At 40.0% G+C, this 72,089-nt stretch overlaps 2 protein-coding genes and 2 non-coding genes across 4 annotated transcripts; 3 read left to right on the plus strand and 1 right to left on the minus strand.

Moving 5' to 3' along the window:
• Positions 1-27,493: 27,493 nt before the first annotated feature.
• On the minus strand, positions 27,494-27,601 carry LOC130984639 (small nucleolar RNA R71). Its single transcript, XR_009088557.1, has one exon. It is a non-coding gene; the product is annotated as a small nucleolar RNA R71 (small nucleolar RNA).
• A 27,430-nt stretch (positions 27,602-55,031) lies between these two features.
• Positions 55,032-55,139, plus strand: LOC130984365 (small nucleolar RNA R71). The gene has a single exon (XR_009088305.1). It is a non-coding gene; the product is annotated as a small nucleolar RNA R71 (small nucleolar RNA).
• Positions 55,140-69,508: 14,369 nt separating this feature from the next.
• On the plus strand, positions 69,509-70,315 carry LOC130980931 (uncharacterized). Its single transcript, XM_057904572.1, has one exon. The coding sequence runs from the start codon at positions 69,509-69,511 to the stop codon at positions 70,313-70,315; it is 807 nt and encodes a 268-aa protein (XP_057760555.1).
• Positions 70,316-70,935: 620 nt separating this feature from the next.
• LOC130980932 (uncharacterized mitochondrial protein AtMg00860-like) lies at positions 70,936-71,355 on the plus strand. The gene has a single exon (XM_057904573.1). It carries the CDS (start codon positions 70,936-70,938, stop codon positions 71,353-71,355), a length of 420 nt encoding a protein of 139 aa, XP_057760556.1.
• The last annotated feature ends 734 nt before the right edge of the window (positions 71,356-72,089 follow it).

The raw sequence follows: 72,089 nt of genomic DNA on the forward strand, positions 1-72,089 counted from the left end.
GGATCTACTGCAATTTGATTATAACCTGTATATCCATCCAGAAAGCAGTAGTATTCATGACCTGCTAGTCTTTCTAGCATTTGGTCTATGAATGGTAAAGGAAAATGATCCTTTCTGGTGGCTGTATTGAGCCTTCTGTAATCAATACACATATGCCACCCTGTAACTGTTCTTGTAGGAACCAGTTCATTTTTTTCATTGTGAACCACTGTCATGCCTCCCTTTTTAGGGACAACTTGGACAGCGCTTACCCTAGGGCTGTCAGAAATAGGATAAATAATCCCAGCCTCTAGTAATTTAGTGACCTCCTTTTGCACCACTTCCTTCATGGCTGGGTTCAGCCGTCTTTGTGGTTAGACCACAGGCTTGGCGTCACCCTCCAATAGGATCTTGTGCATGCATCTTGCTGGGCTGATGCCCTTAAGATCACTAATGGACCACCCAAGAGCTGTCTTGTGTGTCCTTAGCACTTGAATTAGTGCTTCCTCTTTCTGTGGCTCTAAGGTAGAGCTTATAATTACAGGAAAGGTATCACCTTCTCCCAGAAATGCATATTTTAGGGATGGTGGTAATGGTTTGAGCTCGGGTTTTGGAGGTTTCTCCTCTTCCTGAGGGATTTTCAGAGGTTCTACTGTTCTCTCTGATTCCTCCAGGTCAGGCTGAACATCTTTAAATATGTCCTCTAGCTCTGATTCGAGACTCTCAGCCATATTGACCTCTCTTACCAGAGAGTCAATAATATCAACACTCATGCAGTCATTTGGGGTGTCTGGATGTTGCATGGCTTTGACAACATTCAACTTGAACTCCTCCTCATTGACTCTCAAAGTTACTTCCCCTTTTTGGACATCAATGAGGGTTCGGCCAGTTGCTAGGAAAGGTCTTCCTAGAATGAGAGTTGCACTCTTGTGCTCCTCCATTTCCAGCACCACAAAGTCAGTAGGAAAGGCGAATGGCCCAACCTTGACAATCATGTCTTCAATCACGCCTGAGTTGAAGACATATCCTGCTTGGTTTAATTTCTTCAGTTAAACCAAGCTTTCTGATAGTAGATGCAGGTATTAGGTTGATACTTGCCCCAAGATCACATAAAGCTTGCTTGGTACAAGTACCCTCTAATATGCATGGTATCATAAAGCTCCCAGGATCTTTAAGCTTCTCAGGTAAGCTTTTCAGAATGACTGCACTGCATTCTTCAGTGAGGTAAACTTTTTCAGTTTCCCTCCAATCCTTCTTATGACTTAAGATCTCTTTCATGAACTTAGCATAAGAGGGTATTTGCTCAAGTGCTTCTGCAAACGGAATCTTTAATTCAAGAGTCATGAGATAGTCTGCAAAGCGGGCAAATTGCTTATCCTGTTCCACTTGGCGGAGTTTTTGAGGATAAGGCATTTTGGCTTTGTATTCCTCAACCTTAGTTGCTGCAGGTTTATTACCTACAGAAGTGGGTTAGGAAGCCTTTTTAGAAGGGTTGTTATCAGCACTTGTATGTGACTGATCCCCCACTGGTATTTGAATGCCAGGGGTGGGAGCTGGAGTGGCGTTAGACGCCACCTCCTTGTTTGTTACTGGCGTTTGAACGCCAGAACCATGCTCCCTTTGGGCGTTCAACGCCAGATTCATGCTTGTTTCTGGCGTTGAACGCCAGGAATGAGCATGGTCTGGGCGTTCAGCGCCAGCTTTATTCCTCTCTGGGCTCTGACTGTCCTCAGAGGAATTTTGAGTAGCCATTTGTTCATTTCTTGGTTTCCTGCTGCTTTGAAGTGAGGTATTTAATGTTTTTCCACTTCTTAATTGAACTGCTTGGCATTCTTCTGCTATTTGTTTTGACAGTTGCTTTTCTGTCTGTTTTAATTGTACTTCCATATTCCTGTTAGCCATTCTTGTTTCCTGTAATATTTCCTTGAATTCGGCTAGCTGCTGAGTTAGAAAGTCTAATTGCTGATTGAATTCATTAGCCTGATCCACCGGACTGAGTTCAGCAGTTACTGTTTTAGCTTCTTCTTTCATGGAAGATTCACTACTTAGGTACAGATGTTGATTTCTGGCAACTGTATCAATAAGCTCTTGAGCTTCTTCAATTGTTTTTCTCATATGTATAGATCCACCAGCTGAGTGGTCTAGAGAAATCTGAGCTTTTTCCGTAAGCCCATAGTAGAAGATGTCTAATTGCACCCATTCTAAAAACATTTCAGAAGGGCATTTTCTTAGCATCTCTATGTATCTCTCCCAGGCATCATAAAGGGATTCGTTATCTCCTTGTTTGAAGCCTTGGAGGCTTAGCCTTAGCTGTGTCATCCGTTTTGGAGGGAAATAGTGACTCAGGAATTTTTCTGACAGCTGCTTCCATGTTTTTATGCTGTTCTTAGGCTGGTTATTCAACCACCTCTTAGCTTGATCTTTTACAGAAAATGGAAACAGTAATAATCTGTAGACATCCTGATCCACTTCCTTATCATGTACTGTGTCAGCAATTTGCAAGAATTGTGCCAGAAACTCTGTAGGTTCTTCATGTGGAAGACCAGAATACTGACAGTTTTGCTGCACCATGATAATGAGCTGAGGATTCAACTCAAAGCTACTAACTCCAATGGAGGGTATACATATACTACTCCCATATGAAGCAGTAGTGGGGTTAGCATATGACCCCAGAGTGCTCCTGGACTATTCATTCCCACTTAGTTCCATGATGGAATAAAAGAGATGGTATATATGTTGATATTATTTATTTTATAAAAATTAATTTTTATAAAATAAAATAATAACGAAATAAATAAAAGAAATTGGAAATATTTTGAAATTGAAAATTGAATTTTTATATAAAATTTTTGAAAAATGTAGTTCAAAATTAGTTAGAAAGTATATATATATATTTTTTTTGAATTTTGAATTTTATGATGAAAGAGAAAAATATGCAAAAGACACAAGATTTAAAATTTTTAGATCCAATGTTCCTTATTTCGAAAATTTTGGAGGGAAAACACCAAGGAACACCAAACTTAAAAATTTTAAGATCAAAACACAAGAAAGACTCAAGAACACCTTGAAGATTCACAAGAACACCAAGAACAAAAGAAAGAACACCAAACTTAAAATTTTTAGAAAACCAAGACAAATTTTCGAAAATTATATTAAAATTAACAAGAAAACACCAAACTTTGAGTTTGGCACAAGATTAAATCAAGAAAGATTATTTTTGAAAAAGATTTTCAAAAGAACTGGTGCCCAATCATCAAGAATATAAAACACTACTCTAGCCAATTGGGAGTAAATGTAACACTTGTTCTGAATAGGTATATTCCTTTTGGAAAATTAATGCTTTAAAAAGAACACAAGTGAAACAAGAAAAGACACAAAACAAGAAAAACTCAAGATCAACAAGAAAGATAAACAAGAACAACTTGAAGATCAAGGAAAAACAAGAACATGCAATTCAAAAAAAATTAAGAGACAAGGAGAAGCATGCAATTGACACCAAACTTAGAACAAGACATTAGACTCACGAAAAATTGACAATTAATTAAGAAAAATAATAAATTTTGAAAAGAAATTTTTTTAAAAGAAACTATCCTATCAAGATTTAATGACTCTATAACAATAAAAATAAATTATTCCTAATCTAAGAAATAAAATAAACCTTTAGTTGTTCAAACTCGAATAATCCCCGGCAACGGCGTCAAAAACTTGGTGCACGAAATTGCAATCACACTTTTTACAATCCGCACAACTAACCAGCAAGTGCACTGGGTCGTCCAAGTAATACCTTACGTGAGTAAGGGTCGATCCCACGGAGATTATTTTTGTTGAAACGAACTATATTTATTTTATTAATCTTAGTCAGGATATTAATTAAAATTATCAGTTGGAATTATTAGATTGGGAACTTAAAAGAGAATAAAAGCGTTACTTGTTGTGCAGTAATGAGAAATATGTTGGAGTTTTGGAGATGCTTTGTCCTTTGAATTTCTACTTTTCCTTGAAATCCTCTTCCCACACGCAAGGTCCCTTCCATGGCAAGCTCTATGTAGGGTGTCACCGTTGTCAATGGCTACCTCCCATCCTCTCAGTGAAAACGTTCCTATGCTCTGTCACAACACGGCTAATCATCTGTCGGTTCTCAATAAGGTTGGAATAGAATCCATTGATTCTTTTGCGTCTGTCACTAACGCCCAGCCTTCAGGAGTTTGAAGCTCGTCACAGTCATTCAATCCCAGAATCCTACTCGGAATACCACGGACAAGGTTTAGACTTTCCGGATTCTCATGAATGCCGCCATCAATCCGGCTTATACCACGAAGATTCTGATTAAGGAATCTAAGAGATACTCATTCAATCTGATGTAGAACGGAGGTGGTTGTCAGGCACACGTTCATGGATTGAGGAAGGTGATGAGTGTCACGGATCATCACCTTCTCCATAATTAAGCGCGAATGAACATCTTAGATAAGAACAAGCGTGTTTGATTGGAAAACAAAGTAATTGTATTAATTCATCGAGACGCTGCAGAGCTCCTCACCCCCAACAATGGAGTTTAGAGACTCATGCCGTCAAAAAGTATGTAATTCAGATCTGAAAATGTCATGAGGTACAAAATAATTCTCTAAAAGTTGTTTAAATAGTAACAGTAACCTAGGTTTACAGAATATGAGTAAACTAAGATAATTGGTGCAGAAATCCACTTCTGGGGCCCACTTGGTGTGTGCTGGGGCTGAGACTAAAGCTATCCACGAGTAGAGGCTTTTCTTGGAGTTAAACTCCAAGTTATGACGTGTTTTGGGCGTTCAACTCCGGATCATGACGTGTTTCTGGCGTTTAACTCCAAACAGCAGCGTGTACTTGGCGTTCAACGCCAAGTTACGTCGTCTATCTTCGCGAAAAGTATGGACTATTATATATTGCTGGAAAGCCCTAGATGTCTACTTTCCAACGCCGTTGAAAGCGCGCCAATTGGACTCTTGTAGCTCCAGAAAAGCCATTTCGAGTGCAGGGAGGTCAGGATCCAACAGCATCAGCAGTCCTTTTTCAGCCTAAGTCAGATTTTTGCTCAGCTTCCTCAATTTCAGCCAGAAAATACCTGAAATCACAGAAAAATACACACACTCATAGTAAAGTCCAGAAATATGATTTTTTCCTAAAAACTAATAATATTTAACTAAAAACTAATTAAAACATGCTAAAATCTACATGAAATTACCCCCAAAAAGCGTATAAAATATCCGCTCATCAAGCATCTTGCAGCTTGGCAACAGATGCTTCTAGGCGGGCCCAGTAGTCAAATTCAGGAAGTTCAAGGAGGAATTCCTGCACCCTCCTTTTGATAGAGTTATCTTGCATTTGTCCTTCCATTGACTTCTTGGTGATTGGATGTTCAATTGGGATGAATTCATCTACTCCCATCCTCACCCCAGCATCTTTACATAGCAAAGAGATTAAGCTTGGGTAAGCCAGTTTGGCTTCAGTGGAGTTCTTGTTTGCAATTGTGTAAATCTCACAAGCAATCAGATGATGAATCTTCACTTCTTTTCCCAGCATAATGCAATGAATCATCACTGCTCTCTTGACAGTGACCTCAGAACAGTTACTAGTGGGCAAAATAGAACGCCCAATGAAGTCTAGCCAACCTCTTGCAACTGGTTTGAGGTCTCCCCTCTTGAGTTGGTTTGGGACACATTTTGAATTGGTTATCCACTTAGTTCCAGGGAGGCATATGTCCTCTAGAACTTGATCCAACTCCTTATTTGCTCTCACCATTCTCCTATTAAAGGATTCAGGATCATCTTGTAGTTGAGGCAGTTTGGAGACCTCTCTTATTTTGTCCAGATGGAAGTAAATAGTTCTCCCTCTGACCATGGTTCTGAAGGTATGGAAAGCAGTTCCAGTCATTCTCTGCTTATCTGTTAGCCACAGATTTGAGTAGAATTCCTGAACCATGTTTCTTCCAACCTTTGTCTCGGGATTGGCTAGAATTTCCCATCCTCTATTTCGAATTTGCTCTTGGACCTCCGGATATTCGTCTTCTTTCAGATCGAATTTAACTTCCGGGATCACTTACCTTAGACCCATTATTTTGTGGTAATGGTCTGCATGTTCTTTGGTTAAGAACTTCTCTTGACTCCAAAGATTCTTTGGAGTATTCTCTTCCTTGCCTCTTGAATTGGTTTGTTTTCCTTTGGGAGCCATGGTCTTGATGAGCCTTAGCTTAGTGATCACGGAAAAGCACACCAAAGTTAGTGGTTTGCTTGCCCTCAAGCAAAAGAAAGGAAATGGGAGAGAGAGGAGGAGAAGCAAATTCGAATGGTGAAGAGAGGGGGATGGCCGAATGTGTATTTATAAGGGAGGGGGAGGGATTTCGAAAGTTTTGAAAGAGATTTGAGAAGATATGGAAAGAATTTGAGAAAATACTTGAGTTTTTGAAGAAGATTTGGAAAGGATTTGAAAAAGATTTGAGAAATAATTTAGAAAAATGTTGGATTTTTGAAATTTGAGGGTGAATGATGAAAAATTGTAACATGTTTATGTAGAAAATTATGGGTCAAAACATGAAAGTGTGAAAAAATTTGAAGTGGAAAGAAAAATCTCCTTCCCCTGCCTTTCTGGCGTTAAACGCCCAGAATGGTATCCATTCTAGCGTTTAACGCCCAATTGGTGGCCATTATGGGCGTTTAACGCCCAGCCAGGCACCCTGGTTGGTGTTAAACGCCAGAAACCCCTTTATCACTGAGCATTTTGCTGAACGCCCAGGATGCTGTAATTTCGGCGTTAAACGCCCAGAATGGTGCCCATTCTGGCGTTTAACGCCCAAAATGGTGCCTTTACTGGCGTTAAATGCCCAGAATGGTATCCATTCTGGCATTTAACGCCCAGAATGGTATCCATTCTGGTGTTTAACGCCCAGAGTGCCCTTTTCTGGCATTTTCTTGCCAGCAAGCTCATTTTCTCTGCTTTTTTCACTGAATCCTTCTGTAACTCTGTGAATTCCTTCAATTTCGATGATCAACCTTGAAGAATATATATCAAACTTTTATTAAATAAAACAAATAACTTACTAATGACTGGGTTGCCTCCCAGCAAGCGCTTCTTTATTGTCTTTAGCTGGACCTTTACTGAGACTTATTCAAGCCTCAGTTTTGAGCATTCCTGCTCAAAATTGCTTTCAAGATAATGTTTGATCCTCTGTCCATTAACAATGAACTTTTTGTCAGAATCAATATCCTGAAGCTCAACATATCCATATGGTGACACTCTTGTAATCACATACGGGCCCCTTCACCGGGATTTCAGTTTTCCTGGGAATAGTCTGAGCCTAGAGTTGAAGAGCAGAACTTTTTGTCCTGGCTCAAAGACTCTGGATGACAACTTCTTGTCATACCACTTTTTTGCCTTTTCCTTATAAAATTTTGCATTTTCAAAGGCACTGAGTCTGAATTCCTCTACCTCATTTAGCTGGAGCAATCTTTTTTCACCAGCTAACTTAGCATCCAGGTTTAGGAATCTGGTTGCCCAGTAGGCTTTATGTTCCAGTTCCACAGGCAGATGACAGGCCTTGCCATACACAAGTTGGTATGGAGAGGTTCCTATAGGAGTCTTGAATGCTGTTCTGTATGCCCACAGAGCATCATCCAAGCTCTTTGCCCAGTCCTTTCTACGGGCAATTACAGTCTGTTCCAGGATTCTTTTTAACTCTCTATTAGAGACTTCAGCTTGCCCATTTGTCTGTGGATGATACGAAGTTGCTACTTTGTGGCTAATTTCATATCGGACCATTGTAGAGTACAGCTGTTTATTGCAGAAATGAGTGCCCCCATCACTGATTAGTACTCTGGGAACACCAAACCTGCTGAAGATGTGTTTCTGGAGGAATTTCAGCACAGTCTTGGTATCATTATTGGGTGTGGCAATTGCTTCTACCCATTTAGATACATAGTCTACTGCCACTAGAATATAAGTGTTTGAGTATGATGGTGGGAAGGGACCCATGAAGTCAATACCCCATACATCAAACAATTCAATCTCTAAGATCCCTTGTTGAGGCATGGCGTAACCATGAGGCAAGTTACCAGCTCTTTGGCAACTGTCACAGTTACGCACAAACTCTCGGGCATCCCTATAGAGAGTAGGCCAGTAAAAGCCACATTGGAGGACTTTAGTGGCTGTTCGCTCACTTCCGAAATGTCCCCCATACTGTGATCCATGGCAATGCCATAAGATCCTTTGTGCTTCCTCTCTAGGTACACATCTGCAGATCATTCCGTCTGCACATCTCTTAAAGAGATATGGCTCATCCCATAGGTAGTACTTGGCATCTGAAATTAATTTTTTTTCTTTGCACCCTACTGTACTCCTGGGGTATGAACCTCACAGCTTTATAGTTTGCAATATCTATAAACCATGGTTCTTCCTGAATGGCAAAGAGTTGCTCATCTGGAAAGGTCTCAGAGATCTCAGTAGAGGGGAGGGACGCCCCAGCTACTGGTTCTATTCGGGACAAGTGATCAGCTACCTGGTTCTCTGTCCGTTTTCTGTCTCTTATTTCTATATCAAACTCTTGCAGAAGCAACACCCATCTTATGAGCCTGGGTTTTGAATCCTGCTTTGTGAGTAAGTACTTAAGAGCAGCGTGGTCAGTGTACACAATCACTTTTGATCCTACTAAATAGGATCTAAACTTGTCAATGGCATAAACCACTACAAGTAACTCTTTTTCTGTGGTTCTGTAATTCTTCTGTGCATCATTTAGATCACGGCTAGCATAATAAATGATGTGCAGAAGCTTGTTGTGCCTCTGTCCCAACACTGCACCAATAGCATGGTCACTGGCATCACACATTAGTTCGAATATTAATGTCCAGTCTGGTGCATAAATGACTGGTGTTGTGACCAGCTTGGCTTTCAGGGTCTCAAACGCCTGCAGACACTCTGTGTCAAACACAAATGGTGTGTCAGCAGCTAGCAGATTGCTTAGAGGTTTTGCAATTTTTGAAAAATCCTTTATAAACCTTCTGTAGAATCCTGCATGTCCCAGAAAGCTTCTTATTGCCTTTACATTGGCAAGTGGTGGTAATTTTTCAATCACCTCCACCTTGGCTTGATCCACATCTATCCCCTTGCTTGAAATTTTGTGTCCAAGGACAATTCCTTCAGTCACCATAAAGTGACATTTCTCCCAGTTTAAGACCAGGTTAGTCTCTTGGCACCTTTTCAGGAAAAGTGCTAGATGATCAAGACAGGAGTTGAATGAGTCTCCAAATACTGAGAAGTCATCCATGAAGACTTCCAGGAACTTCTCTACCATATCAGAGAAGATGGAGAGCATGCACCTCTGAAAAGTTACAGGTGCATTGCATAGACTAAAAGGCATTCTTCTGTAAGCAAATACGCCAGAAGGACAGGTGAATGCTGTTTTCTCTTGATCTTGAGGGTCCACTGCAATTTGATTGTAGCTTGAATAGCCATCCAAAAAGCAGTAATAAACATGACCCGCTAGTCTTTCCAGCATCTGGTCTATGAATGGTAAAGGAAAATGATCCTTTCTAGTGGCTGTATTGAGTCTTCTGTAGTCAATACACATACGCCACCCTGTAACTGTCCTTGTAGGAACCAGTTCATTCTTTTCATTATGGACCACTGTCATGCCTCCCTTCTTGGGGACAACTTGGACAGGGCTCACCCCAGGGGCTATCAGAAATAGGATAAATAATCCCAGCCTCTAGTAACTTAGTGACCTCTTTCTGCACCACCTCCTTCATGGTTGGATTTAGCCGCCTCTGTAGTTTAACCACTGGTTTGGCATTATCTTCCAATAGGATCTTGTGCATGCATCTTGCTGGGCTAATGCCCTTAAGATCACTTATGGACCATCCAAGAGTTGTCTTGTGTGTCCTTAGCACTTGAATTAGTGCTTCCACTTCCTGTGAATTTAAAGCAGAGCTTATGATCACTGGAAAAGTGTCACCTTCTCCCAGAAATGCATACTTCAGGGATGGTGGTAGTGGTTTGAGCTCAGGTTTGGGAGGCTTATCCTCTTCCTGAGGAATTTTCAGAGGTTCTTTTATTTCCTCCTGGTTCCTCCTGATCAGGCTGAACATCTTTAAAGATGTCCTCTAGCTCTGATTCGAGACTCTCAGTCATATTGATCTCTTCCACCAAAGAGTCAATAATATTAGTGCTCATGCAGTCATTTGATGTGTTTGGATGTTACATAGCTTTGACAGCATTCAACTTGAACTCATCCTCATTGACTCTCAGGGTCACTTCCCCTTTTTGTACATCAATATATAAGAGTGCGTCCAGTTGCTAGGAAGTGTCTTCCTAGGATGAGAGTTGCACTCTTGTGCTCCTCTATTTCTAGAACTACAAAGTCAGTGGGAAAGGAAAATGGCCCAACCTTGACAATCATGCCTGATGGATATTTAATGGAGCCGTCAGCAAGTTGGAGACATATCCGGGTTGGTTTGACTTTTTCAGTCAACCCAAGCTTTCTGATAATGGTTGTAGGTATCAGGTTGATACTTGCTCCAAGGTCACATAGGGCTGTCTTGGTACAAGCACCTTATAATGTGCATGGTATCATAAAGCTTCTTGGGTCTTGAAGCTTCTCTGGTAAGCTTTTCAGAATGACTGCACTGCATTCTTCAGTGAGAAACACCTTTTCAGTTTCTCTCCAATCCTTCTTATGACTTAAGATCTCTTTCATGAACTTAGCATAAGAGGGTATTTGCTCAAGTGCCTCTACAAACGGAATCTTTATTTCAAAAGTCCTGAGATAGTTTGCAAAGTGGGCAAATTGTTTATTCTGTTTCGCTTGGCGGAGTTTCTGAGGATAAGGCATCTTGGCTTTATATTCTTCAACCTTAGTTGCTGCAGGTTTATTCCCTACAGAGGTGTTGGAGAAGCCTTCTTAAAGGGGTACTATCAGCATCTCAGGTGTTGATCTCATTGGCGTTTGAACGCCAGGACTGGGTGCAGGATGGGCATTTAACGCCAGCTTTCCACCCTTTTCTGGAATTTGAACGCCAGAACTGGGCAAGGAATGGGAGTCTAACGCCAACTTTTCCCCCTTTTCTGGCGTTTGATCGCCAGAAGAATTCCTTTCTGGGCTCTTACTGTCCTCAGAGGAAATTTGGGCAGTGGTTTGGTTATCCTCTGTCAGTTGTTCCTTTCTTGGCTTTCTGCTGCTTTGAGTTGATACATTCAATGTCTTCCCACTCCTTAATTTAACAGCTTGGCATTCTTCTGTTATCTGTTTAGATAGCTACTGTCTTGTCTGATTCAATTGTGCTTCCATATTCTGGTTAGCATTTTTAGTTTCTTGGAGCATCTCTTTAAACTTTGCTAATTGTTTTGTCATCAGGAGTAATTGTTGATTAAGTTCAACAATTTGTTCCTGAGGATTAGGATCAGTAGTTACTGCCAGTTCTTTTTATAGAGGACTCACTGCTTGAGTATAGATGTTGATTTCTAACAACCGTATCTATGAGCTCTTGAGCCTCTTCAATCGTTTTTCTCATGTGTATAGATCCATCAGCTGAGTGGTCTAAAAACATCTGAGCCTTTTTTGTAAGCCCATAGTAGAAGATGTCTAACTGTACCCACTCTGAAAACATTTCAGAGGGGCATTTCCTTAGCATACCTCTATACCTCTCCCAGGCATTATAAAGGGATTCATTATCCTTGTTTAAAGCCTTGGATGTCCAGCCTTAGCTGTGTCATCCTTTTGGAGGGTAAAATGATTCAGGAATTTGTCTGATAAATGTCTCCATGTTTTTATGCTTGCTGTGGGTTGGTTATCAACACCTCTTAGCTTGATCTTTTACAGCAAATGGAAACAGTAACAATCTGTAGACATCCTGATCCACTTCTTTCACGTATTGTGTCAGCAATTGTAAGAACTGTGCCAGAACTCAGTAGGTTCTTCCTGTGAAAGACTGGAATACTGGCAATTTTGCTGTACCATGATAATGAGTTGAGGATTTAGCTCAAAGCTTCTTGCTTTAATGGGAGGTATACAGATGCTACTCCCATATGCAGCTGTAGTGGGGTTGGCATATGACCCCAGAGTCCTTCTGGACTGCTCAATTCCACTTAGGTCCATGATGGAGAACGGGAGATGATGTGGATATTATTTTATTCTTTTACTATTTTTGAAAAAGATTTTAAAAAAATCAATTTTTGAAAATAGAATTTTGACTTGACTAAAAAAAAGATATGATTTTGAAAATTTATGCAAAATTTCGAAAAGTATGAGTAAAACAAAAAAATGATATTTTTTTGATTTTTGAATTTTAATGAGGAAAGAGAAAAACAACAAAATGACAACAAACTTAAAGTTTTTTTTTTTTGAAAATCAAACACAAAATTTCGAAAATTTAAAGGAAAACACAAAGAAAACACCAAACTTAAAATATAAAACTAAACTCAAATAAAAGACTCTAAACCACAAAAATAAAATATTCATAATCTAAGCAACAAAATAAACCGTCAGTTGTCCAAACTCGAACAATCCCCGGCAACGGCGCCAAAAACTTGGTGCACGAAATCACAATCACACTTTTGTAATTCTGCACAACTAACCAGCAAGTGCACTGGGTCGTCCAAATAATACCTTACGTGAGTAAGGGTCGATCCCACAGAGATTGTCGGCTTGAAGCAAGCTATGGTTATCTTGTAACTCTTAGTCAGGATATCAATAATTCTCAGATTTAATTGTAAAAAGTAAAAGAACGTGAAATAAATACTTGTTTTGCAGTAATGGAGAATAGGTTGAGGTTTTGGAGATGCTATATCTTCTGAATCTCTGCTTTCCTACTGTCCTCTTCTTCATGCACGCAAGGCTCCTTCCATGGCAAGCTGTATGTTGGGTCTCATCATTGTCAATGGCTACCTCCCGTCCTCTTAGTGAAAATGTTCAACGCGCTCTGTCACAGCATGGCTAATCATCTGTCGGTTCTCGATCATGTCGGAATAGAATCCAGTGATTCTTTTGCGTCTGTCACTAACGCCCAACACTCGCGAGTTTGAAGCTCGTCACAGCCATTCAATCCCTGAATCCTACTCGGAATACCACAGACAAGGTTTAGACTTTCCGGGTTCTCAAGAATGGCCGCCAATGGATTCTAGCTTATACCACAAAGATTCTGATTAAGAATCCAAGAGATACACACTCAATCGAAGGTAGAACGGAGGTGGTTATCAGGCACACGTTCATAGGTGAGAATGGTGATGAGTGTCACGGATCATCACATTCATCAGGTTGAAGAACAAGTGCTATCTTAGAATAGAAGCAAGCGTGATTGAATGAAAAACAGTAGTAATTGTATTAATTCATCAAGACACAGCAGAGCTCCTCACCCCCAACCATAGGGTTTAGAGACTCATGCCGTAGAAGATACAGTATGAAACGTGTAATGTGTCATAGGTGAAGATACAATAGCAAAAAGTCCTATTTATAGTGAACTAGTGACCTAGGGGTTACAAGAATGAGTAAATGACGTAAAAATCCACTTTCGGGGTCCACTTGGTGTGTGCTTGGGCTGAGCATTGAAGCTTTCATGTGTAGAGACTTTTCCTGGAGTTAAACGCCAGCTTTTGTGCCAGTTTGGGCGTTTAACTCCAACTTTTGTGCCAGTTCCGGCGTTAAACGCCAGGAATTCTTAAGCTGATTTGGAACGCCGGTTTGGCCCATCAATTCTTGGGCAAAGTATGGACTATTATATATTTCTAGAAAGCCAGGATGTCTACTTTCCAAAACAATTAAGAGCGCGCCAATTGGGCTTCTGTAGCTCCAGAAAATCCACTTCGAGTGCAGGGAGGTCAGAATCCAACAGCATCTGCAGTCCTTTTTCAACCTCTGAATCAGATTTTTGCTCAGGCCCCTCAATTTTAGCCAGAAAATACCTGAAATCACAGAAAAATACACAAACTCATAGTAAAGTCCAGAAATGTGATTTTTAATTAAAAACTAATAAAAACATAATAAAAACTAACTAAAACATACTAAAAATATACTAAACACAATGCCAAAAAGCGTATAAATTATCCGCTCATCACTTGCCAAGAGAACGGATTCATAATAAAAAATTTTGTGGGGTGTGAATTCCGGTCATCAAGTTTTATGGTGCCGTTGCCGGAGATTGGTTTGAATTTGACAATTACTAAATTGATTGGGGAGTGGTGCACGAAATTGTGATCATCAATGGCGCCATCAACATGGTACGCTTATTGCAATCTCAACTCTCTATCACAACTCCGCACAACTAACCAGCAAGTGCACTGGGTCATCCAAGTAATAAACCTTACGCGAGTAAGGGTCGATCCCACGGAGATTGTTGGTATGAAGCAAGCTATGGTCACCTTGTAAATCTTAGTCAGGCAGACTCAAATGGGTATAGATGATGAATGAATAAAACATAAAGATAAAGATAGAGATACTTATGTATATCATTGGTGAGAGCTTCAGATAAGCGTATGAAGATGCTTTCCCTTCCGTCTCTCTGCTTTCCTACTGTCTTCATCCAATCCTTCTTACTCCTTTCCATGGCAAGCTTATGCAAGGGTTTCACCGTTGTCAGTGGCTACCTCCCATCCTCTCAGTGGAAATGTTCAACGCACCCTGTCACGGCACGGCTATCCATCTGTCGGTTCTCAATCAGGCCGGAATAGAATCCAGTGATTCTTTTGCGTCTGTCACTAACGCCCCGCCTTCAGGAGTTTGAAGCACGTCACAGTCATTCAATCATTGAATCCTACTCAGAATACCACAGACAAGGTTAGACCTTCCGGATTCTCTTGAATACCGCCATCAGTTCTTGCCTATACCACGAAAACTCTGATCTCACGGAATGGCTGGCTCGTTTGTCAGGCGAGCACTCGGTTGTCAGGCGATCAACCATGCATCGTGTATCAGGAATCCAAGAGATATTCACCCAATCTAAGGTAGAACGGAGGTGGTTGTCAGTCACACGTTCAGGTGAGAATGATGATGAGTGTCACGGATATCACATTCATCAAGTTGAAGAACAAGTGATATCTTGGACAAAGAACAAGCGGAATTGAATAGAAGAACAATAGTAATTTCATTAATACTCGAGGTACAGCAGAGCTCCACACCTTAATCTATAGTGTGTAGAAACTCCACCGTTGAAAATACATAAGAACAAGGTCTAGGCATGGCCGTGAGGCCAACCTCCCAATGATCTAAGATAGCATAAGAACAAAGATAGCTACCAAGATATCTAAATACAATAGTAAAAGGTCCTACTTATAGAGAACTAGTAGCCTAAGGTTTACAGAGATGAGTAAATGACATAAAAATCCACTTCCGGGCCCACTTGGTGCGTGCTTGGGCTGAGCAATGAAGCATTTTCGTGTAGAGACTCTTCTTGGAGTTAAACGCCAGCTTTTATGCCAGTTTGGGCGTTTAACTCCCATTTAGGTGCCAGTTCCGGCGTTTAACGCTGGAAAATCTGAGGGTGACTTTGAACGCCGGTTTGGGCCATCAAATCTTGGGCAAAGTATGGATTATCATATATTGCTGGAAAGCCCAGGATGTCTACTTTCCAAAGCCGTTGAGAGCGTGCCAATTGGGCTTCTGTAGCTCCAGAAAATCCACTTCGAGTGCAGGGAGGTCAGAATCCAACAGCATCTGCAGTCCTTTTCAGTCTCTGGATCAGATTTTTGCTCAGGTCCCTCAATTTCAGCCAGAAAATACCTGAAATCACAGAAAAACACACAAACTCATAGTAAAGTCCAGAAAAGTGAATTTTAACCAAAAACTAATAAAAATATACTAAAAACTCAACTCAAACTACTAAAAACATACTAAAAACAATGCCAAAAAGCGTACAAATTATCAGCTCATCACAATACCAAACTTAAAGGTAGCGTTTGTTTTCAGGTATTGAGACAGAGACTGAGAGACTGAGACTCAATATTGTGTTTGTTAGTTCAGAGACTGGTACTAAAATTTCTGTCTCTGTCTCCAAAATTTCAGTATTTCAGTACCTCCAAAAAGTAGGGACACAGGGGACTGAAATTTTTAGAGATGGAGACTGAAACTTTAATAACATTTTATACCTAAAATACTTTCATTTCAATTAATTAATTCCAATTTTACCCTTTGTGCAAATTAAATTAGAGTTTCATTCTTATTTCAATTCCTGTCTCTCATTTTGCACCAAACAGAATACTGAGATTTGTTTCAATCCCTGTCTCTTAATCTCTGTCTCTCAGTCTCAGTCTTTCTGTCTCTGTCTCTCCACCAAACGCTACCAAATTGTTGCTTGTCCCCAAGCAACTGAAAATCAAATAAGATAAAAAGAAGAGAATATGCAATGAACTCCAAAAACATCTATGAAGATCAGAATTAATTAGATGAGCGGGGCTTTTAGCTTTTTGCCTCTGAACAGTTTTGGCATCTCACTCTATCCTTTGAAATTCAGAATGATTGGCTTCTTTAGGAACTCAGAATCCAGATAGTGTTATTGATTCTCCTAGTTAAGTATGATGATTCTTGAACACAGCTACTTTATGAGTCTTGGCCGTGGCCCAAAGCACTCTGTCTTCCAGTATTACCACCGGATACATACATGCCACAGACACATAATTGGGTGAACCTTTTCAGATTGTGACTCAGCTTTGCTAGAGTCCCCAATTAGAGGTGTCCAGGGTTCTTAAGCACACTCTTTTTGCCTTGGATCACAACTTTATTTCTTTCTTTTTCTTTCTTTTTCTCTTTCTTTTTCGTTTTTTTTTTTGTATTCACTGCTTTTTCTTACTTCAAGAATCATTTTTATGATTTTTCAGATCCTCAGTAACATGTCTCCTTTTTCATCATTCTTTCAAGAGCCAACATTCATGAACCACAAATTCAAAAGACATATGCACTGTTTAAGCATACATTCAGAAAACAAAAGTGTTGCCACCACATCAAAATAATTAAACTGTTATAAAATTCAAAATTCATGCAATTCTTATCTTTTTCAATTAAGAACATTGTTTATTTAAGAAAGGTGATGGATTCATAGGACATTCATAACTTTAAGGCATAGACACTAAGACACTAATGATCATAAGACACAAACATGGACAAACATAAAGCATAAATTTTCGAAAAACAAGAAAATAAAGAACAAGGAGATTAAAGAACGGGTCCACCTTAATGATGGCGGCTTGTTCTTCCTCTTGAAGGTCTTATGGAGTGCTTGAGCTCCTCAATATCTCTTCCTTGTCTTTGTTGCTCCTCTCTCATGATTCTTTGATCTTCTCTAATTTCATGGAGGAGGATGGAATGTTCTTGGTGCTCCACCCTTAGTTGTCCCATGTTGGAACTCAATTCTCCTAGGGAGGTGTTCAGTTGCTCCCAATAGTCTTGTGGAGGAAAGTGCATCCCTTGAGGCATCTCAGGGATTTCATGATGAGAGGGGTCTCTTGTTTGCTCCATCCTTTTCTTAGTGATGGGCTTGTCCTCATCAATGGGGATGTCTCCCTCTATGTCAACTCCAACTGAATAACAGAGGTGACAAATGAGATAAGGAAAGGCTAACCTTGCTAAGGTAGAGGACTTGTCCGCCACCTTATAGAGTTCTTGGGCTATAACCTCATGAACTTCCACTTCTTCTCCAATCATGATGCTATGAATCATGATGGCCCGGTCTAGAGTAACTTCGGACCGGTTGCTAGTGGAAATGATTGAGCGTTGGATAAACTCCAACCATCCTCTAGCCATGGGCTTGACTTGAATCTCTCTTCCATTGGGCGCCCTCTTCACAAATGTCAGTGAGGACTTGGTCCAACCTTTGATCAAAGTTGCCCCTTCTAGTGTAAGGATGTTCATCTCCTTGCATCATGGGCAAGTTGAATGCTAACCTTACATTTTCCGGACTAAAATCCAAGTATTTCCCCCGAACCATAGTAAGCCAATTCTTTGGATCCGGGTTCACACTTTGATCATGGTTCTTGGTGATCCATGCATTGGCATAGAACTTTTGAACCATCAAGATTCCGACTTGTTGAATGGGGTTGGTGAGAACTTCCCAACCTCTTCTTCGGATCTCATGTCGGATCTCCGGATATTCACTCTTTTTGAGTGAAAAAGGGACCTCGGGGATCACCTTCTTCAAGGCCACAACTTCATAGAAGTGGTCTTGATGCACCCTTGAGATGAATCTCTCCATCTCCCATGACTCGGAGGTGGAAGCTTTTGCCTTCCCTTTCCTCTTTCTAGAGGTTTCTCCGGCCTTGGATGCCATAAATGGTTATGGAAAAAAGATAGCTACCAAGATATCTAAATACAATAGTAAAAGGTCCTACTTATAGAGAACTAGTAGCCTAAGGTTTACAGAGATGAGTAAATGACATAAAAATCCACTTCCGGGCCCACTTGGTGTGTGCTTGGGCTGAGCAATGAAGCATTTTCGTGTAGAGACTCTTCTTGGAGTTAAACGCCAGCTTTTATGCCAGTTTGGGCGTTTAACTCCCATTTAGGTGCCAGTTCCAGCGTTTAACGCTGGGAAATCTGAAGGTGACTTTGAACGCCGGTTTGGGCCATCAAATCTTGGGCAAAGTATGGACTATCATATATTGCTGGAAAGCCCAGGATGTCTACTTTCCAAAGCCGTTGAGAGCGCACCAATTGGGCTTCTGTAGCTCCAGAAAATCCACTTCGAGTGCAGGGAGGTCAGAATCCAACAGCATCTGCAGTCCTTTTCAGTCTCTGGATCAGATTTTTGCTCAGGTCCCTCAATTTCAGCCAGAAAATACCTGAAATTACAGAAAAACACACAAACTCATAGTAAAGTCCAGAAAAGTGAATTTTAACTAAAAACTAATAAAAATATACTAAAAACTCAACTCAAACTACTAAAAATATACTAAAAACAATGCCAAAAAGCGTACAAATTATCCGCTCATCAGGGAGCTAGATTAAGCATTTTAATTACTCTGTCATTTCCTTTCTAGTTCCTTGTCCTTTTCTTTTCTTTTTCCTATTTTATTTTATTTTGCTTTAATCATTTTAGTCGTTCATTATTTATATTTTTTTTAGTTTTCTTACTACTCTATTAACTGTTTGATCAATCGCGTCAACCAAGCTAACCACTAACCTCAACAAGAATTTTCACTTCACTTATACTCTGCTGGCTATTTGCTGAATGTATGACAGGTAGAAGGGGAGAAACTTCATTCTCCTTCGATAGTGAACCTGAGAGGACCTTCCTTAGATTAAGGAGGGAAGCAAGAGGCAAAGGCATAGTTTGAGAGGAAGTAGTGGAGGAAGATCTGAGAACTAATATGGAGGAAGAGATACATAACCATGTTGAAGAGGAAGCTGGAAATCATATTGGGAAAGAGAGGAGAGTCTTAGGCTCCTACATCAACCCAAATCCAGGAAACTGTGGCAACAGCATTCTGAAGCCAACAATTCATGCTAACAACTTTGAGTTGAAACCTCAACTCATCACACTTTTCTAGAATAATTGTTCATATGAAGGGGGTGCCCAGTTGGACCCAAATCAACATCTCACTACATTCTTGAGGATATGCGACATCATTCCCCAAGGAGAGCTTGACCACTTGGGAAGAGGTTGTAAACAAGTTCCTAGCAAGATTCTACCCACCACATAGAGTCAATAGGTTGAGAACTAAGGTGCAAACATTCACGCAGTAAGATGGTGAAACACTTTATGAGGCCTGGGAGAGGTTCAAAGAATTGACGAGGAAATGCCTTCCGGAGATGTTCAATGAATGGGTTCAACTACACATCTTCTATGAGGAGCTATCATATGAAGCAAAGAAGGCTGTGGACCACTCTTCAAGGGTTTCACTCAACAAGAAGAAAACTATTGGAGAGGCCATAGATGTTATTGAAACTGTAGCTGAAAATGAGTACTGCTACTCTTCAGAAAGAGCTCAAAAGAGAGGGGTGCTGGAACTCAACTCTATGGATGCCTTGTTGGCACAAAACAAAGCAATTGCAGCACAATTAGCAGCCTTAACAAAGAAGGTGGAGGCAAGCCAAGTCTCAGCTGTCCAAGCTCAAGCACCACCGCAAGAAAAAGATGCACTAGAAGATGAATGTGAATGGGAGCAGGAAAACTATGTGAACAATCCCTCTAGACCATCATATGACCCAAACTCTAATACATACATCCCAGGTTGGAAGAACCTCCCAAATTTTGGATGGGGAAACCAACAAGACCATAAACCATACTACTCTAACTATCACAACAACCATAACTCTAACCACCAATCAAGCAACAATAGACCTTATCACAACTCACAAAACACATCATATCACCCTACACAGTAAACACATAACAACCACCACCAAGATGCATCAACCCCCACCATGCAACCATGTGAAACTAGCAGCAGTTTCTCAAATTTGGAGGCAGCTATAGCTCAATTGTCAACACAATTGACAGGGACTATCTCCACTATTCTAGAAAGACAGTTATAGACTGACAGAAAGATAGATGCTAACCATGAAGAGTTCAGGTCCAATATGAAGAATCAAGGGGCATCAATTTCAAAATAGGAAGCACAAGTAGGGAGTTTGTCTAAGCAAATACCTATGCCCACACATACCTTTTCTAGTGACAGCATGGCTAACCCAAGGGGGGAGTGCAAGGCCATAACACTCAGGAGCAGAAAAGTTGTGGAAGAAACACCCCCAAGTCAAAGCCACCAGGAGGAAGAAAGTGCAAAGGAACCTGAAATCAGGAAGGAAGAAAAGACCTCTACACCATCCTTACCAAAGCAAGTCCTAAAGCCTTATGTGCCACAAGCACCCTACCCACAAAGGCTAAGGAAGGATGGGAAAGATAGCCAGTTCTCTAGATTCCTAAAAATCTTTAAAAAGCTCTAGATCAACATACCCTTTGCTGAAGCATTGGAGCAAATGCCGCTGACGTGGCAGAAATTGGCGGGTTAAGAAATTATTAATAGAAATGCGTTACAAGTAGAGTCCTTAACCAACCGAAAATTCGCTTATCAATTTAGAAGGGTTGTCACAAAATTTAAATTAAAATACTGGGAGTATAAGTCCCAGGTCATCTCTCAACGAGTTGCAGAGAGATGTGCTATTTTATCAATCAGATGTTTTCAAAAATGGTTGAGTTGAATAACAGGAAACTAAAATAGAGAATTTAATTAATTCTAAATAAAAGCCTTGACTGGGAGTAGATTAGTTGGAAGCCCTATTCTTGTTGAAGTACTCTTAAGATTAATTAATAATTGAAGATTGCTCTGTTTAGTTACCCCTTACTAGGTAAGGGAGAGTCAAACAAGTTGGATTGCTATTTCTATTCACAAGTCCCAATCCGCTCATTGAAAAGGATTTGTGTCAGTGACTAGAGGGCATTCCAACAATGAGCTCAATTATAATTTCTCCTTTAAGTACCCCAACTCAAGGGTTCCTTTCAATCAACTCCCCATCAAGTAAAGGAGCTACTTGCTCATTGTGAACATAGAACTCATAACATAGGAAAGGGAATTAAAAAGAGACATGATAAATAATAATGAAAAGGATTAATTAAAAATAAAAATAATCTATATTAATAACTTGCAAAAATAAGCCAATGTCAACTCTAGGGGGATTAAGAATATGGAAGAATAAGTAAAAATCAAATAGCAAAGTATAATGACTAGTACCGGAGGTGGCCTCTTCTCAAAAGCTACAAAGCAAAGTCTTCCAAAAATCCTAATTATAAATGTCAAGTGATTGAAAAAACCTAGGGGAGGAGTAAATCCAGATCTAAAACTAAAAATTGTGTAGAATGAATTGTGTCCCTCATTTCTGCATGTTCCCTGACTCTAATCTATAATTCCGGGCCGAAAACTGGGTTGAAATCCGGCCTAGAAACTCTGCCAGTGACTTCTGAAATTCTGCAGATCGCGCACTGACGTTAGAATTTTTGCTAGTAAAGAATTTTACAAAAATAGTTGCGTTGTAGATATAGATTCTAAACCAACAGAAATCCCTTCGTGCAAACGTTTTGGTTGTCACAAGTAACAAACCCCTTTGAAATTGATAACCGAGTATTCAAACCTCGGGTCGTCTTCTCAAGAAATTGCAGGGAGGTATGTTCTTATTATTGGCTATGAAAAAGGTAAAATTGGGGGTTTTGGAATTAAGGAAGAAGTATGACAAGTAATTTAAATGACAATTAAAATAAATAAATACTATAAAGTAAACTTTTGGCAAGGTATGAGAAATTAGAAGTCCAGACTTAGTTATTCTTAAACAATAATAATGAAAGTTGAATCTTAATTCCACTTAGTTAACCTTTGCTAAAGCAAAGAAAAGTCAAGGGACTAATTAGTTTGACCTTCGAATCCTATTTATTTCCTAAGAAAAGGTTGGGATTATTGAAGTTCAATTCAATCGGCAAAGATAACAGTTATCAACTATGTTGAGCTAAGATAACTCCTGAGTTACTGATTTCTTAACCAAGACCAAAGAGAGAAAAGTAAATTAATTCTACTGGAATGAAAATATCTTCAGATTGGAAATAAGCAATGGCATAAATAAAAGAAGACAATATTAAACCAAAATATCTCAAGTAACATTAAATAAGAAAATCATAACATGAATGTAGCATAAGCCAAATAGGCAACATAACTAATACAAGCAAGCATTAAAGTATCTGAGAGTAAGAGATAAATATAAAGTAAAAGAACATTGAACCTGGGATTGAGAGTCACTCTTAAAACTAAGAGAAGTCCTAAATCCTAATTTCTAAAAACCCTACCTAAATCCTAAGAGAGAGGAGAGAACCTCTCTCTCTAAAAACTACATCTAAAACATAAAAAGTGAATTATGAAAGGTTCCTTATGAATGGATGCATTCCCCCACTTTATAGCCTCTAATCTGTATGTTCTGGGCTGAAAACTGGGTCAAAAATAGCCCAGAAATCACTCCCAGCGCTTTTTGGTCCGTACAAGTTGCGGAAGAGTGACACAGAGGCGTCGTCCACGCGTTAGCGTGGGTTGTGTTCCTGCCAGGTCACGCGGCCGCGTGATCCACGCGTTCGCGTCGCCTGGCGTCGGGGCAGCTATGGCAAATTATATATCGTTGTGAAGCATCGAACGTTAGCTTTCCAACGCAACTGAAACCATCTCATTTGGATCTCTATAGCTCAAGTTATGGTCGTTTGAGTGCAAAGAGGTCAGGCTGGACAGCTTAGCAATTTCTTCAACTTCTTGTATTCCTTCCACTTTTGCATGCTTCCTTTCCATCCTCTGGGGCATTCATGCCCTGTAATCCCTGAAGTCACTTAACACACATATCAAGGCATCTAATGGTAATAAGAGAGGATTAAATAAAAGAAAATAAAAGCCAAAGAAGCATGTTTTCAATCATAGAACAAATTCTGGGAAGGAATTGTAAAACATGCAAATAGTATGAATAAGTGGGTAAAGAGTTGATAAAATCCACTCAATTAAGCACAAGATAAACCATAAAATAGTGGTTTATCAATCTCCCCACACTTAAACAATAGCATGTCCTCATGCTAAGCTCAAGAGAAACTATAAAGATGAAGAGGAATGGTAGGATGTATGAGATGCAACATATCTATATGAATGCAACTACATGCAAAAATGTTTCTACCTACTTGGTTAAAAATAAATAAGTTCTCCAAGACAAATATAAATCAGATTTCACTAATTCAAATCATACAGTGAAAACAAGTAAACTTGTAAGAAGATAGCTCATGAAAGCAGGGAACATAGAATCAAGCATTGAACCCTCACTGGTAGTGTATATACGCTCAAATCTCTCAAGTGTCTCGGGTCAATCTCTCTACTCTTCTCTAATCATGCTTTCTAAAACTTTGTTCTTCATCTAACCAATCAACAAATATTTAGTATACTATTGCAAACATCATAAGGTCTTTTCAGGGTTGTAATGGGGCTGAGGTAAAGGTAGGGATATGTATATAAGGCTAAGTGAGCTGATGAGCGGATAATTTGTACCCTTTTTGGCATTGTTTTTAGTATGTTTTTAGTATGATTTAGTTAGTTTTTAGTATATTTTTATTAGTTTTTAGTTAAAATTTACTTTTCTGGACTTTACTATGAGTTTGTGTGTTTTTCTGTGATTTCAGGTATTTTCTGACTGAAATTGAAGGTTCTGAGCAAAAATCTGATTCAGAGACTGAAAAGGACTGCAGATGCTGTTGGATTCTGACCTCCCTGCACTCGAAGTGGATTTTCTGGAGCTACAGAAGCCCAATTGGCGCGCTCTCAACGGCGTTGGAAAGTAGACATCCTGGGCTTTCCAGCAATATATGATAGTCCATACTTTGCCCAAGATTTGATGGCCCAAACCGGCGTTCAAAGTCACCCTCAGAAATTCCAGCGTTAAACGCCGGAACTGGCACCTAAATGGGAGTTAAACGCCCAAACTGGCATAAAAGCTGGCGTTTAACTCCAAGGAGAGTCTCTACACGAAATTGCTTCATTGCTCAGCCCAAGCACACCCAAGTGGGCCCGGAAGTGGATTTTTATGTCATTTACTCATCTCTGTACACCCTAGGCTACTAGTTTTCTATAAGTAGGACCTTTTACTATTGTATTTGACATTTTGATCACTTTAGATCTCTAGATCATCTTTGGACATCTAGTTCTTCATTGGGAGGCTGGCCATTCGGCCATGCCTAGACCCTGTTCTTATGTATTTTCAACAGTGGAGTTTCTACCACCATAGATTAAGGTGTGGAGCTCTGCTGTACCTCGAGTATTAATGCAATTACTATTGTTCTTCTATTCAATTCCGCTTGTTCTTTGTCCAAGATATCTTTGTTCTTCAACTTCATGAATGTGATGATCCGTGACACTCATCATCATTCTCTCATGAACAAAGTGACTGACAACCACTTCTGTTCTACAAGCAACCAAGGCTCTAGTGTTTATCTCTTGGATTCCTGATACACGATGCATGGTTGATCGCCTGACAACCGAGTGCTCGCCTGACAAACGAGCCAGCCATTCCGTGAGATCAGAGTCTTCGTGGTATAGGCGAGAACTGATGGCGGCATTCAGAGAATCCGGAAGGTCTAACCTTGTCTGTGGTATTCTGAGTAGGATTCAATGATTGAATGACTGTGACGTGCTTCAACTCCTAGCAGCGGGGCGTTAGTGACAGACGCAAAAGAATCACTGGATTCTATTCCTTGACCGAGAACCGACAGTGATTAGCCATATGCTGTGACAGAGCATAGGAACCTTTTCACTGAGAGGATGGGTAGCCACTGACAACGGTGAAACCCTTGCATAAGCTTGCCATGGAAAGGAGTAAGAAGGATTGGATGAAGACAGTAGGAAAGCAGAGAGACGGAAGGGAAGGCATCTTCATACGCTTATCTGAAGTTCCTACCAATGAATTACATAAGTATCTCTATCTTTATCTTTATGCTTTACCTATACCCATTTGAGTCTGCCTGACTAAGATTTACAAGGTGACCATAGCTTGCTTCATACCAACAATCTCCGTGGGATCGACCCTTACTCGCGTAAGGTTTATTACTTGGACGACCCAGTGCACTTGCTGGTTAGTTGTGCGAAGTTGTGTTTATGCCAAGGTATTGAGCACCAAGTTTTTGGGGTTCATTACCGGGGATTATGAGAGTTGTGAAAAGTATTGTTCACAATTTCGCGCACCAAGTTTTTGGCGCCGTTGCCGGGGATTGTTTTGTGTATGGACAACTGACGGTTCATCTTGTTGCTTAGATTAGGTATTTTTCTTCAGAGTTCTTAAGAATGATTCTAGTGTTTCAAGGTGATGTTCTTATCATCACCAAAGCTGATTGATCTTCATCAATTTAGCTCTTGAATGCAATGTCCTGCTGAAGCTTGGCTAGCCATGTCTAATTCCTTTAGACTGAAGCTTTAGACTAACATTGCATGATTCCTGGAATTCTCATTAAGAATTTTGATACCTTTTTTTCTTTTCCATATAATTTTCGAAAAATCACAAAAAAATTACAAAATCATAAAAACCAAAATATTTCATGTTTCTTGTTTGAGTCTAGTGTCTGATTTTAAGTTTGGTGTCTTGCATGTATTGTTTATTTGATCTTGGTTCTATTTTCAAGTCAATAGTACAGGGAACTGAAGATTCAGAACATGCAGCAGAGGAATTACACAGAAAAACTGGGCGTTCAAAACGCCCAGTAAAGAAGGACAGACTGGCGTTTAACGCCAGCCAGGGTACCTGGTTGGGCGTTTAACGCCCAAAAAGGTAGCATTTTGGGCGTTAAACGCCAGAATGGATACCATTCTGGGCGTTTAATGCCAGGATGGCACAAGGGGGAAGATTTTGTTTTCAAACCAATTTTTTTCCAAGTTTTCAAAGTTTTCAAAATCAAATCTTTTTCAAATCAATATCTTTTCAATCAAAATGTTTTCAAAATCAATTCTTTCTTTTTAAGATACTACTAACAATTACTGATTTGATGAACATCTCAAGTATATTGCCTTTTCTGTTGAGAAAGTTTAATGTTTGAATCATATCTTTTCTTGTTAGGCAAGTCATTAATTTTTAAAATCATATCTTTTAAAAATTGTTTTCAAATCATATCTTTTCAATCTCTTGTTAGGCAAGTCATTAATTTTTAAAATCATATTTTTAAAAATTGTTTTCAAATCATATCTTTTCAATCACATCTTTTTCAAAATAGTTTTCAATCAAATCTTTTTAATTTCTAATTTCAAATCTTTTTCAAAAATCACTTGATTTCTTTCCCACTCTTATTTTCGAAATTAATTAATGTTTTTCAAAATGTTTTCAATTCTTTTACTTGATTTTCGAAAATTACTTCCCTCCTCTCACATCCTTCTATTTATGGACTAACACTATTCCTTAATGAAAAATTCGAACTCCTTCTTCTATGATAAGTTCGAATTTTCTACTTCTGTCTTCTTACTTTTCTTTTCCTCTGACACCTCAAGGAATCTCTAGCAGGAGCAGAGACAAAGGCATTCTTGTTGAAGCTGACCCTGAACCTGAAAGGACCTTGAAGCGAAAGCTAAGAGAAGCTAAGGCACAATTCTCTATAGAGGACCTAACAGAAATCTTCAAAGAAGAAGAAGACATGGCAGCCGAAAACAACAACAATGCAACAATGCAAGGAAGGTGCTGGGTGACTTTACTGCACCTACTCCCGACTTCTATGGGAGAAGAATCTCTATCCCTGCCATTGGAGCAAACAACTTTGAGCTTAAGCCTCAATTAGTTTCTCTAATGCAACAGAATTGCAAGTTCCATGGACTTCCATTGGAAGATCCTCATCAGTTTTTGGCTGAGTTCTTGCAAATCTGTGACACTGTCAAGACTAATGGGGTAGACCCTGAGGTCTACAGACTTATGCTATTCCCTTTTGCTGTAAGAGACAGAGCTAGGACATGGTTGGATTCACAACCTAAAGAAAGCCTGAACTCATGGGAAAAGCTAGTCAATGCCTTCTTGGCAAAGTTCTTTCCACCTCAAAAATTGAGTAAGCTTAGAGTGGAAGTCCAATCCTTTAGACAGAAGGATGGAGAATCCCTCTATGAAGCTTGGGAAAGATACAAACAATTGATCAGAAAATGTCCTTCTGACATGCTTTCTGAATGGAGCATCATAGGTATTTTCTATGATGGTCTCTCTGAAATATCAAGATGTCTTTGGATAGCTCTGCTGGAGGATCTCTTCATTGAAGAAGACGCCTACAGAAGCTCAAGAGCTAATTGAGATGGTTGCAAATAACCAATTCATGTACACTTCTGAAAGGAATCCTGTGAACAATGGGACTAATCAGAAGAAAGGAGTCCTGAGAACCCTTCAATGGAAAAGGTGAATTACCTAGGAGAACCCTATGGAAACACCTATAATTCTTCATGGAGAAATCACCCAAATTTCTCATGGAAGAATCAAGAGAGACCTCAACAAGGTTTCATAACAATATGGTGGAAAAATAGGTTTAGCAATGGCAAGCCCCCATCATCTTCTCAGCAACAGACAGAGAATTCTAAGCAGAACCCCTCTGACTTAGCAACCATGGTCTCTGATCTGATCAAAACCACTCAAAGTTTCATGACTGAAACAAGATCCTCCATTAGGAATTGGAGGCACAAGTGGGACAACTAAGCAAGAAAGTTACTGAACTCCCTCCTAGTACTCTCCCATGCAACACAGAAGAAAATCCAAAAAGGAGAGTGCAGGCCATCAACATGGCCGAATTTGGAGAGGAGGAAGGAGAGGAAGTGAACGCCACTGAAGAAGACCTCAGTGGGCGTGCACTGACCTCCAATGAGTTCCCTAATGAGGAACCATGGGAATCTGAGGCTCAAAATGAGACCATAGAGATTCCACTGGACTACTTCTGCCATTCATGAGCTCTGATGAGTATTCTTCCTCTGAAGAGGATGAGTATGTCACGAAGAGCAAGTTGCTAAATACCTTGGAGCAATCATGAAGCTAAATGACAAGTTATTTGGAAATGAGACTTGGGAGAATGAACCTCCCTTGCTCACCAAAGAACTGGATGACTTGTCTAGGCGGAAATTACCTCAAAGAGACAAGATCCTGGGAAGTTTTCAATACCTTGTACCATAGGCACCATGACCTTCAAGAAGGTCTGTGTGACTTAGGGTCAAGTGTAAACCTCATGCCTCTCTCTGTAATGGAGAAGCAAGGGATCTTTGAGGTACAAAGCTGCAAGAATCTCACTGGAGATGGCAGACAACTCAAGAAAACAAGCTCATGGACTTGTAGAGGATGTTCTGGTAAGATTGAAGACCATTACATCCCTGCTGATTTCATAGTCCTAGAGACTGGGAAGTGCATGGATGAATCCATCACCTTGGCAGACCCTTCCTACCACGCAAAGGCTGTGATTGATGTTGATAGAGGTGAACTGATCATTCAAGTGAATGAAGAATCCTTTGTGTTAAGGCTCAAGGATATCCCTCTGTCACCATGGAGAGGAAGCATGAAGAGCTTCTCTCAAATCAGAGTCAAACAGAGCCCCCACAGTCAAACTCTAAGTTTGGTGTTGGGAGGCCACAACCAAACTCTAAGTTTGGTGTTGAACCCCCACATTCAAACTCTAAGTTTGGTGTTCGGAGGTTCCAACATTGCTCTGAGAAAATGTGAGGCTCCATGAGAGCCCTCTGTCAAGCTACTGACATTAAAGAAGCGCTTGTTGGGAGGCAACCCAATGTTATATTTTATCTATTTCTCTTTGTTATTTTATGTTTTTTGTAGGTTGATGATCATAAGAAGACACAAAATCAATTGAAAAAGCAAAAACAGAATGAAAAATAGGAAGAAAAACAGCACACCCTGGAAGAAGAACCCACTGGCGTTTAAACGCCAGTGAGGCTAGCAGTTGGGCGTTTAACGCCCAGTCTGGCACCATTCTGGGCGTTTAACGCCAGAAAGGGGCACCAGACTGGCGTTAAACGCCAGAAAAGGGCAAGAACCTGGCGTTAAATGCCAGGAATGGGCACCAACCCGGCGTTTAACGCCAGAAATGGCTCAAAACGTGATTTTGAATGCCATTTGGTGCAGGGATGACTTTTCCTTGACACCACAGGATCTGTGGACCCCACAGGATCCCCACCAACCCCACCACTCTCTCTCTCTTCTTCACCCATTCACCAATCACCTCAACTCCTCTTCCCCAAAAACCCCTCACCTATCAAATCCCTTCTTTTTCTTCACCACTCACATCCATCCTTCATAAAATCCCACCTACCTCACCATTCAAATTCAAACCACTTTCCTACCCAAACCCACCCTCACATGACCGAACCATAAGCCTCTCCTCCCCTCTATATACCCTTCTTCACCCCTTCATTTTTACACAACCTAAACACCACTTCTCCCCCTCTTTGGCCGAACACCAAAGCCATTCCCTTCTCCCTCATTTCTTCTTATTCTACTCTCTTCTTTCTTCTTTTGCTCGAGGACGAGCAAACCTTTTAAGTTTGGTGTGGTAAAAGCGTTGCTTTTTCGTTTTTCCATAACCATTTATGGCATCCAAGGCCGGAGAAACCTCTAGAAAGAGGAAAGGGAAGGCAAAAGCTTCCACCTCCGAGTCATGGGAGATGGAAAGATTCATCTCAAGGGTGCATCAAGACCACTTCTATGAAGTTGTGGCCATGAAGAAGGTGATCCCCGAGGTCCCTTTTTCACTCAAAAAGAGTGAATATCTGGAGATCCGACATGAGATCCGAAGAAGAGGTTGGGAAATTCTTACCAACCCCATTCAACAAGTCGGAATCTTAATGGTTCAAGAGTTCTATGCCAATGCATGGATCACCAACAACCATGATCAAAGTGTGAACCCGAATCCAAAGAATTATCTTACTATGGTTCGGGGGAAATACTTGGATTTTAGTCCGGAAAGTGTAAGGTTGGCATTCAATTTGCCCATGATGCAAGGAGATGAACATCCTTACACTAGAAGGGTCAACTTTGATCAAAGGTTGGACCAAGTCCTCACTGACATTTGTGAAGAGGGCGCCCAATGGAAGAGAGATTCAAGAGGGAAGCCGGTTCAATTGAGAAGGCATGACCTCAAACCCGTGGCTAGAGGACGGTTGGAGTTTATCCAACGCTCAATCATTCCCACTAGCAACCGGTCCGAAGTTACTCTAGACCGGGCCATCATGATTCATAGCATCATGATTGGAGAAGAAGTGGAAGTTCATGAGGTTATAGCCCAAGAACTCTATAAGGTGGCGGACAAGTCCTCTACCTTAGCAAGGTTAGCCTTTCCTCATCTCATTTGTCACCTCTGTTATTCAGTTGGAGTTGACATAGAAGGAGACATCCCCATTGATGAGGATAAGCCCATCACCAAGAAAAGGATGGAGCACACAAGAGACCCCACTCATCATGAGATCCCTGAGATACCTCAAGGGATACACTTTCCTCCACAAAACTATTGGGAGCAACTAAACACCTCCCTAGGAGAATTGAGTTCCAACATGGGACAATTAAGGGTGGAGCATCAAGAACACTCCATCATCCTCCATGAAATTAGAGAAGATCAAAGAATCATGAGAGAGGAGCAACAAAGACAAGGAAGAGACATTGAGGAGCTCAAGGACTCCATAGGATCTTCAAGAGGAAGAAAGAGCCGCCATCACTAAGGTGGACCCGTTCTTTAATCTCCTTGTTCTTTATTCTTCTGTTTTTCGAAAATTAATGCTTATGTTTGTCCATGTTTGTGTCTTGTGATCATTAGTGTCTTAGTGTCTATGCCTTAAAGTTATGAATGTCCTATGAATCCATCACCTTTCTTAAAAGAAAAAACGTGCTTAATTGAAAAAAAAAAGAAAGAATTGCATGAATTTTGAATTTTATAGCAGTTTAATTATTTTGATGTGGTGGCATTACTTTTGTCTTCTGAATGTATGCTTAAACAGTGCATATGTCTTTTGAATTTGTGGTTCATGAATGTTGGCTCTTGAAAGAATGATGAAAAAGGAGACATGTTACTGAGGATCTGAAAAATCATAAAAATGATTCTTGAAGCAAGAAAAAGCAGTGAATACAAAAAAAAAAGAAAAAGAAAGAGAAAAAGAAAGAAAAAGAAAGAATAAAGTTGTGATCCAAGGCAATAAGAGTGTTCTTAAGAACCCTGGACACCTCTAATTGGGGACTCTTGCAAAGCTGAGTCACAATCTGAAAAGGTTCACCCAATTATGTGTCTGTGGCATGTATGTATCCGGTGGTAATACTGGAAGACAGAGTGCTTTGGGCCACGGCCAAGACTCAATAAGTAGCTGTGTTCAAGAATCATCATACTTAACTAGGAGAATCAATAACACTATCTGGATTCTGAGTTCCTAAAGAAGCCAATCATTCTGAGTTTCAAAGGATAGAGTGAGATGCCAAAACTGTTCAGAGGCAAAAAGCTAAAAGCCCCGCTCATCTAATTAATACTGATCTTCATAGATGTTTTTGGAGTTCATTGCATATTCTCTTCTTTTTATCTTATTTGATCTTCAGTTGCTTGAGGACAAGCAACAATTTAAGTTTGGTGTTGTGATGAGCGGATAATTTGTACCCTTTTTGGCATTGTTTTTAGTATGTTTTTAGTATGATTTAGTTAGTTTTTAGTATATTTTTATTAGTTTTTAGTTAAAATTCACTTTTCTGGACTTTACTATGAGTTTGTGTGTTTTTCTGTGATTTTAGGTATTTTCTGACTGAAATTGAAGGTTCTGAGCAAAAATCTGATTCAGAGACTGAAAAGGACTGCAGATGCTGTTGGATTCTGACCTCCCTGCACTCGAAGTGGATTTTCTGGAGCTACAGAAGCCCAATTGGCGTGCTCTCAACGGCGTTGGAAAGTAGACATCCTGGGCTTTCCAGCAATATATGATAGTCCATACTTTGCCCAAGATTTGATGGCCCAAACCAGCGTTCAAAGTCACCCTCAGAAATTCCAGCGTTAAACGCTGGAACTGGCACCTAAATGGGAGTTAAACGCCCAAACTGGCATAAAAGCTGGCGTTTAACTCCAAGGAGAGTCTCTACACGAAATTGCTTCATTGCTCAGCCCAAGCACACACCAAGTGGGCCCGGAAGTGGATTTTTATGTCATTTACTCATCTCTGTACACCCTAGGCTACTAGTTTTCTATAAGTAGGACCTTTTACTATTGTATTTGACATCTTTTGATCACTTTAGATCTCTAGATCATCTTTGGACATCTAGTTCTTAGATCATTGGGAGGCTGGCCATTCGGCCATGCCTAGACCCTGTTCTTATGTATTTTCAACGGTGGAGTTTCTACACACCATAGATTAAGGTGTGGAGCTCTGCTGTACCTCGAGTATTAATGCAATTACTATTGTTCTTCTATTCAATTCCGCTTGTTCTTTGTCCAAGATATCACTTGTTCTTTAACTTGATGAATGTGATGATCCGTGACACTCATCATCATTCTCACTCATGAACAAAGTGACTGACAACCACTTCTGTTCTACAAGCAACCAAGGCTCTAGTGTTTATCTCTTGGATTCCTGATACACGATGCATGGTTGATCGCCTGACAACCGAGTGCTCGCCTAACAAACGAGCCAGCCATTCCGTGAGATCAGAGTCTTCGTGGTATAGGCGAGAACTGATGGCGGCATTCAAGAGAATCCGGAAGGTCTAACCTTGTCTGTGGTATTCTGAGTAGGATTCAATGATTGAATGACTGTGACGTGCTTCAAACTCCTAGCAGGCGGGGCGTTAGTGACAGACGCAAAAGAATCACTAGATTCTATTCCGGCCTGACCGAGAACCGACAGCTAATTAGCCATATGCTGTGACAGAGCATAGGAACATTTTCACTGAGAGGATGGGAGGTAGCCACTGACAACGGTGAAACCCTTGCATAAGCTTGCCATGGAAAGGAGTAAGAAGGATTGGATGAAGACAGTAGGAAAGCAGAGAGACGGAAGTGAAGGCATCTTCATACGCTTATCTGAAGTTCCTACCAATGAATTACATAAGTATCTCTATCTTTATCTTTATGCTTTATGCGTTTATCACCTATACCCATTTGAGTCTGCCTGACTAAGATTTACAAGGTGACCATAGCTTGCTTCATACCAACAATCTCCGTGGGATCGACCCTTACTCGCGTAAGGTTTATTACTTGGACGACCCAGTGCACTTGCTGGTTAGTTGTGCGAAGTTGTGTTTATGCCAAGGTATTGAGCACCAAGTTTTTGGGGTTCATTACCGGGGATTATGAGAGTTGTGAAAAGTATTATTCACAATTTCGCGCACCATGAGCTAATTAAGTGAATCCTTGATTAGTCTAAAATCTCATCTAACATACATACTTTGTAAAGCAAAGCTTCTTTACCTATTCTCCCATATTTTTCCCACTTTTGATGTTACATGCTCATGCATTAGTTTTAATTTTGTCCCATGTGCATTGCTTTATTTTGCATTTGGGGAATTCTTTTGTATCCCCTTTATTCAAATACTGAATTAAATTTTTTTTAATGCACATGGTAATTCAATTATGTTGATTTCACATGAGCATGCTTCCCAAAATTTTTATTTTGAAATATCTTTATTCTTTTCAACTTTCTACCTTGTTTCAATCATCCATGTTCCCATAAAGTTTCCCCACACTTAACCAATTACACAATTTCTATCTTAAGCTAACCAAGGATTCAACTTGAGATTTTTATTTTGTTTTTCTGCTTAAGGCTAGTAATGCGGTTTATAGAACAAGAGGGGATTAAAAGCTCAAGGGGCTAACAAAGGTGATGTAAAAGGTAAGCTTATTTGGGATAAGTGAGCTAAAATCAAACAATGGCCTCAATCATATGCAAGCATGCAAATATACTAAATAATAGACATATAGATTGGAACAAAATATAGATTACAATCATAGAGAAGGGAACACACAGGAATAGAATATTTATGGTTAAATAATGTAACCATATAAATAAGCTCAAAGTCTCACAGGTTGTGTGTTCTTTGGCTCAAAAACCATGTTTCAAATACAACTTCAAACAAATTTTAAAAAAAAATTTCAATTTAAATTAGTGAAATACTATAAAAATTTCTTGAAAAAGAAAATATTTCTTCAACCAAGTAGTAACTAAATGCACAAAATCAAATAAATATGCACTCAAACATGCAAATGCAACAACTAACAAGAAAAATAAACCATTGGTGTTGAGATAGAAGAGTGACTAACCCATGGAGATCAGTATCGACCTCCCCACACTTAAAAATGGCACCGTCCTCGGTGCATGCTGAGATGTGCAGGTGGACGGGTTGTTCCAACTGATGCTTTTCTTCAAGGATTGTGCAGATGGACTTGTTTGTCTCCCCTTTTAGAAGTTTCTCCCTTTTTCCGTCTTCGGTGGCTAGCCTGGAAGAAGAGAAAAAGAAGAATAGTAATACCCAAAAGTAAAGATAAGAAAATAAATGAAGTATGGGTGGGTTAATGCCAAATAATGAGGGTCTCAATTACATAGTAGCTACAACATGCAAGTGAGAAAATAGCGGAGACACATGGCATATCAATAATGTAAAAATTTTCAAAAAATGAAGGAAGAGAGTGTGGGTAAGGAGAGATAATATAAATTCAAGTCAATGCAAAAGTGATATAGGTATAAAAGATTGGCATTGATATAAATAATATTACCTAACCAGAATAAAACAAGTCACTAAGCATTCAAAATAATTCAAGAGAAGATGCAACAGTTAAATAAGAAAATTCAACACCAAAGGAAAAATAATGAATTTAGAAAAGAAGGAAGAATATACACTAAATTAAAATGCAATGAATGGAATATGCAAATAAATTAAGTAAAATAAAATAAAAGATAAGAAGAATGAGAAGGGAAAGAAGTGAGTAAGAAAGGAGGGAGGAAAAAATTAGGATTGGGGAAGAAAAGATAAGATATTTGGCATATTAGGTTAAGGTGTACGACACTGGCGACGCGGTCGCATGGGTGACGCGGCCGCGTGGTGCGTAATAAGGTCAAGCGACGCGGACGCGTGGGTCACGCAATCGCGTCACTTGATTTGTGCTAGTGGCACGAGTGCAGCCTCGCATTCGCACAACTCTCTGTTTGAATTGCATTTTGCCAAAAATCTAGGTGACACGGTCGCGTGGGTGACGCGATCGCGTGGATGGCCATTTTTGAAAGACGACACGGTCGCATGGGGCACGCGTTCGCGTGGGAGGGCTTGGGCTTCTAGCACGAGTCCAGCCCAATTCCAGAACAACTTTCGGCCATGCACCTTTTTGACGTCGATTTTCATGGCACGCGGCCGCGTGGGTGACACGGTCGCGTGGGAGGCCAAAGTTCCACATGACGCGGTCGCGTGAGCGACGCGGTCGCGTGGGGTCAAATTATGCTAATGGCGCGCCTCCAGCCACGCTCTCGCGTGACTCTCTGTTCAGTTCTTTTCTTCCCAACGCACTAGTGACCCGGACGCGTCAACGACGCTGCCTCGTCGGGTGCGTGTTTCCCCCCCTTTTTTTATGCAGGTATGTAATTATGCAGTATGCAATGCGAATGAATAATATTCAGGTTCAATTAAAAAGGAAATAAAAATAAATAACACGAAATAAAACTGAAAAAGAAACGACCATACCATGGTGGGTTGTCTCCCACCTAGCACTTTTAGTTAAAGTCCTTAAGTTGGACATTAGATGAGCTTCCTGCTATGGTGGCTTATGCTTGAATTCGTCCAGAAATCTCCACCAGTGCTTGGAATGCCAATATCCTCCGGGGTCCCAAACTAGGCATGTAAAGCTTCTGAGCATCTTCAAACAAATTTTCAGACTCCCGGGATGACGAATATCATGATAGGATCCATGATCCCAAGCTTTGCTTTTAAATCCGCCTCCGTCTTAATCTACATGATTTCATCTGGGCGGTTTAAAAAATAGATTCTCACCATGGTGACCAAACGTTCTCCGTGATCCATTCAATTGAGCATGATACCAATCCGTGCGCTTCGAGTTGAAGTGTGGAACCTTATTGAACCTTGTGCACCAGCTCTGAGTACGAGCCATTTCCCTTTTCCTCTTAAAGCCATAAAGAGCTTTAAGCTGGCCATCTGTTTCAAGCAAACCATATTCAAGTGGAAAAATAAAGATAAGAGTCAAGGATTTTACCTACTTGAAGTCTGTATTGGGTGGTAATGGCCTTGGGATCAGTGTTTTCAGTGGTTCTGCAAGATCTACTCCCTTGTGGTCTTCAGTGGATTCCTCCACTTCCTTGCAAACCTTTTCCATTCTAGCCATGTTCTGGTTAAAGTCTTCCATATCTTCCTCATCACTTGAGTCATAAATAGGAGGTTGAGAAAAGTCGACCTCTGCATCATCTTCGTATTCACTTGGGAAAGATTCTTCTGTCTCAAAGAATTCACTTGCGGGTGCAAGTTCATCACTAGGAGGACTTGACTGGTGACTATCATCATCAAGGAAACATGTGTCTTGGGTAATTCCGTCTAGTTCTTCATAAGATATCTGCATTGGAGGTTGTGCAACATCCTCTTTAGCGTCAGTTGTAACATCCTTGACGGGGTCTTCCATAACTCTGTATTCCCTAGGAGGTTCAGTATCTCCTAAATCATCAACCAACTCTTCTTCTTCTACAATGACAGCGTCCTCGACTTGTTCCTGTACGAAGTTATGCTCTATGCTGTCCACTGGAGTCTCTTGTGTCTTCTTCACAATACGTTCTTCATTAGATTCTCCACATGAAGCCATGGGGGTCTGTTGAGTAGCTGAACGTCTGGAAGATAGTTGATTTATTGCTTGCTCCAGTTGAAGAAGGGTTGTATTGAATTGGTTTAATGATTCTTCGAGGTGAACCTGTGATTCTGGCTTTGATGGATATGGGCATGGTGTATGGGGGAGTGGTGGTTCTTGGGAGTACTTGGATTGGTGTTGGGGTGGACAAGGATCATGTGGTAGTGAATAGTGAAAAGAAGCTTGTGAGTGTGGTGGTTCGAAGTTATGTTGAGAGGATGATCTCTGAGCATAGGGTGGGGCTTGTTGGTAGCTACAAGGCGGTCCACCAAATCTTTCAGCTGGGTATGCATTATAGAATGGTCGTTGTCCATGATATCTTGGAGGGTGTTGTTTCCTAAAGGGTTGATTAGATCCTCTTGGCTCCAACCATCCTTGATTGGTCTGACCTTGATGCATATTCCTGCTGTGGTTTCTATTTCCTTCAACAAAGTTAGAACCAAACTCAAAGCGAGAGGGGTGAGAATTCATAGTAGTTATGAGAAATAAGGGGGAAAAAGGAGAAACAAATAAACAAGTAAAAGAAAAATATTTTTTTTAGAAAAATATTACAATAACCAATAATAAGGCACACGTTTGCAATTCCCCGGCAACGGCGCCATTTTGACGTTAGGATTTTTGCTAGTAAAGAATTTTACAAAAATAGTCGCGTTGTAGATATAGATTCTAAACTAACAGAAATCCCTTCGTGCAAACGTTTTGGTTATCACAAGTAACAAACCCCTTTGAAATTGATAACCGAGTATTCAAACCTCGGGTCGTCTTCTCAAGAAATTGCAGGGAGGTATGTTCTTATTATTGGCTATGAAAAAGGTAAAATTGGGGGTTTTGGAATTAAGGAAGAAGTATGACAAGTAATTTAAATGATAATTAAAATAAATAAATACTGTAAAGCAAACTTTTGGCAAGGTATGAGAAATTGGAAGTCCAGACTTAGTTATTCTTAAACAATAATAATGAAAGTTGAATCTTAATTCCACTTAGTTAACCTTTGCTAAAGCAAAGGAAAGTCAAGGTACTAATTATTTTGACCTTCGAATCCTATTTATTTCCTAAGAAAAGGTTGGGATTATTGAAGTTCAATTCAATTAGCAAAGATAACAGTTATCAATTATGTTGAGCTAAGATAACCCCTGAGTTACTGATTTCTTAACCAAGACCAAAAAGGGAAAAGTAAATTAATTCTACTGGAATGAAAATATCTTCAGATTGGAAATAATCAATGGCATAAATAAAGAAGGCAATATTAAACCGAAATATCTCAAGTAACATTAAATAAGAAAATCATAACATGAATGTAGCATAAGCCAAATAGGCAACATAACTAATACAAGCAAGCATTAAAGTATCTGAGAGTAAGAGATAAATATAAAGTAAAAGAACATTGAATCTGGGATCGAGAGTCACTCCTAAAACTAAGAGAAGTCCTAAATCCTAATTTCTAAAAACCCTACCTAAATCCTAAGAGAGAAGAGAGAACCTCTCTCTCTAAAAACTACATCTAAAACATAAAAAGTGAATTATGAAAGCTTCCTTATGAATGGATGCATTCCCCCACTTTATAGCATCTAATCTGTGTGTTCTGTGCTGAAAAATGGGTCAAAAATAGCCCAGAAATCACTCCCAGCGCTTTCTGGTCCGTATAGGTCGCGGAAGAGTGACGTGGAGGCGTTGTCCACGCGTTAGCGTGGGTTGTGTTCCTGCCAAGTCATGCGGCTGCGTGATCCACGCGTTCGCATCACCTGGCATCAGGGCAGCTATGGCAAATTATATATTGTTGCGAAGCCTCGGACGTTAGCTTTCCAACGCAACTAGAACCATCTTATTTGGACCTCTGTAGCGCAAGTTATGGTCGTTTGAGTGCGAAGAGGTCAGGCTGGACAGCTTAGCAATTTCTTCAACTTCTTGTATTCCTTCCACTTTTGCATGCTTCCTTTCCATCCTCTAAGCCATTCATGCCCTGTAATCCCTGAAATCACTTAACACACATATCAAGGCATCTAATGGTAATAAGAGAGGATTAAATAAAAGAAAATAAAAGTCAAAGAAGCATGTTTTCAATCATAGAACAAATTCTGGGAAGGAATTGTAAAACATACAAATAGTATGTATAAGTGGGTAAAGAGTTGATAAAATCCACTCAATTAAGCACAAGATAAACCATAAAATAGTGGTTTATCACGCACGTCACGCGGATGTGTCATTCACGCGGACGCGTCATTCGGCGTGTTGCTTTCCCATGTGGGCGCGTCGTCCATGCCTCCGCGTCGCTTCTGCTTTTCCAATCCGTGCGTCCGTGTCACTCATGCGGGCGCGTCACTACGAATTCCTCTCTTCCGCGTGGTCGCGTCGCTGACACGTACGCGTCACTTCTCGCTGGTCATCTCCTCAATTTCTTGTATTCCTTCCATTTTTGCAAGCTTCCTTCCCAATCTCTCACTCATTCATGCCCTATAAAGCCTGAAACACTTAACACATAGATCACGGCATCGAATGGAATAAAGGGGGATTAAAATACCTACTTAAAGGTCTCCAGGAAGTAAGCTTTCAATCATGTAATAATTTTAGGAAGGAAATATAAATGCATGCTAATTATATGAGTAAGTTGGTAAAGACCATGATAAAACCACACAATTAAACACATTGTAAACCATAAAATAATGGTTTATCAACCTCCCCACACTTAAACATTAGCATGTCCTCATGCTTAGTTGAAGGAGATAGAATAAATGAGTAGGAACATGTAAAACTCATGCAATGCAATGCAACCTATACATGTGAATGCAACTATATGATTCTTGTCCACTTGATCAAGAATAAATAAGCTTTTCAAACAATGACGAACCAAGTTTCACTAATTCAATTCTCATTTATTAAGAACAGATAAAAATGCAAGAAATTAGCTCATGAAAGCGGGGAACATAGAATTTCAAGCATTGAACCCTCACTGATGATGTATGTATCTTCTAATCTCTCCAGTGTATAGGGTAATCACTCTATCCTTCTCTAATCATGCTCCCTAAATTTTGTTCATCTCCTAACCAATCAACAACATTTAATATACCAATCCAACATCATGAGGTCTTTTCAGGGTTGTAATGGGGCCAAGGTAAGGGTAAGGATACATATATGGTTAAGTGAGCTTATAAATTGAATCTTTAATTAACTCAAACTCTAACATAACCTATGTATTTTATATAACTATAGAGTTCGTACCTAGCTACCCAGAATTCTCTTTCACATTCCATACTCATGTATCAACTGTTTATTTTGATTTTATCCTACATGCATTGACCTTTGAATTCTTAACTCAACATTGGGGCAAATTTTGTCCCCTTAATTTTTTTTTTATCAATGGACATGGATTTTTTATTTTCATAGTTTCACATGAGTAGGTGTCCAAATTCCTATTATATTATCATGACATATCCCCTTATTATCTTTTGTTCCCACAATTTTCCATACTTAATTAGCACACACAATTCTATCTTAAGCTAACCAAAGATTCAAATTGGGGTATATAATTGTTTTTCCGCTTAAGGCTAGTAATGTGGTAAATTATAGAACAAATGGGATTTAAAGGCTCAAAGTGGCTCACAAAGGTAATTAAAAGGGTAGGCTTAATTTGGATAAGTGAACTAAACAATTAATGGCCTCAATCATATGCAGCATATAAATATATTAAACATTAGACATATAAGATGGAACAAAATATAGGTTACAATCATAGAGAAGTAAACACACAAGAATAAAACAAATATGGTTAAATAATGTAACCATGCATAAAGGCTCAATTCTCACAGGTTGTGTGTTCTTTAGCTTTAAAAATCATGTTCCAAATACAACTTCAAGTAATTTTAACATAAGAGTTTTAATTAAAATTAGTGAAATTTTGTTCCAAAGATAGAGTTTTAGAAGAAACTTATTGTCTTTTCAATCAAGTAGAACATGCATGCAACTAATCTATTACTATGTAATTTATCCTATTCTAAAAGAAAGAAAAACTAACTAAATATCCTAATTTATTGGTGTTTAGGGAAGAAAAATTACCTCCGGCAGTCAGGTACTGACCGACCTCCCCACACTTAAGGATTGGCACCGTCCTCGGTGCCATCTGTCAGGAACAGCGGTGGGCTGGTGGCAGTGTCTCCACAGTCGGGACCGTCGCGGCTCCCTGTGCTGGTGAAAGAAGTGGAGTCCGGAGTGCCTGGATCGTCATCGGGTCGGTGATTGCCTGTAAGTAGCTCCTTGAGGTGGTGGTTGCAGCACTCTCGGAGCTTTGCTTTCTTTTCTTGTTGCTCTCTTCGTTCCCTTCCTTTTGGTAGGTTTAGGGGTAGCTTTCTCTTTGCCTTTCTTAGTGGCCAATCTGAAAAAGGGAAGAGAAAGTAAGTTAAATCCAAAGAGATAAAGCAAGGAAGGGGATTGAGTAAGTGATAATCAGTGCACGGTAAAGATGAATGAAATAAATACATGGTTATGACAACATGTGAAAGGATCACTAAAGGGAATAGAATAAGTGCATGATAGGGTAAGTAGATGCAAGATGATTATTGGCATGCCGGCAAGGGCATGAGTAGCATAGATCAAGCATCACTTCGTAACAAACTATCACGTTTGTATTGGCAATTAAATGCAATTAATAAAATAATAAAGGGAATTTGTGAAAAACATGCATTGAATAGTAGAATAGGATAATGTAGAAAAGTGCATAATGCCATACGGCCTTTTTCACAAACACACAGCATGCATGGTAAATAATCCAATGAAAATAATAAATTAAACATGCAAGCAACCCCTTTAAAAATATAATTGCCAAATAATTAAGAAACAATCTACAATGACTAAATAAGTTTCCAACACCAATAAAAAGGAAAAAGAAAAAGAAAACATATGCAATGAAAGTAAAAAGAAAGAGAAAGGAAGAAGAAAACATAAATAAAGAAGAAGAATAGAAAAGTAAAGAGGGAAGAAGAAAAGAAAAACCTTGATAATGGTGGTGAGAGAGAGAAAGAGTAGAAGGGGAGAATAAGGGAAGAAGGAAGAAGGGGAGGGAGAAAGAAAGGGAGGGAAAAGAAAAAGTAGGATTGGGGGAAGAGAAAGATAAGATATTTGGCAATTTAGGATAAGTTGTGCGGCGCAAGCAACGCGGACGTGCGAGTGACACGTTCGCGCGAATGCGCATTAATTGAATCGATGCGGACGCGTCGGTCACGCGGACGCGTGACACATGTTATGCTACTAGCGCGAGGGCAGCCTCGCACTCGCACAACTCTCTGTTCGAATTTTTATTTTTGGCAAATATTGGGCGACGCGAACGCGTGGGTCATGCGCTCGTGTGAGTGGCTAGTAGAGGGATATGACACGGACGCGCAAGCCATGCGTCCGCGTGGAAAGAATTTGTGCGTTCAGCACCGATCCAACACCACTCTAGCACAACTTTCGGTCGTGCACCCATGTTACGTCGAATTTTAGGGCACGCGGCCGCGTGGGAGGCCAGTTTTCGCACTTGACGCGGACGCGTCAACGACGTGGTCGCGTGGGATGATTTGTGCCAAAGGCACGCCTCCAGCCACGCTCTCGCGTGACTCTCTGTTTAATTCCCCTTTCTTCAAAACGCACTAGTGACGTGGACGCGTCAGCGACGCTGTCGCGTCGCGTGCGTGCTTTTTTTGTTTTTTTTAGCATGTAAATGCAGATGCATGAAATGTACTAAGAAAGAGAAAAGTTATTGAATGTGAAAATAAAAACAAAGAAAGGAACGATCATACCATGGTGGGTTGTCTCCCACCTAGCACTTTGCTTTAACGTCCGTAAGTTGGACGCTCCACTTGCTCAGTCTTTGGCTATGTGGGGATCTTCCAAGAGGAAGATCTCAAGCTCCTTGTTTTTCTTCATCTTCTCGCCATGGTACAGCTTTAAGCGATGTCCATTAACCTTGATAAGTTCGGAGCTGGAAGGGTGACTAAGGTGATAAACTCCGTACGGTTCGGCTTTCTCTACTCTGTATGGACCTTCCCATCTTGATTGCAACTTGCCTAGCATGAGCCTCAGTCGAGATTTGTAAAGGAGGACTAAGTCTCCAGGTTGGAATTCTTTCCTCTTGATGTGCTGATCATGTATAGCCTTCATCTTCTCCTTGTATAGTCTTGAGTTCTCATAAGCCTCTAGGCGAAGGCTTTCCAGTTCTAGTAGTTGTAACTTCCGTTCAGCTCCGGCTCTCTCGGTACCCATGTTGCACTCCTTTACTGCCCAAAAAGCTTTGTGCTCTATTTCAACTGGAAGATGACAAGCTTTTCCATAAACCAAGCGGAAAGGGCTCATTCCAATGGGTGTCTTGTACGCTGTTCTGTATGCCCAGAGTGCATCCTGTAGCCTGGTGCTCCAGTCTCTTCTATGAGGTTTGACTATCTTCTGCAAGATACGCTTTATCTCTCTGTTTGACACCTCGGCTTGCCCATTAGTCTGAGGGTGGTAGGCAGTCGCAACTTTATGAATGATCCCATGCTTCTTCAGTAATCCTGTTAGTCTCCTGTTACAGAAATGGGTGCCTTGATCGCTCACGATTGCTCGTGGTGATCCAAAGCGACAAATAATGTGGTTTCTAACAAAGGAAACAACAGTGTTAGCATCATCAGTACGGGTAGGAATTGCTTCCACCCATTTAGAAACATAATCTACAGCTAACAGTATATAGAGGTGACCATTAGAATTTGGAAATGGACCCATGAAGTCAATGCCCCAAACATCAAAAATTTTACAGAAAAGCATAATTTGTTGAGGCATTTCATCCCTCTGGGATATATTACCAAACTTTTGGCATGGGGGCACAGGATTTACAAAATTCAGCAGCGTCTTTAAAAAGGGTGGGCCACCAGAATCCACAGTCTAAGATTTTTCTAGCTGTTCTTTAAGGGCCAAAATGTGCTCCACTCTCAGATGAGTGACAGGCCTCTAAAATAGACTGGAATTCTGATTGAGGCACACACCTTCTAATTACCTGGTCAGTGCCACATCTCCACAAATATGTGTCATCCCATATATAATATTTAGACTCGCTTTTCAGCTTGTCTCTTTGGTGCTTAGTAAAGTGTGGAGGGAAAGTGCGGCTAACTAGATAATTAGCTACAGGTGCATACCAAGGGATTACCTCAGATACTGCTTGTAAGTTATCAAATGGAAAATTATCAGCTATAGGAGTGGAGTCATCCTTAGTGTGTTCAAGGCGACTCAAGTGGTCTGCCACTAGATTCTGGGTACCACTCCTATCCTTTATTTCTAAATCAAATTCTTGTAGTAATAGTATCCAACGTATAAGCCTTGGTTTGGATTCCTTTTTAGCTAATAAATACTTTAGAGCTGCGTGGTCTGAATACACTACTACCTTAGTACCAAGTAAATAGGTTCGAAATTTATCCAGAGCAAAAACAATAGCAAGAAGCTCTTTTTCAGTAGTAGTGTAGTTAGACTGAGCGGCGTCTAAAGTTTTAGACGCATAAGCAATAACAAAAGGGTCCTTACCTTCACGCTGAGCCAGTGCTGCTCCTACTGCATGGTTGGAAGCATCGCACATGATTTTGAATGGCTGGCTCCAGTCTGGTCCTCTCATAATTGGAGCTTGAGTCAGGGCAGTTTTCAGCTTATCAAATGCTTGTTTGCAATCCTCATTGAACTCGAACTCAATATCCTTCTGCAGTAACTTGGATAGGGGAAGTGCTACCTTACTAAAGTCCTTAATGAATCTTCGGTAAAAACCTGCATGTCCAAGGAACGAACGGACTTCCCTCACAGAAGAGGGGTAAGGTAAACTAGAAATAACATACACCTTTGCTGGATCTACAGAAATACCAGTATTAGATACAACATGTCCCAGTACGATTCCTTGTTTAACCATAAAATGACATTTTTCAAAATTCAATACAAGGTTTGTACTGACACATCTATCTAATACTCTAGATAAACTATCCAAGCAAAGGTTAAAAGAATCACCATAAACGCTAAAATCATCCATAAAAACTTCCATATAGTCCTCAATAAGGTCAGAGAAAAGACTCATCATGCACCTTTGGAAAGTAACTAGTGCATTGCACAAGCCAAAGGGCATTCTCTTGTAAGCATAGGTCCCAAAAGGACAAGTAAAAGTAGTCTTTTCTTGATCCTCAGGAGCTATATGAATTTAGAAATATCTTGTATAACCATCTAAAAAGCAATAATGTGATTTATCTGATAGGCGATCCAGCATTTGATCAATGAATGGAAGAGGATAGTGATCCTTACAAGTGGCTTGATTGAGACGCCTGTAATCAATGCAGACCCTCTAGGCGTTCTGAACTCTGGTAGCTATGAGCTCTGGTGGACGAAATTGTGATCATCAACAATGGCTCCAAAGGCTTGGTGCTCTCAAACGTGAATCACACTTTGTCACAACTCCGCACAACTAACCAGCAAGTGTACTAGGTCGTCCAAGTAATACCTTACGTGAGTAAGGGTCGATCCCATAGAGATTGTTGGTGGTCAACTTGTAAATCTCAGTCAGGCGGATTCAAATTGATAGTGATTTTCGGAAAATATAAAGAGATACTTAATTAAATAATAAAGGATAGAAATACTTATGTAAATTCATTGGTGGGAATTTCAGATAGGTGTATGGAGGTGCTGTGTTCCTTTTGAATCTCTGCTTTCTTACTGCTTTTATCCCATTTTTATCACTCCCTTCTATGGCAAGCTGTATGTAGGGCATCACCATTGTCAATGGCTACATCCCATCCTCTCAGTGAAAATGGTCCAAATGCTCTGTCACAGCACGGCTAATCATTTGTCGGTTCTCGATCATGTTGGAATAGAATCCCTTGATTCTTTTGCGTTTGTCATCATGCCCAGCAATCACGAGTTTGAAGCTCGTCACAGTCATTCAATTTCGGAATCCTACTCAGAATACCACAGACAAGGTTAGACTTTTCGGATTCCCATGAATGCCTCCATCAATTCTAGCTTATACCACGAAGATTCTGATTAAGGAATCCAAGAGATATGCGCCCGGTCTAAGGTAGAACGGAAGTGGTCATCAGTCACGCGTTCATAGGTGAGAATGATGATGAGTGTCACAGATCATCACATTCATCATGTTGAAGTGCAACGAATATCTTAGAATAGGAACAAGTCGAATTGAATGGAAAATAGTAATTGCATTGAAACATGAGGTACAGCAGAGCTCCACACCCTTAAATCTATGGTGTGCAGAAACTCCACTGTTGAAAATATATAAGTGATGAAGGTCTAGGCATGGCCGAGAGGCCAGCCCTCAAAACATGATCACAGGACCAAAAATACAATCCAGGATATCTAATAAACTAGTAAAAAGCTCTATTTATACTAAACTAGCTACTAGGGTTTACAAAGATAAGTAATTGATGCATAAATTCACTTCCGGTGCCCACTTGGTGTGTGCTTGGGTTGAGCTTGATCTATCCACGAGCTGAGGCTTCTCTTGGAGTTGAACGCCAAGTTGTAACGTGTTTTGGGCGTTCAACTCTGGTTCGTGACGTGTTTCTGGCGTTTCACTCCAGAATGCAGCATGGAACTGGCGTTGAGCGCCAGTTTACGTCGTCAAATCGCAAACAAAGTATGGACTATTATATAATGCTGGAAATCCCTGGATGTCTACTTTTCAACGCCATTAAGAGCGCGCCATTTGGAGTTCTGTAGCTCCAAAAAATCCATTTCAAGTGCAGGGAGGTGAGATTCCAACAGCATCAGCAGTCCTTTGTCAGCCTCCTATCAGAGTTTTGCTCAGGTCCCTCAATTTCAGCCAGAAAATACCTGAAATCACAGAAAAATACACAAACTCATAGTAAAGTCCATAAATGTGAATTTAGCATAAAAACTAATGAAAATATCCCTAGAAGTAACTAGATCATACTAAAAACTACCTAAAAACAATGCCAAAAAGCATATAAATTATCCGCTCATCACAACACCAAACTTAAATTGTTGCTTGTCCCCAAGCAACTGAAAATCAATTAGGATAAAAGAAGAGAATATACTATAAATCCCAAAATATCAATGAATATTAATTCTAATTAGATGAGCGGGACTTGTAGCTTTTTGCTTCTGAACAGTTTTGGCATCTCACTTTTTCCTTTGAAGTTTAGAATGATTGGCTTCTATAGGAACTTAGAATTTTAGATAGTGTTATTGATTCTCCTAGTTAAGTTTGTTGATTCGTGGCCCTAAGTATTTTGTTTTCCAGTATTACCACCGGATACATAAATGCCACAGACACATGACTGGGTGAACCTTTTCAGATTGTGACTCAGCTTTGCTAGAGTCCCCAGTTAGAGGTGTCCAGAGCTCTTAAGCACGCTCTTTTTGCCTTAGATCACGACTTTAACCACTCAGTCTCAAGCTTTTCACTTGGACCTTCATGACACAAGCACATGGTTATGGACAACTTGATTTAGCCACTTAGGCCTGGATTTTATTTCCTTGGGCCCTCCTATCCATTGATGCTCAAAGCCTTGGATCCTTTTACCCTTGCCTTTTGGTTTTAAGGGCTACTGGCTTTTTCTGCTTGCTTTTTCTTTTTCTTTCTATTTTTTTTTTTGCCATTTTTTTTTCGCAAGCTTTTGCTTTTTCACTGCTTTTTCTTGCTTCAAGAATCAATTTCATGATTTTCATATTGTCAAATAACATTTTTCTTTGTTCATCATTCTTTCAAGAGCCAACAATTTTAACATTCATAAACAACAAGATCAAAAATATGCACTATTCAATCATTCATTCAAAAAATAAAAAGTATTGTCACCACATCAATATAATTAAATTAAATTCAAGGATAAATTTGAAAGTTATGTACTTCTTGTTCTTTTGAATTAGAAACATTTTTCTTTTAAGAGAGGTGAAGGATTCATGGAATTTATTTATAACTTTAAGACATAGTTACTAACTACTAATGATCATGAAGTAGAGACACAAAACATAGATAAACATATAGCATAAAAATCGAAAAACAGAGAAATAAGAACAAGGAATGAATCCACCTTAGTGGCGTCTTCTTCTTGAAGGACCAATGATGTCCTTAAGCTCTTCTATGTCTCTTCCTTGCTTTTGTTGCATGATCCCTAGTGATTTTGGTGTTCCTATCTTAGTTGCTTCCAATAATTATGTGGAGGAACATGTATCCCCTGAGGTATCTCAGGGATTTCTTGATGAGAGAATTCCTCATGCTCTCTTGATGTGCAGTCAAATGCTCTTCTACTGAGCTATGGACCCTTGAGATGAATCTCTCCATCTCCCATGACTCGGAGGTGGAAGCTTTTGTCTTCCCTTTCCCTTTTCTAGAGGATTCTCTGGCCTTAGGTGCCATCAATGGTAATGGAAAAACAAAAAAGCTTATGCTTTTACCACACCAAACTTAAAATATTGCTCGCCCTCGAGCAAGAGAAGAAAAAAAGAAGAAGAAGAAGAAAATATAGAGGAGAGGGGGAGAGGTGTATTCGGCCAAGAAGGAGAAGAGAGGTGTGTGTTGTGTGAGAATTAAGGAGAATGGAGGGGTTTATATAGGGAAGTGAGAGAGGGTAGGTTCGGCCATTTTAGGGTGCGTTTGGGTGGGAAAGATTTTTGAATTTTGAAGGTAGGTGGGGTTTATGGGGAAGAGTGGATGGATGTAAGTGGTGAAGGGGGTAATTGGGAAGAGAGATTGAGGTGATTGGTGAAGGGTTTTTGGGAAAGTGTGTTATAGGATTAATTAGGAGGTAAGGTGGGAATATGTTATGAGGTGATCCTGTGGGGTCCACAGATCCTGAGGTATCAAGGATTTACATCCCTGCACAATTAGGCATGTAAAATGCCTTAGCATACTGGTGTGCGAAATTGTGATCACTACTTTTCACAACTCAAATAATCCCTAGTAATGGCCCCAAGAACTTGGTGCTCAATACCATGGCATAAACACAACTTTGCACAACTAACCAGCAAGTGCACTGGGTCGTCCAAGTAATAAACCTTACGCGAGTAAGGGTCGATCCCACGGAGATTGTTGGTATGAAGCAAGCTATGGTCACCTTGTAAATCTTAGTCAGGCAGACTCAAATGGGTATAGTGATATACGAATAAAGCATAAAGATAAAGATAGATGTACTTATGTAATTCATTGGTAGGAACTTCAGATAAGCGTATGAAGATGCCTTCCCTTCCGTCTCTCTGCTTTCCTACTGTCTTCATCCAATCCTTCTTACTCCTTTCCATGGCAAGCTTATGCAAGGGTTTCACCGTTGTCAGTGGCTACCTCCCATCCTCTCAGTGAAAACGTTCCTATGCTCTGTCACAGCATAGGCTAATCAGCTGTCGGTTCTCGGTCAGGCCGGAATAGAATCCAGTGATTCTTTTGCGTCTGTCACTAACGCCCCGCCTGCTAGGAGTTTGAAGCACGTCACAGTCATTCAATCATTGAATCCTACTCAGAATACCACAGACAAGGTTAGACCTTCCGGATTCTCTTAAATGCCGCCATCAGTTCTAGCCTATACCACGAAGACTCTGATCTCACGGAATGGCTGGCTCATTTGTCAGGCGAGCACTCGGTTGTCAGGCGATCAACCATGCATCGTGTATCAGGAATCCAAGAGATATTCACCCAATCTAAGGTAGAACGGAGGTGGTTGTCAGTCACACGTTCACAGGTGAGAATGATGATGAGTGTCACGGATCATCACATTCATCAAGTTGAAGAACAAGTGATATCTTGGACAAAGAACAAGCGGAATTGAATAGAAGAACAATAGTAATTGCATTAATACTCGAGGTACAGCAGAGCTCCACACCTTAATCTATGGTGTGTAGAAACTCCACCGTTGAAAATACATAAGAACAAGGTCTAGGCATGGCCGAATGGCCAGCCTCCCAATGATCTAAGATAGCATAAAATGAAGATAGCTACCCCCGATATCTCAATACAATAGTAAAAGGTCCTACTTATAGAAAACTAGTAGCCTAGGGTGTACAGAGATGAGTAAATGACATAAAAATCCACTTCCGGGCCCACTTGGTGTGTGCTTGGGCTGAGCAATGAAGCAATTTCGTGTAGAGACTCTTCTTGGAGTTAAACGCCAGCTTTTATGCCAGTTTGGGCGTTTAACTCCCATTTAGGTGCCAGTTCCGGCGTTTAACGCTGGAATTCCTGAGGGTGACTTTGAATGCCGGTTTGGGCCATCAAATCTTGGGCAAAGTATGGACTATCATATATTTCTGGAAAGCCCAGGATGTCTACTTTCCAACGCCGTTGAGAGCGCGCCAATTGGGCTTCTGTAGCTCCAGAAAATCCACTTCGAGTGCAGGGAGGTCAGAATCCAACAGCATCTGCAGTCCTTTTCAGTCTCTGGATCAGATTTTTGCTCAGGTCCCTCAATTTCAGCCAGAAAATACCTGAAATCACAGAAAAACACACAAACTCATAGTAAAGTCCAGAAAAGTGAATTTTAACTAAAAACTAATAAAAATATACTAAAAACTAACTAGATCATACTAAAAACATACTAAAAACAATGCCAAAAAGCGTACAAATTATCCGCTCATCACAACACCAAACTTAAATTGTTGCTTGTCCCCAAGCAACTAAAAATCAAATAAGATAAAAAGAAGAGAATATGCAATGAATTCCAAAAACATCTATGAATATCAGTATTAATTAGATGAGCGGGGCTTTTAGCTTTTTGCCTCTGAATAGTTTTGGCATCTCACTCTATCCTTTGCAACTCAGAATGATTGGCTTCTTTAGGAACTCAGAATCCAGATAGTGTTATTGATTCTCCTAGTTAAGTATGATGATTCTTGAACACAGCTACTTTATGAGTCTTGGCCGTGGCCCAAAGCACTCTGTCTTCCAGTATTACCACCGGATACATACATGCCACAGACACATAATTGGGTGAACCTTTTCAGATTGTGACTCAGCTTTGCTAGAGTCCCCAATTAGAGGTGTCCAGGGTTCTTAAGCACACTCTTTTTGCCCTTGGATCACAACTTTATTTTCTCTTTCTTTTTTTTTCGGTTTTTTTTTTCGCCTCTTCTTCTTTTTTTTGTTTTGTATTCACTGCTTTTTCTTGCTTCAAGAATCATTTTTAATGATTTTTCAGATCCTCAGTAACATGTCTCCTTTTTCATCATTCTTTCAAGAGCCAACATTCATGAACCACAAATTCAAAAGACATATGCACTGTTTAAGCATACATTCAGAAGACAAAAGTAATGCCACCACATCAAAATAATTAAACTGCTATAAAATTCAAAATTCATGCAATTCTTTTTCTTTTTCAATTTAAGAACATTTGTTTATTTAAGAAAGGTGATGGATTCATAGGACATTCATAACTTTAAGGCATAGACACTAAGACACTAATGATCACAAGACACAAACATGGACAAACATAAGCATTAATTTTCGAAAAACAGGAAATAAAGAACAAGGGAGATGAAAGAACGGGTCCACCTTAGTGATGGCGGCTCTTTCTTCCTCTTGAAGATCCTATGGAATGCTTGAGCTCCTCAATGTCTCTTCCTTGTCTTTGTTGCTCCTCTCTCATGATCCTTTGATCTTCTCTAATTTCATGGAGGATGATGGAGTGTTCTTGATGCTCCACCCTTAGTTGTCCCATGTTGGAACTCAGTTCTCCTAGGGAGGTGTTCAGTTGCTCCCAATAGTTTTGTGGAGGAAAGTGCATCTCTTGAAGCATCTCAAGGATCTCATGATGAGTGGGGTCTCTTGTGTGCTCCATCCTTTTCTTAGTGATGGGCTTATCCTCATCAATGGCGATGTCTCCCTCTATGTCAACTCCAACAGAATAACAGAGGTGACAAATGAGATGAGGAAAGGCTAACCTTGCTAAGGTAGAGGACTTGTCCGCCACCTTATAGAGTTCTTGGGCTATAACCTCATGAACTTCCACTTCTTCTCCAATCATGATGCTATGAATCATGATAGCCCGGTCTATGGTAACTTCGGACCGGTTGCTAGTGGGGATGTTTGAGCGTTGGATGAACTCCAACCATCCTCTAGCTACGGGCTTGAGGTCATGCCTTCTCAATTGAACCGGCTTCCCTCTTGAATCTCTCCATCTCCCATGACTCGGAGGTGGAAGCTTTTGCCTTCCCTTTCCTCTTTCTAGAGGTTTCTCCGGCCTTGGATGCCATAAATGGTTATGGAAAAATGAAAAAGCAACGCTTTTACCACACCAAACTTAAAAGGTTTGCTCGTCCTCGAGCAAAAGAAGAAAGAAGAGAGTAGAAGAAGAAGAAATGAGGAAGAAGGGAATGGCTTTTGTGTTCGGCCAAAGAGGGGGAGAAGTGGTGTTTAGGTTGTGTGAAAATGAAGGGGTGAAGAAGGGTTTATATAGGAGAGGGGGAAGGGTAACGTTCGGTCAAGTGAGGGTGGGTTTGGGTGGGAAAGTGGTTTGAATTTCAATGGTGAGGTAGGTGGGGTTTTATGAAGAATGGATGTGAGTGGTGAAGAGAAAGATGGGAGTTGATAGGTAAAGGGTTTTTGGGGAAGAGGTATTGAGGTGATTGGTGAATGGGGAAGAAGAGAGAGAGTGGTGGGGTTGGTGGGGATCCTGTGGGGTCCACAGATCCTGTGGTGTCAAGGAAAAGTCATCCCTGCACCAAATGGCAAGCAAAATCACGTTTTGAGCCAATTCTGGCGTTAAACGCCGGGCTGGTGCCCATTTCTGGCGTTTAACGCCAGGTTCTTACCCTTTTCTGGCGTTTAACGCCAGTCTGGTGCCCCTTTCTGGCGTTAAACGCCCAGAATGGTGCCAGACTGGGCGTTAAACGCCCAACTGCTACTCTTACTGGCGTTTAAACGCCAGTAAGTTCTTCCTCCAGGGTGTGCTGTTTTTCTTCCTGTTTTTCATTCTGTTTTTGTTTTTTCAATTGATTTTGTGACTTCTCATGATCATCAACCTACAAAATAAAATAGAATAACAAAAGAAAATAGATAACATATAACATTGGGTTGCCTCCCAACAAGCGCTTCTTTAATGTCAGTAGCTTGACAGATGGCTCTCATGGAGCCTCACATTTTCTCAGAGCAATGTTGGAACCTCCCAACACCAAACTTAGAGTTTGAATGTGGGGGTTCAACACCAAACTTAGAGTTTGGTTGTGGCCTCCCAACACCAAACTTAGAGTTTGACTGTGGGGGCTCTGTTTGACTCTGATTTGAGAGAAGCTCTTCATGCTTCCTCTCCATGGTGACAGAGGGATATCCTTGAGCCTTAAACACAAAGGATTCTTCATTCACTTGAATGATCAGTTCGCCTCTATCAACATCAATCACAGCCTTTGCTGTGCTAGGAAGGGTCTGCCAAGGATGATGGTTTCATCCATGCACTTCCCAGTCTCTAGGACTATGAAATCAGCAGGGATGTAATGGTCTTCAATCTTCACCAAAACATCCTCTACAAGTCCATGAGCTTGTTTTCTTGAGTTGTCTGCCATCTCTAATGAGATTCTTGCAGCTTGCACCTCAAAGATCCCTAGCTTCTCCATTACAGAGAGAGGCATGAGGTTTACACTTGACCCTAAGTCACACAGAGCCTTCTTGAAGGTCATGGTGCCTATGGTACAAGGTATTGAAAACTTCCCAGGATCTTGTCTCTTTTGAGGTAATTTCTGCCTAGACAAGTCATCCAGTTCTTTGGTGAGCAAAGGGGGTTCATTCTCCCAAGTCTCATTTCCAAATAACTTGTCATTTAGCTTCATGATTGCTCCAAGGTATTTAGCAACTTGCTCTTCAGTGACATACTCATCCTCTTCAGAGGAAGAATACTCATCAGAGCTCATGAAAGGCAGAAGTAAATCCAATGGAATCTCTATGGTCTCATTTTGAGCCTCAGATTCCCATGGTTCCTCATTGGGAAACTCAATGGAGGTCAGTGCACGCCCATTGAGATCTTCCTCAGTGGCGTTCACTTCCCCTCCTTCCTCTCCAAATTCGGCCATGTTGATGGCCTTGCACTCTCCTTTTGGATTTTCTTCTGTATTGCTTGGGAGAGTACTAGGAGGGAGTTCAGTAACTTTCTTGCTCAGCTGTCCCACTTGTGCCTCCAAATTCCTAATGGAGGACCTTGTTTCAGTCATGAAACTTTGAGTGGTTTTGATTAGCTCAGAGACCATAGTTGCTAAGTCAGAGGGGTTCTGCTTAGAATTCTCTGTCTATTGCTGAGAAGATGATGGAAAAGGCATGCCTTTGCTAAACCTGTTTCTTCCACCATTATTGTTGTTAAAACCTTGTTGAGGTCTTTCTTGATTCTTCCATGAGAAATTTGGGTGATTTCTCCATGAAGAATTATAGGTGTTTCCATAGGGTTCTCCTAGGTAATTCACCTCTTCCATTGAAGGGTTCTCAGGATCATAAGCTTCTTCTTCAGATGAAGCGTCCTTAGTACTGCTTGGTGCATTTTGCATTCCAGACAGACTTTGAGAGATCAAATTGACTTGTTGAGTCAATATCTTATTCTGAGCCAGAATGGCATTCAGAGTATCAATCTCAAGAACTCCTTTCTTCTGATTAGTCCCATTGTTCACAGGATTCCTTTCAGAAGTGTACATGAATTGGTTATTTGCAACCATTTCAATTAGCTCTTGAGCTTCTGTAGGCGTCTTCTTCAAATGAAGAGATCCTCCAGCAGAGCTATCCAAAGACATCTTGGATAGTTCAGAGAGACCATCATAGAAAATACCTATGATGCTCCATTCAGAAAGCATGTCAGAAGGACATTTTCTAATCAATTGTTTGTATCTTTCCCAAGCTTCATAGAGGGATTCTCCATCCTTTTGTCTGAAGGTTTGGACTTACACTCTAAGCTTACTCAATTTTTGAGGTGGAAAGAACTTTGCCAAGAAGGCATTGACTAGCTTTTCCCATGAGTCCAGGCTTTCTTTAGGTTGTGAGTCCAACCATGTCCTAGCTCTGTCTCTTACAGCAAAAGGGAATAGCATAAGTCTGTAGACCTCAGGGTCTACCCCATTAGTCTTGACAGTGTCACAGATTTGCAAGAACTCAGCCAAAAACTGATGAGGATCTTCCAATGGAAGTCCATGGAACTTGCAATTCTGTTGCATTAGAGAAACTAATTGAGGCTTAAGCTCAAAGTTGTTTGCTCCAATGGCAGGGATAGAGATGCTTCTCCCATAGAAGTCGGGAGTAGGTGCAGTAAAGTCACCAAGCACCTTCCTTGCATTGTTTGCATTGTTGTTGTTTTCGGCTGCCATGTCTTCTTCTTCCTTGAAGATTTCTGTTAGGTCCTCTGTAGAGAATTGTGCCTTAGCTTCTCTTAGCTTTCGCTTCAAGGTCCTTTCAGGTTCAGGGTCAGCTTCAACAAGAATGCTTTTGTCTCTGCTCCTGCTCATATGAAAGAGAAGAGAACAAGAAAATGTGGAATCCTCTATGTCACAGTATAGAGATTCCTTGAGGTGTCAGAAGAACAGAAAAATAGAAGAAAGAGGTAGAAGAATTCGAACTTAATCAGATAGAGTTCGAATTGTGCATTGAGAAGGAGTGGTACTCCATAAATAGAAGGATGTGAGAAGAGAGGAGGAGCTTTTTCGAAAATTAAGTTAAAGAATTTGAAAACATTTTGAAAAACACTAATTAATTTTCGAAAATAAGAGTGGGAAAGAAATCAAGTGATTTTTTTTGAAAAAGATTTTGAAATTAGAAATCAAAAAGATTTGATTAAAAACTATTTTGAAAAAGATGTGATTAAAAAGATATGATTGGTTTTAAAAAAAATGTGATTGAGAAGATATTAGTTGAAAAACATTTTTAAAAGATTTGATTTTAAAAATTAATAACTTGGCTATCAAGAAAAGATATGATTCAAACATTAAACCTTTCTCAACAGAAAAGGCAACAGACTTGAAATGTTGAATCAAATCATTAATTGATAGCAAGTATCTTTGAAAAAGGAAAGAAATTGATTTTGAAGACATTTGATTGATTTGAAAAAGATTTGATTTTGAAAAACCTTGAAATCTTGAAAAAAAATTGATTTGAAAACAAAATCCTCCCCCTTGTGCCATCCTGGCGTTAAACGCCCAGAATGGTGCACATTCTGGCGTTTAACGCCCAATGCACTACCTTTTTGGGCGTTAAACGCCCAACCAGGCACCCTGGCTGGCGTTTAAACGCCAGTCTGTCGTTCTTCACTGGGCGTTTTGAACGCCCAGCTTTTTCTGTGTAATTCCTCTGCTGCATGTTCTGAATCTTCAGTTCCCTGTACTATTGACTTGAAAATAGAACCAAGATCAAATAAACAATGCATTGCAAGACACCAAACTTAAAATTAGACACTAGACTTAAACAAGAAACATAAAATATTTTTGGTTTTTATGATTTTGAAATTTTTTTTTTGTGCTTTTTTTTTCGAAAATTATATGAAAATAGAAAATAAAAGTTTCAGAATTCTTAATTTGGATTCCAGGAATCATTGCAATGCTAGTCTAAGACTCCGGTCCAGGAATTAGACATGGCTTCACAGCCAGCCAAGCTTTCAGAGAAAGCTTCGGTCCAAAACACTAGACATGGCCAATGGCCAGCCAAGCCTTAGCAGATCATTGCTCCAATAGCAAGATTGATAGAGATCAACAAGCTCTTGTGATGATTAGTTGAAACCTCGGTCCAATAAGATTAGACATGGCTTCTCAGCCAGCCAGATTTCAACAGATCATCATAAAACACTAGAATTCATTCTTAAGAACTCTGAAGAAAAATACCTAATCTAAGCAACAAGATGAACCGTCAGTTGTCCATACACAAAACAATCCCCGGCAACGGCGCCAAAAACTTGGTGTGCAAAATTGTGATCACTACTTTTCACAACTCAAATAATCCATAGTAATGGCCCCAAGAACTTGGTGCTCAATACCATGGCATAAACACAACTTTGCACAACTAACCAGCAAGTGCACTGGGTCGTCCAAGTAATAAACCTTACGCGAGTAAGGGTCGATCCCACGGAGATTGTTGGTATGAAGCAAGCTATGGTCACCTTGTAAATCTTAGTCAGGCAGACTCAAATGGGTATAGTGATATACGAATAAAGCATAAAGATAAAGATAGATGTACTTATGTAATTCATTGGTAGGAACTTCAGATAAGCGTATGAAGATGCCTTCCCTTCCGTCTCTCTGCTTTCCTACTGTCTTCATCCAATCCTTCTTACTCCTTTCCATGGCAAGCTTATGCAAGGGTTTCACCGTTGTCAGTGGCTACCTCCCATCCTCTCAGTGAAAACGTTCCTATGCTCTGTCACAGCATAGGCTAATCAGCTGTCGGTTCTCGGTCAGGCCGGAATAGAATCCAGTGATTCTTTTGCGTCTGTCACTAACGCCCCGCCTGCTAGGAGTTTGAAGCACGTCACAGTCATTCAATCATTGAATCCTACTCAGAATACCACAGACAAGGTTAGACCTTCCGGATTCTCTTGAATGCCGCCATCAGTTCTAGCCTATACCACGAAGACTCTGATCTCACGGAATGGCTGGCTCGTTTGTCAGGCGAGCACTCGGTTGTCAGGCGATCAACCATGCATCGTGTATCAGGAATCCAAGAGATATTCACCCAATCTAAGGTAGAACGGAGGTGGTTGTCAGTCACACGTTCATAGGTGAGAATGATGATGAGTGTCACGGATCATCACATTCATCAAGTTGAAGAACAAGTGATATCTTGGACAAAGAACAAGCGAAATTGAATAGAAGAACAATAGTAATTGCATTAATACTCGAGGTACATCAGAGCTCCACACCTTAATCTATGGTGTGTAGAAACTCCACCGTTGAAAATACATAAGAACAAGGTCTAGGCATGGCCGAATGGCCAGCCTCCCAATGATCTAAGATAGCATAAAATGAAGATAGCTACCCCCGATATCTCAATACAATAGTAAAAGGTCCTACTTATAGAAAACTAGTAGCCTAGGGTGTACAGAGATGAGTAAATGACATAAAATTCCACTTCTGGGCCCACTTGGTGTGTGCTTGGGCTGAGCAATGAAGCAATTTCGTGTAGAGACTCTTCTTGGAGTTAAACGCCAGCTTTTATGCCAGTTTGGGCGTTTAACTCCCATTTAGGTGCCAGTTCCGGCGTTTAACGCTGGAATTCCTGAGGGTGACTTTGAACGCCGGTTTGGGCCATCAAATCTTGGGCAAAGTATAGACTATCATATATTGCTGGAAAGCCCAGGATGTCTACTTTTTAACGCCGTTGAGAGCGCGCCAATTGGGCTTCTGTAGCTCCAGAAAATCCACTTCGAGTGCAGGGAGGTCAGAATCCAACAGCATCTGCAGTCCTTTTCAGTCTCTGGATCAGATTTTTGCTCAGGTCCCTCAATTTCAGCCAGAAAATACCTGAAATCATAGAAAAACACACAAACTCATAGTAAAGTCCAGAAAAGTGAATTTTAACTAAAAACTAATAAAAATATACTAAAAACTAACTAGATCATACTAAAAACATACTAAAAACAATGCCAAAAAGCGTACAAATTATCCGCTCATCACATACCATTCTGACGTTTAAACGCCAAAGTGGTGTACGTTCTGGGCATTCAACGCCCATGTGTAGCATGTTTCTGGCGTTGAATGCCAGTTCCATGCTTGTTACTGGCGTTCAGCGCCAGCTTTCCTCAAGGCATATTCCTGGCGTTCAAATGCCAGGATGTTGCTTGTTTCTGGCGTTCAGCGACAGATCCATGCTCTATTCTGGCGTTGAACACCAGCCAGATGCTCCTTACTGGCGTTTAAATGCCAGTAAGTCCTTCCTCCAAGGTGTGATTTTTCTTCTGCTGTTTTTGATTCTGTTTTTAATTTTAATATTTTTTTTTTCGTGACTCCACGTGATCATGAACCTACTAAAACACAGAATAACAAATAAATAAAAATAAAATTAGATAAATAAAAATTGGGTTGCCTCCCAACAAGCGCTTCTTTAATGTCAATAGCTTGACAGTGGGCTCTTATGGAGCCTCACAGGTGATCAGGTCAATGTTGTATAGTCCCAACACCAAACTTAGAGTTTGGTTGTGGCCTCCCAACACTAAACTTAGAGTTTGATTATGGGGGCTCTGTTCGACTCTGTATTGAGAGAAGCTCTGCATGCTTACTCTCTCTTGTTACAGAAGGATAGCCGTGTGCCTTAAACACAAGGTAGTCCCCATTCAATTGAAGGACTAATTCTCCTCTGTTAACATCTATCACAGCTTCTGCTGTTGCTAGGAAAGGTCTTCCAAGGATGATGCATTCATCCTCCTCCTTCCTAGTGTCTAAGATTATAAAATCAGCAGGAATGTAAAGGCCTTTAACCTTTACCAACACGTCTTCTACTAGTCCATAAGCTTGTCTTACTGACTTGTCTGCCAATTGTAATGAGAATAAGGCAGGATGTACCTCAATGATCCCCAGTTTCTCCATTACAGAGAGTGGCATAAGGTTTATGCCTGACCCTAGATCACACAGAGCCTTGTTAAAGGTTATGGTGCCTATGGTACAGGGTATTAAGAATTTGCCAGGATCTTGTCTCTTTTGAGGTAATATTTGCTGAACCCATGTATCTAGTTCACTAATGAGCAAGGAAGGTTCACCTTTCCAAGTCTCATTACCAAACAACTTGGCATTCAGCTTCATGATAGCTCCTAAATATTGAGCAACTTGCTCTCCAGTTACATCTTCATCCTCTTCAGAGGAAGAATAGTCTTCAGAGCTCATGAATGGCAGAAAAAGGTTTAATAGAATCTATATGGTCTCTATATGAGCCTTAGATTCCTTTAGGTCCTCAATAGGGGACTCCTTCTTGCTCAGAGGACATCCCAGGAGGTCTTCCTCACTAGGATTTTTGTCTTTCTCCTCCCTTGTGCATTCGGCCATATTGATTACATCAATGGCCTTGCACTCTCCTTTTAGATTCTCTTCTGTATTGCTTGGGAGAATACTGGGAGGAGTTTCAATGACTTTCTTACTCAGCTGGCCCACTTGTGCCTCCAAATTTCTGATGGAGGACCTTGTTTCACTCATGAAACTTAAAGTGGCTTTAGACAGATCAGAGACTAAATTTGCTAAATTAGAGGGGCTCTGCTCAGAATTCTCTGTCTGTTGCTGAGAAGATGATGGAAAAGGCTTGTTATTGCTTAGCTTGTTTCTTCCACCATTATTAAAGCCTTGTTGAGGCTTTTGGATGATTTCTCCATGATGAATTATAGGTGTTCCCATAAGGTTCACCCATGTAATTTACCTTTGCTATTGCAGGGTTCTCAGGATCATAAGCTTCTTCAGAAGCTACCTTTTTAGTACTGTTGGATGCATTTTTCCATCCATTCAGACTTTGAGAGATCATGTTGACTTGTTGAGTCAACACTTTGTTCTAAGCCAATATGGCATTCAGAGCATCAATTTCAAGAACTCCCTTCCTCTGAGTCATCCCATTATTCACGGAATTCCTCTCAGAAGTGTACATGAATTGGTTATTTGCAACCATGTCAATAAGTTCTTGAGCTTCTATAGGCGTTTTCTTTAAATGAATGGATCCACCTGCAAAATGGTCCAATGACATTTTGGAAAACTTAGATAGACCATAATAGAATATATCTAATATTGGCCATTCTGAAAACATGTCAGAAGGACACTTTTTGGTCATCTGCTTGTATCTTTCCCAAGCTTTATAGAGGGATTCACCATCTTTTTGCTTGAAGGTCTGAACATCCACTCTAAGCTTGCTCAACTTTTGAGGAGGAAAGAATTTATCCAAGAAGGTTGTGACTAGCTTATCCCAGGAGTCCAGGCTATCTTTAGGTTGTGAGTCCAACCATGTTCTAGCTCTGTCTCTTACAACAAAAGGGAAAAGCATGAGCCTGTAGACTTCAGGATCTACTCCATTCGTCTTAACAGTCTCACAAATCTGCAAGAACTCAGTTAAAAACTGATAAGGATCTTCAGATGGAAGTCCATGAAACTTGCAGTTCTGTTGCATTAAAGCAACTAATTAAGGTTTCAGCTCAAAATTGTTTGCTCCAATGGCAGGAATTGAGATGCTTCTTCCATCAAACTTAGACGTGGGTTTAGTAAAATCACCAAGCATCCTCCTTGCATTATTGTTGTTGGGTTCGGCTGCCATCTCCTTCTCTTGTTCAAAAATTTTAGAAAGGTTGCCTTTGGATTGCTCTAATTTAGCTTTTCTTAGTTTTCTCTTCAGAGTCCTTTCAGGTTCAGGATCAGCTTCAACAAGAGTGTCTTTTTCCTTATTCCTGCTCATATGAAAGAGAAGAGAAAAAGAAAAGGAAGAGGAATCCTCTATATCTCAGTAAAGAGGATCCTTATTGTTAGTAGAAGAAGAAAGGAATAAAAGTGGAGAATCCAATCACAAGGGTGAGGATAGAGGCAGTGAAATGAGATGAAGAGAGGTGAAGAGAAGTGTTAGTAAATAAATAAATAAATAGAAGAAGAGAAGAGAGGGAGAATTCAAAAATAATTTTGAAAAAGTAGTTAATGATTTTCGAAAATTAAAGATAAGAAATAATTAAAATTAAGATTTAAACAATTAAAAAGAATTTTTGAAAAAGAGATGAGATATTTTCGAAAATTTGAGAGGGAGAAGTAGTTAGGTGGTTTTGAAAAAGATAAGAAACAAACAAAAAGTCAAATAGTTAGTTGAAAAAGATATTAAAATTAAATTTGAAAAGATAAGAAGATAAGAAGTTAGATAAGATATTTTGAAATCAAATTTTTGAAAAAGATATGATGAAAATATAAGATAAGAAGATATGATAAAAAGATAGGATTGAAAAAGATTTAATTTTTTTAAAATTAAAATTAATTACTTGACTAACAAGAAACTAAAAGATATGATTCTAGAATTTAAAGATTGAACCTTTCTTAACAAGAAAGTAACAAACTTCAAATTTTTTGAATCAATCACATTAATTGTTAGTGTAATTTCGAAAATTTGAAATAAAATTAAGAAAGAGATTTTGAAAATAATTTTAAAATTTTCGAAATTAATAAGATAAAAATGAAAAATATTTGATTTTTTGAAAAAAAAATTTTGAAAAGATAGGATTTTTAAAATTGAAAATTTGATTTGACTTATGAGAAACAACTAATTTTAAAAATTTTTGACTAAGTCAACACAAATTTTCGAAAATTAGGAGAGAAATAAGGAAAAGATAATTTTTTTATTTTTGAATTTTTAATGAGGAGAGAGAAAAACACAAATATGACCCAAAACATGAAAATTTTGGATCAAAACACTTAATGCATGCAAGAACACTATGAATGTCAAGATGAACACCAAGAACACTTTGAAGATCATGATGAACATCAAGAACATATTTTTGAAAAATTTTTTATGCAAAGAAAACATGCAAGACACCAAACTTAGAAATCTTTAATGCATGGACACTATGAATGCAAAAATGCATATGAAAAATAACATACAACACAAAACAAGAAAACATCAAGATCAAACAAGAAGACTTGTCAAGAACAACTTGAAGATCATGAAGAACACCATGAATGCATGAATTTTTGAAAAATGCAAGAAAATTTTTTAAAGCATGCAATTGACACCAAACTTAAAAATTGACTCAAGACTCAAACAAGAAACACAAAATATTTTTGGTTTTTATGATTTTATGATTTTTTTTTTGTATTTTTATTATTTTTTTGAAAATTATATTTTTGAAAAACGAAAATAAAGAAAAAAATTTTGAAAGATTTTTGAAAATTTTTTTGAGAGGAAAGTAAAAAGAAAATTACCTAATCTGAGCAACAAGATGAACCGTCAATTGTCCATACTCGAACAATCCCCGGCAACGGCACCAAAAACTTGGTGTTGTTGCCGGATCAGAAAATCTTGGCGCTGTTGTTGCACGTAATTGTAATTCAAACAATCCCCGGCAACGGCGCCAAAAACTTGGTGCACGAAATTGTGATCATCAACAATGGCTCCAAAAACTTGGTGCTCTCAAACGTGAATCACACTTTGTCACAACTCCACACAACTAACCAGCAAGTGTACTGGGTCGTCTAAGTAATACCTTACGTGAGTAAGGGTCGATCCCACAGAGATTGTTGGTATGAAGCAAGCTATGGTCACCTTGTAAATCTCAGTCAGGCGGATTCAAATTGATAGTGATTTTCGGAAAATATAAAGAGATACTTAATTAAATAATAAAGGATAGAAATACTTATGTAAATTCATTGGTGGGAATTTCAGATAGGTGTATGGAGGTGATGTGTTCCTTCTGAATCTCTGCTTTCTTACTGCTTTTATCCTATTTTTATCACTCCCTTCTATGGCAAGCTGTATGTAGGGCATCACCGTTGTCAATGGCTACATCCCATCCTCTCAGTGAAAATGGTCCAAATGCTCTGTCACAGCACGGCTAATCATCTGTCGGTTCTCGATCATGTTGGAATAGAATCCCTTGATTCTTTTGCGTTTGTCATCACGCCCAGCAATCACGAGTTTGAAGCTCGTCACAGTCATTCAATTTCGGAATTCTACTCAGAATACCACAGACAAGGTTAGACTTTCCGGATTCCCATGAATGCTGCCATCAATTCTAGCTTATACCACGAAGATTCTGATTAAGGAATCCAAGAGATATGCACCCGGTCTAAGGTAGAATGGAAGTGGTTGTCAGTCACGCGTTCGTAGGTGAGAATGATGATGAGTGTCAAAGATCATCACATTCATCATGTTGAAGTGCAACGAATATCTTAGAATAGGAACAAGTCGAATTGAATAGAAAATAGTAATTGCATTGAAACTTGAGGTACAGCAGAGCTCCACACCCTTAATCTATGGTGTGCAGAAACTCCACCGTTGAAAATATATAAGTGGTGAAGGTCCAGGCATGGCCGAGAGGCCAGCCCCCAAAACATGATCACAGGACCAAAAATACAATCCAGGATATCTAATAAACTAGTAAAAAGTTCTATTTATACTAAACTAGCTACTAGGGTTTACAAAGGTAAGTAATTGATGCATAAATTCACTTCCGGGGCCCACTTGGTGTGTGCTTGGGCTGAGCTTGATCTATCCATGAGATGAGGCTTCTCTTGGAGTTGAACGCCAAGTTGTAACGTGTTTTGGGCGTTCAACTCTGGTTCGTGACGTGTTTCTGGCGTTTGACTCCAGAATGCAGCATGAAATTGGCATTGAGCACCATTTTACGTCGTCAAATCTCAAATAAAGTATGGACTATTATATATTGCTGAAAAGCTCTGGATGTCTACTTTCCAACTCCATTGAGAGCGCGTCATTTGGAGTTCTGTAGCTCCAGAAAATCCATTTCGAGTGCAGGGAGGTCAGATTCCAACAGTATCAGCAGTCCTTTGTCAGCCTCCTATCTGAGTTTTGCTCAGGTCCCTCAATTTCAGCCAGAAAATACCTGAAATCATAGAAAAACACACAAACTCATAGTAAAGTCCAGAAATGTGAATTTAGCATAAAAACTAATGAAAACATCCTTAAAAGTAACTAGATCATACTAAAAACTACCTAAAAACAATGCCAAAAAGCGTATAAATTATCCGCTCATCAAGCTCTCCATGCTCATTCTTTACTGTAGTGACTCCCAACTTCTTGGGCACCACTTGTACTGGGCTCACCCATTCACTGTCTGAAATGGGGTAGATAATATCTGCCTCTAGTAGTCTGGTCACTTCCTTCTTGACAACCTCTAAGATAGTGGGGTTTAGTCTTCTCTGGGGTTGACGAACGGGTCTTGCTCCTTCTTCTAAAAAGATTCTGTGCTCACAGACTTGAGGATTGATGCCTACTATGTCTGCTAAACTCCACCCAATTGCTTTCTTGTGCTTCCCCAGCACACTAAGTAACTGCTCTTCCTGTTCAGGAGTGAGGTCCCGTGCAATGATAACTGGAAACTTCTGTTAGTCCTCGAGGTAAGCATATTTGAGGTGTGGAGGGAGAGGTTTCAACTCTGACTTCTGTTCATGGTCAGACTCTGAATTATCTAGAGCTGGTGGCAGTTGTGGAGTACTTTCATTGCCCTCTGGGAATGTCCCCACACTTGGACCTTGTCCTATGTACTTCTCTTCAAACTCCTCTAGGTGAACTTCAGCTACGGTTTCATCTATGATGTCACACCGGAGGATAAAGTGATCTTCTGGAGGGTACTTCATAACTCCATTCAGATTGAAGCTTACTACTCGGCCGTCTATTTCAAAAGAGTATGTTCCTGAAAAAGCATCTAATTTGAACTTCGAGGTCTTCAAGAAAGGTCTTCTGAGTAGGATTGATGATGGCTTCTCTGAGTCATGTTGGGGCATCTCCAGGATGTAAAAATCAATGGGGAAAGTGAGACCTTTAATGCCCACTAATACATCTTTAGCAACTCAAGCCACTGTAATAATACTTTTATCTGCTAACACAAAACGAGTTGCCGACCTTTTTAAGGGAAGGAGCCTCAAAACATCATATATAGATAAAGGCATTATACTAACACATGCTCCTAAATCACACATGCAGTCAGAAAATATCACACCTTCAATGGTACAATTAACCATGCATGGACCTGGATCACTACATTTTCAGGTATATTTCCCATTAAAGCAGATATAGAACTTCCTAAAGGAATAGTTCCTAATTCATTAATTTTGTCTTTATGTATGCACAAATCTTTTAGAAACTTTGCATATTTAGGTACCTATTGAATGACATCAAAAAGGGGAACAGTTACCTCAACCTTTTTGAAAATTTCTACCATTTTGGGATCAGGTTCCAACTGCTTCCTGGGCTTCCTTGCAAGTTGTGGAAATGGAATAGGAATGGCGTCCTCTATAGTGTTTGTGCCCTTTGGTGCTTCTTCCTGTGATTTGGCGTCTTCTTCCTCAGCCATGTCCTATATATCCTTTTCTTCCTCAATATCTTCTAATTCCACTACCACTTTAGCTGAGGCGTGTTCTGGTGGGTTTGGCTTCTCCTGATTCCTTTCTTGCAATGTGGTTCCAAACCTTAGAGTGATGGCATTAATACCACCCTTTGAGTTGGGTAATGGTTGAGAGGGGAGTCCACCAGAGCTTGAGGACTGGTTATTGGAGTTGGTCAATGATCCAACTTGTGAGACAAGGGTTTGTAAAGTAGAAGTCAAAACATTCAGAGTTGCATTAAAATTATTTTTCATGGCCTGTTGTCTCTGATCAATAGATTGTAGTAACTCATCATTAGGAGATGAAGAGGGGTAAGTGATCTGAGAGGTCTACTGAGATGCTTGAGGCTATCTTAAATGAGGTGCTCTGTAAGACTGATTCTAATTCTGCTACCTGAAGTTGTTATTGTTATTCCACCTCTGATTTCCATTATTATCTCTGCCTCCTCTGTTATAATTGTCCCTCCAACCCTGGTTAGAATTATCTCTCTAGCCTTGGTTAGAGTTATCCTGCCATCCTTGGTTATAGTTGCCACCTTGATTGTACCCTTGATTGGGGCGGTCATGAAAGTTATGAGTGGCTGCTACAGTGTTATCTTCTGGTTGGAGTTGCGGACATTCATCGGTATAGTGACTGTAATCTGCACAGATTTCGCATACTCTTTGTGGAACCAACTGCTGACTGTGCTGTGGTGGAGAAGGCTGAACTTGCTGAGGCTGTTGTTGATTCAGTTGCATCTGCTTCAGCAAGTTAGTCATTTCACATAAGCTCTGAGCTATAGCAGCAGTCTCTTTACTAGTGGATACCTCTGCAACAGCTCTTGACCGACTTTGTCTCTGCCTGTGATTCCTAGTAGAGTCAGCTAAGTCACTGATCAATTGCCATGCTTCGTCCGTAGTCTTGTACTTTTTCATAGAACCATTGCTAGCACCTTCCAATGTGGTCCTATCTTGAGATTTCAAACCCTGTGTAAAGTAGCCGAGCAACACTATCTTGTCAATCATATGATGGGGGCATGCGTCTCAAAGATTATTGAAGCGTTCTAAGTATTCATAGAGGGTCTCAGATTCATCCTGAACGATCATAGACATGTCCTTCCTCAGCTTATCGGCAACTTCAGCTGGAAAGAATTTATCTAGAAACTCTCTCCTAAGTGTATCCCAGTTGGAAACAGTTGCTCCGGGTTGAGTGTAGTACCACTCTCTTGCCTTTCCCTCCAGAGAAAACGGGAAGGCTTTCAACAGAATAGAGATTTCATCAGTGCCATTACGCTTAACAGTAGAACAAGCAGTCTGGAAATCCCTAAGATGCTTGATAGGCTCTTGAGCAGGTAAGCCATGAAACTTGGGCATCAAGTTGAGTAGTGAAGACTTTATTTCAAAATTTACAGCTACTGCTGGGTGGTGTGCCTGGAATGGTTAGAGCGTAAAATCAGGGGCTCCTTCCTCCTGGATAGTGACTCTTCTGGGCGCTGCCATGTCACCTGCACGTAAATGAACTGGATCAGTAGAGAGGGAGCTTGTTTCTTCCTTAGATGACGGTTCAGGTTTGTCCTCAAAGAGGAGTCGCCGACGCCGAGCTTGCCTTATACGTTAAAGAGTTCTTTCAATCTCAGGGTCAAATACTGGCAAGCTTGGATCAGGAAGTGAACGCGTCATTTAACGAAAGAAACATACAGCTCATAGTGACAGAATGAAAAGAAAAATTGCAATTAAAATAAATACCAATTAATAAATTAACACACTGTTGCAACTCCCCGACAACGGCGCCAAAAAATTGACGTGGCAGAAATTGGCGGGTTAAGAAATTATTAATAGAAATGCGTTGCAAGTACAGTCCTTAACCAACCGAAAATCCGCTTATCAATTTAGAAGGGTTGTCACAAAATTTAAATTAAAATACTGTGAGTATAAGTTCCAAGTCGTCTCCCAACGAGTTGCAGAGAGATGTGCTATTTTATCAATCAGATGTTTGCAAAAATGGTTGAGTTGAATAACAGGAAACTAAAATAGAGAATTTAATTAATTATAAATAAAAGCCTTGACTGGGAGTAGATTAGTTGGAAGCCCTATTCTTGTTGAAGTACTCTTAAGATTAATTAATAATTGAAGATTGCTTTGTTTAGTTACCCCTTACTAGGTAAGGGAGAGTCAAACAAGTTGGATTGCTATTTCTATTCACAAGTCTCAATCCGCTCATTGAAAAGGATTTGTGTCAGTGACTAGAGGACATTCCAACAATGAGCCCAATTACAATTTCTCCTTTAAGTACCCTAATTCAAGGGTTCCTTTCAATCAACTCCCCATCAAATAAGGGAACTACTCGCTCATTGTGAACATAGAACTCATAACATAAGAAAGGGAATTAAAAAGAGACATGATAAATAATAATGAAAAGGATTAATTAAAAATAAAAATAATCTATATTAATAACTTGCAAAAATAAGCCAATGTCAACTCTAGGGGAATTAAGAACATGGAAGAATAAGTAAAAAGCAAATAGCAAAGTATAATGACTAGTACCGGAGGTGGCCTCTTCTCAAAAGCTAAAAAGCAAAGTCTTCCAAAAATCCTAATTATAAATGTCAAGTGATTGAAAATACCTAGGGGAGGAGTAAATCCAGATCTAAAACTAAAAATTGTGTAGAATGAATTGTGTCCTTCGTTTCTGCATGTTCCCTGACTCTAATCTATAATTCCAGGCCGAAAATTGGGTTGAAATCCGGCCCCGAAACTCTGCCAGCAACTTCTGAAATTCTGCAGATCACGCACGTCACGCGGACGCGTCATTCACGCAGACGCGTCATTCGGCGTTTTACTTTCCCATGCGGGCACGTCGTCCATGCCTCCGCGTCGCTTCTGCTTTTCCAATCCGTGCGTCCGCGTCACTCATGCGGGCACGTCACTGCGAATTCCTCTCTTCCGCGCGGTCGCATCGCTGACGCGTACGCGTCACTTCTCGCTGGTCATCTCCTCAATTTCTTGTATTCCTTCCATTTTTGCAAGCTTCCTTCCCAATCTCTCACTCATTCATGCCCTATAAAGTCTGAAACACTTAACACATAGATCACGGCATCGAATGGAATAAAAGGGGATTAAAATACCTATTTAAAGGTCTCCAGGAAGTAAGCTTTCAATCATGTAATAATTTTAGGAAGGAAATATAAATGCATGCTAATTATATGAATAAGTGGGTAAAGACCATGATAAAACCACACAATTAAACACATTGTAAACCATAAAATAGTGGTTTATCAGCTGCTCTATGCTAAGTTCTTAAAGGAACTCATGACACGGAAGAGAAACTGGGGTGAGAAAGAAACCGTGGTACTCACTAAAGAGTGTAGTGCTATAATACAAAAGAAGCTCCCACAGAAATTGAAAGACCTTGGGAGCTTCCCATTGCCTTGTGTCATTGGGGATATGAACATTAAGAAGGCACTATGCGATCTAGGAGCAAGCATAAACCTCATGTCTTTGGCTATGATGAAAGGAATGAGAATAGAAGAGGCTAAACCAACAAGAATGGCACTTCAATTGGCTGACAGAACCTTTAAATTTCCTCATGGTGTGGTGGAAAATCTATTGGTGAAAGTGGAGAAGTTCATCTTCCCAGCCGATTTCATTGTGCTTGACATGGAGGAAGAAGCCAACACATCCATCATCCTAGGAAGGCCATTCCTAGCTACTGCTGGAGCCATAATTGATGTTGAAAAAGGTGAGTTAGTCTTGAGGTTACATGAAGAGAAGATGGTCTTCAGTGTTTTCAAGGCAAGGAGCAACCCCAAAGAATCCATTGGTGAATGCATGATGGTGGACACAATTGAGACCCAAGTTCAAGGAGTCCTAGAGGAAGAACTATGTGAAGAAACCCAAGAGCAAGATCAACAAGTCCCATGTGGTGAGCCATCACTAGAGGCTATGAAAGAACAAATCATGCTTGACAAGACAAAGAAATTGGAAATAGAGGCACCAAAGTTGGAGCTAAAAGCTCTACCCTCAAACTTGAAGTATGCCTACTTGGATGATAGCAACACATACCCAGTGATCATAAATTCAAGCTTGAATGAACAACAAGAAAAAGAGCTAATCTAGGTGTTGAAGCAACATAAGGATGCCATGGGATGGACACTTGCTGATCTAAAAGGAATTTTCCCTTCAATGTGCATGCATAAAATCCTACTTGAGGAAGGTGCAAAGCCCTCAAGACAACAGCAGAGAAGGATAAATCCAACAATGAATGAAGTAGTCCAAAAAAAGGTGTTGAAACTATGGCAAGCACGGGTGATTTACCCCATCTCAGACAGCCCTTGGATGAGCCCTGTCCAAGTAGTTCCTAAGAAGGGAGGGATCACTGTTGTGCCCAATGAGAAGAATGAGTTGATACCAACAAGAACAGTGACTGGATGGCGCATGTGCATTGATTATAGAAAGCTTAACGAAGCCACCAAAAAGGATTATTTCCCCTACCTTTCATGGACCAAATGCTAGAAAGACTTGCAGAACATGAGTACTACTGCTTCTTGGGTGGTTATTCTGGCTACAATCAGATTGTAATCGATCCCAAAGACCAAGAGAAGACTTCCTTTACTTGTCCTTATAGTGTTTTTTCTTATAGGAGAATGCCCTTTGGATTGTGCAATGCACCTGCAACATTCCAAAGGTGCATTCTCTCCATATTTTCAAACATGATTGAAAGGTTCATAGAAGTATTCATGGATGACTTCTTTGTGCTCGGTGATTCATATTCTAAGTGCATACACCACCTTGCTCTAGTGCTGAGGAGATGTCAAGAAACCAACCTGGTTTTAAACTGGAAAAAGTGCCATTTCATGGTCACTGAAGGGGTGGTTCTTGGACATAAAGTCTCCAAAATGCGCATTGAGGTGGACAAAGCTAAGGTGGAGGTAATTGAGAAATTACCCCGACCTTGCAATGTTAAGGCAGTTAGAAGTTTTTTAGGGCATGCTGGTTTTTATAGAAGATTTATCAAAGATTTCTCAAAAATTGCTAAGCCCTTAAGTAATCTGCTTGCATCTGGCACACCTTTCATATTTGATCAAGAATGCATTATAGCTTTTGAGAACTTGAAAAAGAAGCTTTCCTCAGCACCCATCATTGCCCCACCTGATTGAAACCTACCCCTTGAGCTTGAACACAAGGCCTTTTGGGCACTCAAGCTACTAAACTTTGACAACATTGCTGCTGGGGAGAAAAGGATCTTACAAATGCAAGAATTGGAAGAGCTTAGATATCAAGCATATGAAAATGCAAAAATCTATAAGGAGAAAGCTAAGAAGTGGCATGATCAAAGCATAGCAAGAAGAGAGTTTGTCAAAGGTCAAAAGGTGCTACTATACAACTCAAGACTCAAATTCTTCCCAAGGAAACTCAAGTATAGATGGTCAGGACCTTTTACCATTCTTAAGGTGTCTCCCTATGGTCATGTGGGGCTCATGGAGGACAAAACACATAGAACTTTTGCTGTGAATGGCCATAGACTCAAGCACTACTTGGGAGGTTCTTTGGAGGAGTAGAGAGTGAGCTACAACCTCAACTAAAGATGGGAGATGTCAAGCTAATGACATTAAAGAAGTGCTGGTTAGGAGGCAACCCAACATTCATTTCCTTTTTGATTTCTAGAAGTAGCTTTAAAATTGCCAATTTAGATAGTTTAAGTTTCAGTTTAATGCTTTTATTTCCCTTGCCTTCTAAGAATAGATTAGGTGGCTTAGACATCAATTTCAATGTTTGATAGTTAGTCATTCTTCAATATATTTTCTTTTATTTGTTTTCTTTCCCTGAAAATGCAAGTTGATGAACAAACTTATTGATGATGAGTGATTGGGCCGGGAACTAGCTAAAAAGC

The sequence above is a fragment of the Arachis stenosperma genome, chromosome 5, assembly GCF_014773155.1.
Source record: "Arachis stenosperma cultivar V10309 chromosome 5, arast.V10309.gnm1.PFL2, whole genome shotgun sequence".
Classification (NCBI taxonomy): Eukaryota; Viridiplantae; Streptophyta; class Magnoliopsida; order Fabales; family Fabaceae; genus Arachis; species Arachis stenosperma.

Coding starts and splice junctions, on each gene's coding strand:
- LOC130980931 (XM_057904572.1), top strand. CDS start 69,509: ATGACACGGAAGAGAAACTGGGGTGAGAAAGAAACCGTGGTACTCACT.
- LOC130980932 (XM_057904573.1), top strand. CDS start 70,936: ATGGATGACTTCTTTGTGCTCGGTGATTCATATTCTAAGTGCATACAC.